The sequence below is a fragment of the Amphibalanus amphitrite genome, unplaced genomic scaffold (assembly GCF_019059575.1).
Source record: "Amphibalanus amphitrite isolate SeventyFive unplaced genomic scaffold, NRLGWU_Aamphi_draft 000190F_arrow, whole genome shotgun sequence".
Lineage (NCBI taxonomy): Eukaryota > Metazoa > Arthropoda > Thecostraca > Balanomorpha > Balanidae > Amphibalanus > Amphibalanus amphitrite.
Window position 1 is genome coordinate 162168 of NW_024881685.1, and position 53109 is coordinate 215276.

The 53109-nt window shown below is 47.4% G+C and overlaps 1 protein-coding gene across 1 annotated transcript; it reads right to left on the reverse strand.

Moving 5' to 3' along the window:
* Positions 1–319: 319 nt before the first annotated feature.
* On the reverse strand, positions 320–6525 carry LOC122384442. Its single transcript, XM_043371825.1, has 2 exons — positions 6418–6525; positions 320–3787 (listed from the first exon to the last, which is right to left on the reverse strand). The coding sequence occupies exons 1-2, from the start codon at positions 6496–6498 to the stop codon at positions 2825–2827; spliced, it is 1044 nt and encodes a 347-aa protein (XP_043227760.1). The 5' UTR covers positions 6499–6525; the 3' UTR covers positions 320–2824.
* Between the last annotated feature and the right edge of the window lie 46584 nt (positions 6526–53109).

Genomic DNA, 53109 nt, shown 5'->3' on the forward strand with positions numbered 1-53109 from the left:
CTTTGGGTCTTAGGTTGTTTATTTCTTGCGTGATTGCTGTATGGTTGTAGTGTTTTCCTAGAATCAATCATCACAAACATGAAAAACATATATTTCGCGATTAATGTGTCATATGGAATCAACAAGGTACTAGTCTCGATGCCGAGCCTTTGCAGAGACATTTTCTTTCGTTCATTTTACAAAATTTTAGAGATAGAATTTGCCCAAACTCTATTCATCGATTTATACTACAAATGCCCACCGTGATCCTCTTAAATGGCTTCATCGCATATCGATGGAGATGTAAAACGGCAAAACCTACCGCAATGGGAGGTGAAAAACCGCAATATCTCGAAAACCGATAGAGATATTAGCCTCAAATTTGGCATGTACCTGCTCCATGGGTATACAAAGCCTACTTTGGACAAGTTGTCTGATTCCGTGCAATATTCACGTTGATATTGCACGATAAAGGTGGAAAAACTGAAAAGTTTGAGCCGAAATTCATTAAATGTCATTCAAACTAGGCGCAAAAAATGAATGGCACCCACATCTCCTCAAAGTGGACAACAATTCTATGTACTCCGATTTTCCATTTTCTTTTTGCAATGTTGCAAAAAATGAAAGTAAAACTTTGCTCATCTTTCAGTTTTTGTGTGAGGCATAAAATAAAAAACCGGCTACATAGAAATGTGCACAGAACATTTCTTCACACGAAAATGAAGTTTACTTTTCAGAAGTATCTGAACTGTGACTGGAATTAAGCCCGATTCATATCCACTTTTTGACGGTTTTGTTGGTTCAAGGGAGTGCCGCTAGATGTCGTATGGGTCTCCGCCTCGGTCCCTGCCGTTCCCCCATGTAATAAAACCCGCGAGTCGCGCCGACCGGCGGGAGGGACTGTCAACACACGGTGATTTACGGTCTGGGGTTCCCGCGTGTGCCGGTGGCCGTGAAACTCTGCCGGAACAGAAGCGAACTCGGGGTTGTCGGAGGAAAATACGGATGGTGGGTGGATTGAATGAGATTAGTTATATAAGTAGTATATTGATACACAGGTTACCAACTACCAACCTTGGCGCCTATACCTACTTTACCTTCTACCCTAAATAAACATGGGTATTGCATGTGAGCTGTGATGGCATGCTTGAATTTGATTGTGGCCAGTCTGTCTATACGTCAGTAATATTACAATCGCATAGTACCTACTCTGAAGCTGCATTTGTATAACGATCACAATCACAACACGTCGGCAAATAATGTGGTATCGGTATATAGCAACCACATGGTGAAGCTCAAGACCAAGAAGGAAGAACCAGTACTACTATGTATTGTAATACTCACGGAAAGTGATAAAACAGTGCATCAGTACTCAGTAGTTATATATCAGCGATGCATCACACATAAATCCCCAGTATGGCGTCTGCTCTGCTGACACAGTGCAGAGGCGAAGCCAATGAAAACATACCAGTATAACCGGTACATAATATTGCATCCATGGCATGCATTGACATATTGCATTCGTACATGACACGAAACTGACACAGAACAAGGAGCACAAAATGAGATCGGCATGATGCTGAGCGAATGCTTCAGTTTTGACACGATTGCTGAAATTACCTTAGCTGATGCGTGGTCGACATCTGAGCCAATGATATGTTACATCGAATTCTCATTCACTGTTGTGATTCGCTCCCTTTTTTACCCTTTTTGCCATGATGGGATGAGTGACAAAAAAGTTTCAGCTTGTTAGATGTGTGACAGGGCTAGTTGCCTCATCCTGTATGTTTTTTTTTACTTCACGTTTTTGCCCTTGGGCTCCCTATACCTTGACCGCTCACGGAACGGCATGTGTCGTGCTTTGCGGGGATCAATCATTTCAGGCACGATGCACTCATCATAAAATGCCTTCACTTTTTCCAGTCTGTTTGCGATGAACGTTTCGTCAGCAGCTATGCGCTGACATGACGTTTCGTTTGGTGTCCAGACAAAAAAGTCACAGAACTTTGCACCAGTGCAAGCCAACTGGCACTGAACTTGGGTGTAATATTGGTGACTCTTTTTTAGCTCAAGTTTGTCGTCAAGAAAAAAACTAGTTAGTCCACTAGAAGACGCAGCCAGTCTTTCCAGTGAAGTGTTCTCTGCACTTTTGGGACATTTCACTTCTACTATGATGTCATCAGAAACGATTCCATCAGGAGTGGCGGCCAAAAATGGATGCTTCGGGTGCACTACCAGCCCAACTGGTCTTTTCACTTCAGTGTTTGTTTGCTTTTCATATGCTTGTATAGCTAGCTCCTCGTTGACGCGGCCATACTGCAGAGCAGGTGTATCTAAATCTTTTGTTGTATCGTAAAGAAGTCTGTTCATGATGTTTTTGTTTGACGTTGAGTCTCGCATATTCGCTATTTGGTGAAAGGTTGTCGCAGTGACGCGTTTGCGTCGCTCGCGGTGCCACTCTTCCTTGTCATCAGCAGTGTTCTCAGCGATTTGGGCACGCTCCACAGCAGTGCTTCCTAGGTTGTCTAAGAACTCCTTTGTTTTGAGCTGATATTGCTGAATATCGCGGTCCTCTAAGTCGGGTGCTGCACAGCTGGGTCCGTAGTCCCCATCTGTCCCCGCGAGAGAACGCCGGACGTATCTGCTAACCCTTTTGGCCGGATCGTTGGGACGTTGGAGACGTTTCTTTTGAGCGACATTGACATATTTTTTCATGATCTTTGTTGGACTTTTTTGATATTTTTGTTTGAAAACATCGATGTGCATCTGGCTGCCGGACTGGAAGGCTAAAGCTGCTGCGGCACAGCGGTCATGGTACCCACGTTTCTGGTAGTGGTTGACCCGTTTACCGCCGAGGGTTTTTGCCACCTGCGACATCAAGTTTTCTGTTGCTGGTAGACAACAGAAAACTTGATGCCACCTGCGACATCAAGTTTTCTAGGTTGCTGGTAGCGTCGTAAACGACAAGACTTCTACTTTTGTTGCACACAACATCTGCCGCTTTGAGGAGCGAGATTTTCAGTTCTGTAGAAATCTCTGTCTCAGGAGGAGGACATGCCACACTGCCGCTGACTACATTGCAGTAATATGGTAAACATTTGTTGTGGTGTCCTAAAACATGAAAGGAGGCGTTCTTTACATCTGATGACAAGGTACGGGCGCTTTGATCTTTATCACCATTGGATTCCATCCGTTCCTGTGCTCTGTGCTTTATCATTTTTCTGACACATATTTTCATGCGGCTGATCCTGACTTTTGACAAGACTTTTTTGGCTTCCTTGTTTTGTTTGGCTATGTCGTACAGTGCGGAGGTAAAGCATTTCGTGACATGGTTTGCACATTCTACTTTTCGAACGTTTCGTCCATAGGATACGTAGGACAGAATGTTCTTGTATACGGATGAGTCGCCGTCTCCTATGAACTCGATGAATCGCACCCCGTGCATCTCTTCGCTACGGTTGAAGCCCTCAATGATGATGTCTGACTCCATCGCGGTGGACGTCCCCACCCAATTCCGGAAGCACTTATGGGCTGGAGCCCCCGCGCTGCTGCCCGCCCGAGCACACACACTACAGAACTTATTACGCACACCGTAAAACAGGAGCTTTTTGGTGCGCAGACCGATCACAGCTGCCATACCGCCATGTGACGTGTACTTGTGGCCGTGGCTTCGAGTGCCCCAGCTACCGTCCACGACAACAGTAATCCACGGCGTGCCATCAGGGAGGATGTCACCGGCCTCCACCGCCAGGCGCTTCTCCTCCTGTCCGGCGCTCAGCATTTCTTCCAACAGCTTCTGCTCGATCACCTGTCGCATCGAAACAAATAATATTTTGAATGTGGTATTGCAATTAGCAGTATATAAATGATACCTATACGATATATTGGTGATGTCAATTAAAGATAATCGGAATATCGATACCTAAACAAATACCAATCAACACTGTAAGGAAATACCGAAACTGAACCAACTTGAAAACATAAGGGAAGTGCCAACTTTTTACCGATTTCTCAACCTCATACTTGAGTGAGGGTTCATAATACGAACAAAATACCAAATACATTCACATTGAAATACCAAACACCAAGTTGGTCTCGGTTTGGCATCGGGATACCAAAAAGTTTTTTGGGTCAGGTCAAAGGTCAGGTCGCCAGAGGTCATCAAAGGTCAAATGTAGTCCATTTCAACAATTTTGGAAACTGCCAACGGCTAACTCGGGAACCAATGGAGTTACAGCGCCGCGGAAAAGCGCATTCGATAGCCTTTTTACAGACCTTTCTGAATAATACTCTCAGATTTGACCTCAGGTCAACGGTTTAGCCTCCAGAGGGCAAAAACTGTAAAAATAGCAGTTTTCACGAAAATGGTTTTTCGCCAATAACTTTTGACTCGAGAGAGTCACGTCATTACTTTTGGCAGCATCGTGTTCCTCTCGTCGAGACGCGTCGAATGAACTATTTGTTGACCTTAAAAGGTCATTTTGAAAATTTGACCTCAGATCAAGGTCATGACCTGACCAGAAAGGGTCATGTTGCATATCAGTCGACCCGTATCGTCGATCTGAATACAGGTGACGTGTTTTCATCGCTCTAGCACGTCTTTATCAAAAGTTATTGCAAAAAAACTGCTGGTGACCGTTCATGACCTGAGATGACCTCAGGGGCACACAGAGGGGTCACAGGTGCATTTTTCCGATTCAGTGTGTCATGTTTACCAAGGAACCGATGTTTGTGAGGTTTTTGAACATCATTCGTCCAAAAGAGGTGCATTTCAATTTTCTCCCATTGACTTATAATGGAGAGGTCGCAAAATTGACCTGACCTTAGGTCACCGATATCAAACTTCCGAGATATACATTTTGTACATACTGTTAGGTAGGTACTTTTATCAATCGCTGAAAGTTTCAAGGCGATCGTTCAGTCGGTGTAGCTATGACGAGGATTGAAACTTTTTCTGAGGTGAGGTCACTTGACCTGACCTGGTGACCTGACCTTGAGAGCCCTGGGTCTGAAATTTTCACAACATGTGTGGGAAAGATGCATGAACAGGTGTACCAAAAACGGCGGCGCGTTTTCGCAGGGGGGTGTTCAAACACCCCCCCCCCCGGCCCGGCGCGGGTTAATACTATAGTCAGTAAGGTGGATAAGATACGGATACATGATTTTCCGTACCTGACATCACTATAGTTGTTGTTTTTTTCTCTAAGTTTGCCCCTCATTGTAAACAGCTTTTTGAACACAGCACGATAATTGCTAGCTGAATTACTGAGAAAAATGTTCAGCGCACATTGTTTGGAAGTATGAATAGTATTTCACAATAAGTTTTGAACACCGATAATGTATCGCTATGTTAAACGCTGTGCGATTTATTAATTACTTCAGTTATAATTCCTGGTGAATCTTCTTTCCCTGTGGGGTCATAAATAAGGCCAAATACGAGCTCGAGTCCGAGAAATAGGAGCCAGGTAGAAATAATGTTGACGAAGTTGATCGTCTGTGAAATCAATGTGCGCCAACCAGTTTTCTTAGTAGCTAAGCTAGCAATTATCGTGCTGTGTTCAAAGAGACGTTTACAGTGAGGGTCAAGCTAAGAAAAAAAAACGAATTATAGTAGGCACGTATAAAACCTTTATCTCTGAATTTGATTGTGGTGACCTTAAGTCCGGTCAGTTTTGCGCCCTCTCCATTATTATTCGATGGGAGAAAATTGAAAGGGGCATCTTTTGAACGAATGTCATTCTAAGCACTCCTAAACAACTTACAAGTAAAAATGACACACTGAACCAGAAAATGGCAACCGTGACCCCTCCTTACGTCCCTGATATCATGTCAGGTCATGAAAGATATCCAACAGTCTTTCGCTAATAACGTTTGAAAGCGGCATGCCAGAGCAATGAAAACACCTTAGGTGCGTTCAGATCGATGATACAAATTGAACAATATGCAACATGACCTTTACCTTTGGTCAAACTATCAAAATGACCTTTTGGCGTCAAATTAGAGTTAATTCGACGCCTCTCGACGAGTAGAGCACAATGCTGGTAAAAATAAGCTGGTGCACTTCTGCGTTCAAAAGTTATTGCAGAAAACCGTTGCTGCAAAGCCGTCTATTTTGACAGTTTTTGTCCTTTGCAGGCTAACTCGTTGACATAAGGTCAAATATTTGAGGCAATTATTCGGAAAGAGGGTTAACAGGGCTATCAAATGTGCTTTCTGCAACTCTATAGCTCTATTCATTTATGAGTTATGCGCTGATTTGTCAATAATTGTCGAAATAAGCAAAATTTTAGCTTCAATAACCACTGGTGACCTGACCTTAGACATGACCCTAAAATCTTAATTAGTACCTTAGGTATGCAGCTTAGGTAGATAAGGTACTCGCCTGACTTCAGACATTTAAAGTGACACTAACATTTGGTACGGATAATGGCCACTTACCACGCCAACATCTTCCTGGTGCTCGGAGAACTGCTTGAAGGACATGAATGGGATGTCCATGATAGCCATCTGGGCTTCCATGGCCGAATATCCAGATCCTGTAGTAACAGCTGCATACACTGCCTGGCTGTTCAGTGAGATGTTTTCTTGCCTGCCTACGTGTATATCCTCCCCACATTTGTGACATTTGTAACAAAGGAATACAGGGTGTCCCATAATTACCCGGACATTGTTAATTAGCGTATAAAACAAGGTAAACATGATTGCGCTTTTTTCTTTTTACCGTCCTATATAGTCAACTAGGGTGGCTGTGAAATAGCACATGCAATAGATACGCTTGTTACAAGATCAGCCGACAATGATGGAAAATGCCAGCCATTGCTGGTCTCAGTTGTTTTACGGGTCTCCCGAAACTGGGTGTAGGCCTGTTTTCTTTGACCTCTTGCCGGAGGATAATACGATCATACAAGATAAACTTGACATCAAAGTGTTCCCAGGCCATATAGGTGTTATCCCCCAAAACAAAAATTTCTGCCTACGCCACTTTTGCTGCGTTTTTTCCATCTGGAGTGGAGAAGCTCCATGTCTGAACATTGCGCAACCTTTGGCTTCCAACAGATTTGGTTTCCAAAACAAACCCGTTCATGGCCATTTGATTCACGGCATCCAGTTTTCGCACTGGTAGAATATTACCACAGTAGTACCCTGTGCTAACGGTTGTCTTTGGGCCATCATATCAAGCCCAATGAGTGCACGGTGGCTCAAAATGTCTCGCAATTTGATTTTCGACGGGTGCCTGGCCGTCTCTGCTGTTGGGGCGTTGTAGCCATCTGACGTTCACACAAGCCTTTTTCGGGCGGTTCAAATGACATAATACCTTCGTTAGACCACAAAGTGTGCCTCAATATACTGTTGTTGTATATGCTATGTTTTTTGGATCAATTGTAGTGATTTGCGCTGCTTTTCCCGTAGTTTTCGCATATTTTTCTGGCGAAGGACCCCAAATTCCAAAATTTTGTCGAAGATAGTGGTGCAAAGTGGACTGATGTTTTGTAGATAATCCTGATCTATTGTTTAGCTAGTTTTTAGCTAGATCGGTGACGTTTGTTGTCTATGACATGCAACCCCTTGTTTGACAACTGGTGCATGGCCCTTTTTGGCCGAGCCCAAGCTTGTCAATCAGGTTTATATCTTGCTCTCTCTGGCTTCGTTAGCTGATATAATTGCGCTTTGCTCAATCCTAACTGCTTGCAGATGAGTTGCTGAAGCTCTCCAGCAAAAACCATGCCGAAAGTCCGTTTACAAAGTTGAGAACGGGAGTTGATTCACCATGGTTGCCTATTAGTGGCTTAAGCTGAAAACGGAAAAGGACTACTCTTACTTGACACTGGATAATAATTGATTCGAGTCGTTACCGGCCACCAAAAGCACACAGTCCTCAATCTCGATAGCTAAGGGATATCTTATAAAAGTATGATGCTTGTATATCATTAGGAGCGAGCGCAGTCGTACTTTTGGCCAGAAAATAAATGTCCGGGTAATTCTGGGACACCCTGTACTTCCAGGCCTTTTCTCTTTTCGCCCACAAAACTTGGCTGCCAGCAATCCTTGGCATGCGCCATGAGGATATCGATTCCGTTTGTCAGGGCGCCGATATCGACGATCCGCCGTCCCACTGGGGCACTGGGCGCCGCAGCTTCTGACCGTCCGCCCTCAGTGCCGCTCGTCGTCGCCGACCCGGAAGCGCTGCACGGTCCCGACATGTCAGATTCCATGGGCTGACCGCCGGTCTCTCCTCTGCCACCTTGAGCTTCGGTTGATGTCGGTGGTTGAAGCGTGGCTTTGTGGAAATTAGTTCGCCGAGATCGACGGAACTTGCTGTAACGAGCCATCACTAATCACTATGTTCTCACCTTTCTCACCGAACTGGCCTTCCCGAACACTTCCACTGAGCAGTGAGCACAACAGGCGTGGATGCCGCGCGACGGGCGAATGTGGTGAACGCGGAAGTAGTGAGCGCCGAACAGTTGACTTCCCTAGGCCCCATTCGTTTACCATGGCAGCCCCTCCTCAGACGGGGCTCGCACCTGTTTGCTGGAATCCACCACCCGCAGCGTCACCCTCTGTGTCAACACGCGACTCCGAGCGCGACGCGGTGATTTGGACAGCTCGTTTCCGAACAAGAGCGGATCTGTGTGACCCACCCAAGTGGTGGACCGAACGGGGCAGCTAATGGATCACCACCGGCTGACACCACGGGCTGGGGCCGCCCGGAGTCCAGGAACCCTCCGGTCCAGGGGGTTGCTCGGCGGGCTCCTGGCGGGGTCGGTGCTGGCTGACCCCAGTTGCGCGATTGTTGTCAGTTTCGTTTTGATTTCGGAGAGGCGCTTAAATCTAAGTTTATCTTTTGCGATGGATGCATACTAACTTCCACACGGCACCTCAGACCAGGGAATGTTGAAAAATACATTGAATTCGTGCCTGAAGCCTAAGTAAACTAACACTCCATTAGCAGAGCAAAGGCCACCATGGTGGCAGTTCCTGCTCCTGGAACCACCCGCCGCAGTGGGGTCACGACGAAAAAAAGAGCAAGAACAAAAAACAAACGCTGAAACCGTGACCGACGGTCCGTCCTAGGCCGGCGCGTCGCCGACTGCCCCCCCCCCTCCCGCGTCGCTCCCCGCGCTCCCTTCGTGCCTCCCCCGCGCTCCCCGCCCTCTCCGTTATCTATCTCCCACCCTTCCTCTCTTCCTCTATCCCACTCTCCGGCGTCCGTCAGCTCCAGCCCAACGACTCTAAATCGGGTGCCGCTCTAAGTTGTCAGAATGTAAAGGCGAGTGTTTATCAAGCAACCTGAAGTTAGTCGGATACTTGCTACTGCTCAACAACTCCCAAGTCATCTTTCACTCATTCGTTCGAAGCAAGAGTCGCCCCGACGGTAACTCGTCACATCCCGAGACCGCAGATCGAAGGAGAAAAGTTGCTCGGCTCCTGGGCAAGCAAATCATAGTACCAGTAAAACGCCTTTTGGGCGAAGAACGAGCGAGCGAGATAGTGAGCCCTGCAAGTGCGGAAGGGCGTGAGGGTACTTCCAACGGGCTAGTGCAAAGCACCCTTCTAACCGGTCGCTAGCGGTGTGCCAAATTTGAACGCAATCGGCCCAGCCGTTCTTGAGATCTGGAAGCGGCATTCTGCACGTGCGCACGTGCAAACGGGGTCCAAACTCCAAACTGACTTTTGCACGGCACCCTTCTAACCGGTCCCCAACCGTGTACCAAATTTGAGCGCAATCGGCCCAGCCGTTCTCGAGATCTGGGAGCGCCCCCTGGGCCCTGCACGTGCGCACGTGCAGTAGCACCCTAACCGCAACACATGGGAATGCATTGCCTGGTGGGTGCCTACCTGTATGTCAAGTTTCAGCGAAATCGCCCCAGTAATTACAGAGTTATTGAAATGGGAACAAATTTGGCACCTCTTCTTTTTGCATTTTGCACGTGCAGTGGAGGTCACTCACATAGGTTAAGAGTATTCGACCTTTGGTAGAAAGGATGCAGCTACCCTACAAAAATTACCGCAAGACAATCGCCCAAGTGGCTGCTGAGATATGAGCCTCTCAAAATTACTACTTTTGCAAAACAGCTTGAACACCCTTGACTTTTCACGTGGCACGTGCCACGACGGTCACTGAGATGTATCAAAAGTGGTCAATTACGGGGTAGAAGGGATGGGGCTACCCAGCAAAAAAGACCCCATGCCAATCGGTCCAGCGGTTGCTGAGATATAAGCCTCTCAAAAGCGTTACAGGCCGGGCCGGGCCGGGCCGCTCATACTGATATTTTTCCGTTATATTGAAAAGACTTCGCTTCGCTCGCTGCGCTCGCTCGCTCGTAATCACTAGGGCTGGGTACCGAATTGTCATGCAAACCACGACCCCGGACGATTCCAACTCCGAAACCCTGGTATTTAGGACACTGTATGCTGTTGTGCACTCTGTGACTGAGGTCACGGGCGGCGTAAGCCGACTCCAAATATTGACGATAGGATCCATTTTCTGCTTGACCAGTTGGAGGGAGTCAGTTATGGAATGGACGGAGTGGATGGCGTCCGGGAGGGGAGGGGGAGGAGGTAGAGCACTGGCAGTGGCACTGGAGAAGCAAGTTAAATAATCAATCATCCCTTCCATAAGACGTATAGCAGCCGTTTGAAAAAAGGTGGATGGTTGGTAAGCATAGATATTTCTGTGAAGTCCCCAAGGAACATATTACATGGTTGCTAGCAGTCAATAAAATGCAGCTTGCTATAAAAGCAAGCAAGCATACCAATGCCTCGTTTACCTATACGTAAAATTGATATTTTGTAATATTTGTAGTTTGTACCTACTTCCAGTCCAGAGTCTACTTGATATAATGAAGTTATGCGCATGGGGCTTAGCTTCAAACGACTTGCTTTCAAATGAGAAATAGATGAGAAATGGAATACGAATCTTCCAGCTCATAGTCTGCTCCATTAAAATAAGATTGTGCGCATGGGGCTTAGCTTTAAATGAGAAAATAGATGCCCAACTTCCCGTTGTTGTTACGCAGCGAGCGAAGCAAGCGAAGTCGTTTCAATATAACGGATAAATCTCAGTAAGAGCGGCCCGGCCCGACCCGGCCCGGGCTGTAACGCTTTTGAAAGGCTAAAAAAAAAAACTCAGCAACCGCTGGGCCGATTTACTTGCGGTAATTTTTGTAGGGTAGCTTGATTCCTTCTACCAAGTATTTGACTTGTTTCGATGGATGTGGGTGACCCCCTATGCACGTGCCACGTGCAAAACGAAGAGGAGTCATTTTTGTAACAATTGCAATATCTCGGTAGTTACTGGGCCGATTGCGCTGAAACTTTGCATGTAGGTAGGCAGTAGGCACCCACTAGGCAATGCATTTTCATGTCCCACAGTTCATGTGGGGTGCTGCTGCACGTGCGCACGTGCAGGGGTCGATTCCAGATCTCGAGAACGGCTGGACCGATTGCGCTCAGATTTGGTTAGCGGTTAGGGATCCGTTAGTAGGGTGCCGTGCAAAAGTCAGTTGGGACCCATTTTGCACGTGCGCACCTGCAGGGTGCCGCTTCTAGATCTCGAGAACGGCTGGGTCGATTGCGCTCAAATATGGCACATTGCTAGAGAGCGGATAGTAGGGTACCGTGCACAAGTCAGTTGGAGGTACCCCCTCACAATTTCCCACGTGCAAGGCCCACCCTCTCGCTCGCTCCGTTTGTCGTCCTATAAGGCGTTTTACTGGTAGTATGTGTAGCATTGTGAATCTAGCACTGCATTTCACTAAAACAATGCCGTCAGGTCAATCATGTGAGGATATCAGACGCATTCTTGTAACTAGAGCTGCGGCAGACTCAATATTCGATAACATGTATCCATATCAAATAATCAGTTTTGTTCTAACTGGGTAGGGCGTACCTACACCAGGCTAAGGACGGCGCCGGGAAGGCCTGTCGAGAGACGTGTTCCGTCCGCGCGGTGTTTACACACCATGATCTCCCTCAGTCGGCGCCGCCCGCCGCGCCGGCGCAGTAACCAAACGTCGTTATCGTAAGGGCCGTGAAATGAGGAGGGGGAGAAGGTCATTAACGTGGGAAAAAACGCTCTACCCTGGTGACATCTACTGGCTGAGAATCGGAGTAGTAGTGCTCGGACACCAACGCTGAGCGGAGCCACCTCCGAAGTTAGCGCACCCTTAACCCGCGCCCCGCTAGGGGGGGGGGGGCGGCAGAATCTGCTCCCCTCCCGTTTTTCGCCAATAACTTCTAAACGCGTTATGCCAGCGACATCAAACTTTTAGTACCTTATCATACATCAATTTGACACGTTCCCTGAAAATTTGAGCGAAATCTATCAGAATTTTTTTTTGAGAAATTGACGTTTTAGTGACGTCATGAGTTGCTTGCCTCCCTGCATTGAATAAACACATGAACTAATAAAGTGTTTGACAAATGCTGCTCAGCTCATGTTGCTAGGTGGTTGCTAGGGAGCTAGAGACACCAAGAAAGATCATAATCTAAGCAACATTGCAGCATTTACGGTGTTGTGCAGCGTATATACCGCATTGCTAGTGAGGGCCGATAAGAGAAAAAGAACGACTTTTGATAAGATTGGTATCGGTTACAAATTCGATTATCTTTGTGCCATATTCGCACTGACTCTTTGGGTCTTAGGTTGTTTATTTCTTGCGTGATTGCTGTATGGTTGTAGTGTTTTCTTGGAATCAATCATCACAAACATGAAAAACATATATTTCGCGATTAATGTGCCATATGGAATCAACAAGGTACAGGTCTCGCAGGTGTTAGCAGTACTGTTTGTCTCTTTGAAATTTAGTAAATTTCCGGCCATATCTTCTTCGTCAGTAAATTTCCGGCCATATCTTCTTTGTCTTAATCTTTTAAAAGGGTTAACGATTCATCGATTTATACTACAAATGCCCACCGTGATCCTCTTAAAGGGACAGTATCACCATTTTGATGAAATTTGACATTGCATAGGCCCCACCTTTCTGGTCCGGGAACTGAAGACCGATCCTCGAAACTCCACACCGTTATCCCGCTATCGCCGCTCAAAGTACGAAAGGTGTACCACACTTTGAATCGTGCTTCACTATCTTCACTGTTTAAATGTTTGCGCCGTTTTGAATTGACCGCCAGTAATAAAACTTTTACCCTGGTCATTTCGTCAAATTTTATAAAGCCAAAACGTTTTTCGCACTTATTCATCACCGTTAAATTCAGTAAATAGTCGTAGGCAATTTCCGCTGTTTCCTTCGGATTCTAGCGGCTCAACAAAGGAATTCCTCCAGCTTGAATCACAATCTCCCTCCAATGTATGACGTTTATCACGTGATTGTCACGTGATATTTTCTCCCATTGTCAATTGTCACATCCAATTGTCACTCCCTCCAATTGTCACGTTATATTTTTATAGGCAATACCTAAGGCTACCTCTCCCTAAGGACAACTCAATCAGAAGAACGACCGCGTAAGCGTAGCGTCAATAATGTATTATCTGCGCCAGTTCTGTAGTAATTTTGCATGCTTCCAAACTGGCGGCCATGCTTGTATAGTGGTGGTTCGCTCATGAAAATGAATCATGAAAATGAAATGTGGTTGCAATATTTTTCACCGAGTTCGGTCCTCAAACTATGTTTTTCTGATTCAGAAAAATAAGAAATGCTAGTAAAAAAAAATCAGCTCCATACATGGATTTTTTTTCGATGATACTGTCCCTTTAACCCTATTCCTGGCGGGGGGGGGGGGCCTCAGGAGCCCCCCCCCCCCTGAGGTTTTTTGGTTATTTCTCCCAAACGCTTTGAGCTAAGAAGCTCAAATTTTCTGACTTTTACTAAAAGGCTTTTACGCAACATTTCTGAAAATTTTGAGTTGATCTGACCTCAGGTCAGGTCACCAGAGGCGGTTTGGTGACCCTACCTCAGAAAAGTTTGCAATCACGCCAGAGCTAGAGTTTTTGACCGATCAATTTCTTTTCTTCAGGCTTTAGTTAGGGTACCAGTATGTGCAATTTGTATATCTCAGAATTTTCATATCTGTGACCTGAGGTCAGGCCAGACTCGTGACCTTTACATTGCAAGCCTATGGGAAAATATTGAAACGCCTCCTGCTTCGTGTAAACGAGTCAAAACCACCCAATTCTTTCAGTATTTTGAAAGATTATCTCATCGGTGATGATCCTGGTGCCGCTAATTGACAGGGGCACCGGCAAAGGTCATCTGAGGTCATGTGACGTCATAAATCGTTTTTCTATAAATAAATCACGACATGATGGTGCTAAAGACTTGTAAGTGGTACCAAACTGCTCGCCTGGTCAAGGCGCGTCGTTTGGTATGCAGCATGACCATACCCCACAACCTCATTGATGAATGACCTGACCTTGACCTCAGGTCAAATTTCAAATTGACCTGTGAAGGTCATCACATACTTATTTCGCATCGCCTCGGCGAGAGCAACAAAAAATGTATTGGTTTTATGCCTCTATGTTTCTTAGTTTAAAAGTTATATAGGTAACTAATTCCAAAACATTTTATCGTTGATGACCTCTGGTGACCTCAATATTGACCTGACCTGAAAATGTTTTTTTTTGTAAAAGTTGTAGATCTTTAAACGACCTATCAAACGCCATTCGCCGTTTGTCGCTGCGATGTGTAGTTTTTGAGATCTGAAGGGGGGCCGAATCGGCCCCCCCGCCAGTTTCTTGTCCCGGCGGAGCCCGCCAGGAATAGGGTTAAATGGCTTCACCGCATATCGATGGAGATGTAAAACGGCAAAACCTACCGCTTAACCCGCGCCCCGCTAGGGGGGGGGCAGAATCTGCTCCCCTCCCGTTTTTCGCCAATAACTTCTAAACGCGTTACGCCAGCGACATCAAACTTTTAGTACCTTATCATACATCAATTTGACACGTTCCCCGAAAATTTGAGCGAAATCTGTCAGAATTTTTTTTTTGAGAAATTGACTTTTTAGTGACGTCATATTCGCCATTTTCGCCTCAAAAATGGCAAAATTTCAAACGCCGCTAACATCTTCATTTTTAAAGGAATCAAGACGTCGATTCTGTAGAAACTTGCATTTGGTACCCTTGACCTGACCTTGACCTGACCTTTGACCTACTTAAGAAAAAAATTTGGGCTCTTAAGATCCGCCTTGTTGAGAGCTTTCGATTGCCGTTTTCCCCGTCTTTCTACGACCATCGGTTCGGAAGTTAGATAGGGGCTATTATGGCTGAATAGCTGCGGGGCGCGGGTTAAACCCACGAAAGCCGTGTTCATGAACTGTCCGCGAACACGGTGAATTAAAAGGGGGTGGATATGACCCCCTCCCTAGCCGTGTCGCTACTAATGAGCTAAAGACTAAAGGAAAAATCGAGCGTGTGCTTTGTTACGAGATGCATCGGCTGATATCTGGTATAAGGTCTTAGGCTAGCCCTCGCCGGGAAAGGGGGATTGATGCGTTGATGCAATTCCTTCGATGAATTTCGAAAACGTAGTCATTAATAAGCATTTCACATGCTTTATAGCTATGTCCTTTTCATTGATTTTTCTTTGTTCGCTTTTTGCAGATAAACTGCGTTGCGATCTGCTTACATCTATTGAAACCTCCCAGGGATAGGATATTTTCATCATGAAAAGGTCAAGTTACGCCAAAATAGCAGAGGGGGTAAAACCATCATTCGCCGAAGTGATGACGGGGATGGCCTGTGAGGCCAAATCTGGGAGGATTTTTTATCGTGATTGGGATGCCACTCCCCTCAACAACAGGAAGGATCCCTGTTTTGTGGACTATGATGCTAACATCATTGGCATTCATGGCGACGGAAACTGTTTGTTTCGGGCGCTTGCTTATGCTGTCGGTGACCCCTTGCTAAATCACGTAGCCCTGCGGCAGAAAATATGTGAGGAGGAGCGGAACGATGACATTCTTAGGCAAATATTCCCTGACCTGGACGGCCACATTGATTCCATGAGCAAGGGAGGTGTGTGGGGTGGTGAGCCAGAGATCGTGACAGCTGCACGTGTTCTTGACCGTCACATCTATGTGTGGGATAACGGTCGTCTGGTGGCTGATTATGGAGTGCCAACTCACCCTGCTATCCACCTGTGCTACGAGAGGCAGAATCAGCATTACAGCCTGCATCTGGTCGCACCATCTCCAGTGCCACAAACGCCTCAGGAGCAATCAACTGTCAAGGCTTCATCGTTCACGGTTGAGCAGGGAGTCGACGATGATGGCGATTGGATTGTTGTAAAGGGACGTGGTGGTCGCCAGAAACAACATGCACATGACGTGGCAATGCCTGAAAGTGAGAAAGACTGTGCAGCAGAGGCAGCTCTCAAGTGTCCCGGTTCTTCAGCCACAGGCAATAAGGCGAAACCGGCTCGGGGACGTCCAAAGGAACGCAAGCATGGGTTATCAGTTCACTTCATTCGTTTCGTCGACGTCAAAGATGCAGGCTCAGCAGCGCAGCAAACTTGTGAGGTCGCCGATGTGCCAGTGACTGGTTCTGAATCCATTCCGGCTGCTACACTTGGCGCAGATTACGGGGGAAAGGACGACTCAGCAAAAGACAGCAGGGAGTGTGACACCGCAGTCAGCACAACTGCCAAAAAAGCACGCGCTGGGCGTCCCAAAAAACGGTGCCCACCACCGCCGTCATCAAAACGTACAGCCCCAATGGAAATTGATGTAGTGGAAACCAAAGAAGTAACTCTCCAGAACATCGTTCAGTCGGCTGCAGCGCCTGAAGCTGGCTCTTCAAAGACTGGACAGTCTGCGTCTAATGCTGCGGAACGTAACGCTTGTGAGGGCGCCGATGTGCCAGTGACTGGTTCTGACACCATTGCGGCTGCTACACTTGGCGCAGATTACGGGGGAAAGGACGACTCAGCAAAAGACAGCAGGGAGTGTGACACCGCAGTCAGCGCAACTGCCAAAAAAGCACGCGCTGGGCGTCCCAAAAAACGGTGCCCACCACCACCGTCATCAAAGCGTACAGCCCCAATGGAAATTGATGTAGTAGAAACAAAAGAAGTAACTCCCCAGGACATCGTTCAGTCGGCTGCAGCGCCTGAAGCTGACTCTTCAAAGACTGGACAGTCTGCGTCTAATGCTGCGGAACGTAACGTTCAGCGTCGTATTGGTCGCCCGAGGAAACGTAAGGCTGTGATTCCACTTCGGAGAACGAATACCACCACGGACACTACTGTGCCTCAAGCTATTGATACAATTGGCAAGGAATCCGATCAACTATTCATTGAACCAGTAGAAACGTCATGCAATGAACCAGGGCTTCAGTCTTCGTCGGCTGTTGATGCAACTGGCTGTAATGTCCAAGGATCCATACCATCTCTGGATGGCTTCATTCAGTCAGCTTTAGACATCGACGGGGTTTCCGCGCTGACTCGTGCCATGCTGGATGACTTCGTGGATAAGTCTTCGCATAGTGTTGTCATAGAACGTGTGTCAACCGATCTCAGCTCACCAGAAGACAGCAATTTAACCGGTCCCTGGCCGTACCGAGACAGCACCAAAGTCTTTGTGACGTACCTGATTGGTGAATTTGGGGAAAAACGTCAGATAAGCCTACGCCACCTAAAAAGACGTGGGTTTTGCGCTCCATCAAGTGGCGGTCAATTCAGGTACAACTCTTACTCGTGGCTACGATTCAAGGACTTGATAAAAAAGTCTGGTCTAACAGTGGCCGCTGTCTTAGAGGACGAGGACCTGTTCCACAAAACGCTCCGCCTTGTAGATCGCTTCTACTCCAAATATCCACGTCGAGCGGAGGAGGAAGGTCTTCAGCCTCATCGGGGTCCGCAGACTTGGGAGGACCGACATAATCTTCTTCAGCTGCACTATTACGGCAAGGGCTGGTACAAATTTTACCGCTCCTCCACCCTCCGTGAGATATTCATTATTCATATCCAGACATGGGGCTGAGCGGTGGGCCGAGTTTCAGGCCGATCCTTGGTCGAACACACTTTCAGACGAGCATTTTGAGCTCCTGCTTCGAGATGTTCACCATAAACTGAGACAAAACCATGCAAAATACACCCATCTGCTGGAAACCTTCGCCGGACCACAGTGTCACGAAGATCGCGGCAACGCCACTCGCGTCCAGTACAGCGTAATGTTTGTCACTCGCTCCGCCACGTCTGGTAGGCGTGAACAGCGCAGCAGGCCGGTGGCGCAGGCGCCACCTCAGCGCACTGCAGCCCCTGCCGCCGATGACACCAGTGCTCTCACGTCGTTCTTCCTCCGATCATGCACTGAGTGCGGCACGCTGCGCGTTCTTGATGCTAGAGCTGCGTCCAAATATCCGCTTGGTCATTACACCTATGCCGGCGATCAGCACAGAGTTCGTTTCGCTTGCGACCGGCTGGTCGGCATCACGTGTGACACTCCGCCAGACTTTGTCACCTGCACGGCGGAAGAGAAGCCGTCCACCTGGGTGGCCATGGGCGCTCGGACGGCGGGAGACGCGTTACCGCCACCGGCAATGCAGCTTCGCTCATTACGTGTGCTGGACGCGTCTGATCACACAGAGGAGACTGAGGTTCTGGCTAGCTATCATTACCGTGGTGATGACAGAGCTGCTGAATGGACTGGTCGTCGTGCCGTACTGACCCGAACGTCACACAGTGGCGTCGTCACACTGGGCACGCAGGCGAAGCGCAGACGCTTCCGTCCTATTTCCAGCAGTCAGTTCACAGCCGGCCGTTTCACCGTTGACAGTCCGCGCGAGGCAAAATGCTGCCAGGCGTGGCACGATCCGCTCGACATCGATTCTGAAGATCCGTCGGCCGAGCTTGAGTTCTCCAACTTACAGGTACTACGTGACATCCATGCCTTGTACAATTCGCTTTGCCGTGTGCGTTGCGTCAAGTGCAACCAGCAGACGCCCGGATTGCCGTATCCAGGCTATCAGATCCAGGTGCCTGAGCATGGCCGTTTGGTTAATTTGCCGCCGGACAGCGTTGTTTCTGACGCCATATCGCGCTCGTCGCTGCTGCGGGCGGGCGGGCGTTGTACGGTGACGCTAGACCCCGAATTCAGGGGTGCCAACGGCACAGTTTTCACTGACCGGGTCGTGACCGGCGTTTGTACAGAATGTTCGCCAGCATATGAGGTTGACGCCAACAACAACATTGTACCTCGGCCGCTGGTGTCGGACATGAATCAATTACGTCCCGATCCGAATGACGTCGGCGACTTTGTCGGCGGCGCCGAGCGGCCCGTCGCCTCCCAGCCAGCGCTGAGTGCATCGGCTGCAAACAACGGTGCTCCAGAGGACGACAGTGACGAGCCAGAGCCGACGGACATCAGCCTGCTCTCGGCAGAAAATCTGGTAGCCACTGATGTATACTCAGACGAGGCGTATCATCAGTTTGTTAAGTCATGGACACCCGCTGAGACAATGGTGCTGCGGCCAGTGCATCTGGTTGTCAGCGTGCTGCGTTTGCGTGCCAACCAGGTTCCGTTCTGCAAGCACGGCACCATTTCCTATCCGCTGAAGGATGCCTGCCGGGCGCGGAATTTACCATGGTATGATTTTGAAAGGCTGCCATTCGTTGTGCTGGTGCAGAGCAGACGAGACGGCACGTCTGCCGAGGCCATGGTAAACATGCAGACCATACTGAGGGCCAAGTACTTTATGGAGCGCACAATGGAGTGCAAATACAACCCACGCCAGACGCGTCCATTTTATCGCTTTGTCGGTGAACAGTGGATGCCGTTTTCAAACGAAAATCTCGCGGCGCTGCAGCGGCGGCTGTCCGAGCCGGACCGGCCGAGCACGCCTGCCGGTCTTCGTGTCGTTCTGGCCAGCGACATTCACGCCCGTGCAGACAAGGTGTTGCGGTTCAACGAGTTCTGCAATTGGCTAGAGTCTGGCTTCACCATGGCCGACGAGCTGTGGAAAAGCTTCCGGCTGTCGCGCAGCGGTGAGGGTGCCGACACCACAGAGGCTGGCCAGGATGACTTATGGGAGGTCATTGAGAACTTTGTGGTGGGTCAAGCTGTCGACGCGGCTGTCGACCGCCACAACGGAGAGCAGCACGAGCGACGCACAGATGACGACGACGAATCGGACGCCGATGAAATCGACGTCACCATGCGTCACGTTCTCAACTGTGCCGTCACTAACGGCTGGCTGCTGCCCGCCCCCGTCGACGGAGACAATGTCGACTCGACCGGCGAGCCGAGTAGCGTGCTGTTACGCTGTTGTGAAGAGCTGGAGATGCTTGGCCGCGAGTTCGGCAACGATGAGGGCGTCCGCGCTGGCGGCATTTCTGCCGGTGCCGTCTGCGGGCCACAGAATGAACGTCCCGAAGACATTCGCCGGCAGGGTATCGCGCGTTCTGCGCTCCTTCACATACCGATGCCGGGAGTCGACCGGGAAAATCCGCTGCCCGAGTCGACACCCGGCTACATGCAGATGGCTTTCCCAGAGGTGTTCCGCTCGGGTGACGCCGATCCGTACCAGGACCGTAAGGTCAGCATTCGTCAGCCAGTCACCACGTGGCGACAGAACTGGCTTCACTGGATGTCGCGTCAGCCCGAGGCGGAAGGCAACGTTGACTTTCAGTTCGTTGTCAGCAACCAGCTGAGTCGTGATAAGACCGGCCAGGAGGCCAATGTTGCTATCAGAATGACCGATTTTCCGGACGGGCTGCCAACCAAAGAGCAACTGGAAAACGACCCGGCGCTGTGCAAAAGGCTTGCTCAGTCGCTGCTTTGTCTACGCTCAAAATTAGAGGATTCTGACGCTTACTGGCGAGTGCAAAAGCAGGACGCCATCGGCATCGCTCGCTACCTTGAGAGCCCGCCGCCGTGGCGGTCTAATGCAATCCCCATGGAGGTTTACCTGTGGCAGACACGAGCCGTTCCCTACAATCATCATCCGGCTATTCATCGGCTGTGTGACAACGCTGCCGTGAATGAGGCGCTCAGTGACGAGCGCTATCTCCATGCACGGCTAGCTAACACGCTACGACATCCAGGCATCGTGGCGTGGGTTTCGGCGCTGATTGGTGAGCTGGACACCTTGGCACTATCTGTGGCACGACACTCTGCAACTTACTTTCTGGTGCGCTCTGAGTGGGGTGCTAACGCTAACCCACACATTCACCGTCACGTGATCAGTGAATCGTTCTCACGATTCCTACACCAGCTTCAGACCTCTCTGAAGCTCAAGGTGGCAGAGATCGAAAGAGATTTGCGGGTGGAAGACCCCACTTTCGAGAGCGATGATTCTCGCGTCACTCTTGAGACGCGCGTCAGTGCTGCCTGGCGTGACTGTCAACAAAAGTATGTCAGGCACATCGGTCGCTGCTACACCAACTGGAATGCCGGCCTCACAAAAGACGGCGAGCGCACCTTTGACTTTGCCTACGATCGCAAAACAACCGTTTGCCGTGCTAGCATGGCCGTCCAGCTGGACGACGCGCTGTCAACTGGCGACTTTGCCGCCATTGACGAGCTCTATGTGCGCGTCATCAACGGCACGCTGCGACACACGGGCCACAGCGGACGCGGAGACGCGCCGTCTGCCAAAGACGGGTGTGCCGTGCGGCGACCGGTCGTGGACAAGGCGGCAACCGAGGCGGCCCGTTCGGCAGATGGACGTGCCAAGCAGGTCAAGAAGGAGGTAATTGTGTGCAAGAGACGCATGCCACGGCGTCTCCGCACCGAGCCGGCTGTGGTGAAAGATGCACACGATCCTCGCATATATCAGTTCGAGACGGCCTCAAACGACAAATGGCTAGGTAGTCATGATCCGTTCACCATCCTGCACGTCCTCAACAACGTCGACGACAAGGCAGTGGTGCCCGCGTGGCTCACCCGTACGCCGCGTGTCGAATGGAAAAGCTCGCCCACGGACAGCGGTGGCTACACATTTAACGTGCTCCTCGCTCAGTCCCGCGGCGACGGTAGCGTCGAGTACGCGCTCAAGTATGCCATGAAGCCGGTGGCTCCGATCAGGACCACCGGCGACATGCTGTTGTCGGCAATGGAACGCCGTGAGGCGAGCGACAACGTGGATATCGGTGTCGTACAGAAAATGTACAACCAGGCGGCGGCATCCATGTGTCAGTCCATCTTTCAGGCAGTGCACAAAAACTGGCAGCTGCCGCTGCTGCAGAAGAATTTGGACGTGAGGAGATTCAGTATGAGCGGCTGCCGCGTGGTGAAACCGGCCAATGCCGCTGACAATCCGGTGTACGTGTATGCCGACTCGGTGGAGCGCTTCAACGCGCGGCTGGGCGTGAACATTCGTCATGGCAATATTCCTCTGGCCGATATTCAGCGCAAAATGTCAGTCTACGAGTTTTGCGACACGTTCACGTGCACTGAGAAAACTATAGATGGTCAGCGCGTGTTCCAGATAAGTCGTCGCCAGTCTTCATGGTGTGGTGTGCTGAAAACAGTCATGTTGGCACCACATCATGGCATATCAAAGGCAAATCCGGCCAGAGTCAATTTCTGGAAGTATGCTCGCGACATCGTGCTGTGGTGTCAGCCGTGCCTGACATCGGAGGAGCTGATGCCGCCACTAGATTGTCTCACTGACTGCGCCATAGCCGCTCACTGGAGAGCCATGTACGAGCAGCTGATGGCATCTGACGTACACAAGCCTGTGTGGGTCACTCGGTATTACGAAGACCACAAACGCCGAGCGACGGCAGCCACAGGCGAGGACGTGTCTGACGAATCGGACAGCGACGATGACGACGACGGCGACAACGCTGACGATGCTGCTGATGTTGTCGAGCCGCCTGAGGTAGAGGAAGAGCGTGAGCTGATGGCTCAGCGTGTGCGCGATCGATTCTACCAGACGGCTCTGGACGCCATGCTGGCGTGTCCTGCAGAGGACATTGACGACGCAGTGCAGCGAGCTGACAGAGCGGCGGCGAGCGTCGCAAACCCGGCCGGCTACGACTTCCAGGCGCAGTGGCTCGGCGATCGCATAGTCAATCCAGAACATGTGCGTCGCAACTATGCCCGACTGGCCAGTCTGAGCGCCGGAGACGCTGCGCATTCCGCTCCGGTGACGCCGAGTGGACGTCAGCTGGTGCTGCCGCGCCTGGTCACAGGCTATCTGAAGGAACAGCGCGAGTGGCGCCGCTCCTGTCGTGAATGGGATGCATACGATCAGGCGGTGGCTAAATGGCGCCGCAGTATGTCATCGCGCATTGCCGAGCCAGTGGCGCCGACGGTGGCCGACATTAGAGACAAGCGGCCCAAGGCGCTACGTGCATTCCTGCTGGGTGATCCTGGCGCTGGCAAGTCGACCACGCTGCGCTCCACGGTGCACGGGTTGAGCGAGCTGCTGGTCGCCGACCAGGCAGACTGGACTGACGTAGTCAAACTGTCGGCGCCGACGGGCTGCGCATCGTTCCACATGGCACACGGTGCGACCACCATCCACCGTCTCTTTGCCATTCGTGTTGGTCAAGTCGGTGACGACCCGTTGCCGGCTGACAGCCGACAGTTTGTTGCTTTGTGTGAACGGCTCGGTCCTGAGCTGGGTCTCCTCATATTCGACGAGTTTTCAATGATCCAGCGCAGGATGATGCGCTGGGTAGTGAAGCGACTCGAGGAGGCCGGCATCAATTTGGACGACATCGGCGCGGTGCTTGTCGGTGACCCGGCACAGATACTACCGATCGGCGACAGTCCCGTGTGGAGTCTCCGCCAGCGAATGGACGACGGCAAAGACTGCTGTGAGGCATCACGACTGGGCATGCTTGCCTTCCGTGAGGTGTTTCGTATGCCGGCGCTGGAGACAGTGGACGGCTTCGCGGCGTGGAGCCACGCCGCTACGCGGGAGCCTCACACACTCAATGATGATGAGCGCCGTGCGGTGGCTCGTTTCCGCGCGGCAGCACTGGACGGCGATTACGAGACCGTCTACTTAAATGAAGTGCGGCGCACTGTCGAGAACGACGAGCTAGCCGACCATTTCACAAAGGTGATCATTCCATCGTTCCGCTACGGCAGGGCGACACATGCGAGTCTACAGTGGCTTCGCGACAACACGGCCACCGCCGAGCACATGGCTGCTGATCCACTTTGGGCCGGCGCTGTAACACTGCACGGTAACCACTGGTTCAGTGAGCTGGCCGTGAACCGTGCTACAGTGGAGTCCGACAATGCCCGGGCGCTCGTTCGCTTCGCTAACGAGCGCGACACGCCGGTGATGGCTGTGAACGCACAGCATTTACCGACAAAGAAAGCAGCTCGACTGCAAAAGGTGTCACCCAGAGAGTTTCGCAGCACACCGGCAGTGTTCTTTGCGTGCAGCGGTCTGCCGCTAATGCTGTTGGAAAACGTGGCACCCAGTGTCGGCCTCTTCAATGGCGCTCACGTTGAGTTTGTCGGACCGCTCTATTTGGAGGATGACTGGCAGGTGACACTGTCCAGATGTGAATACAGAGAAAGAGTGCGGACCAGTGGCGTCACGCTGACCACTCCCCTCGACACGCCCGCCTCGGACCGTGAGCGTATGTATCAGGTTCCCGTGGGCAGTGTCATTTTAAAGGTCAATGGTCATACCGTCGACGGTGATGAGCATCGTCTCGCCGAGCTGGTCGCGGCGTCTACCACCGTCCAGTTGGTATTTCACACGCCGAAACATCCGCCTCATCTACCCGAGTTCATTGTGGTGCGTGTGCCTTCGTATAGCGACAACGGCGGTCCAAATATCCTAGGAATCGAGGACGCCGACGACCTGGTGCCAATACGGATGGTAAAGCGCGGCCGTGACAAAGGCAAGAAAAATCGGGCGGCAGCCGGTGGGGAGGAGAGTCGAACGGAATTTCGCATTGGACCACCGCTGGAGGGCGGCAGCGCCTTCACGGGCTTTAAGGGTCAGGGCGCCACGCTGGATCGAGTGGTGGCCAAAGTGAAAGCGTGGGTAGAGACGCCCGGCTTCTGGACGGTGGTGGTGTCTCGTGTCAGACACCCACATCACCTACACATCCCCAGTGACCAGTGGCCAACTGTCGAGGAGATTCAGGTTCAGCGTCTGAATCCAGACGTGCTGGAGGCCGAGATTTTCGAGCGGCAAATGAGAATCAATGCGGCCAAAACATGGCGTCACTTTGTGGCGACCGAGGACAACGGCGAGTGGAGCAGCGCCGATAACGTCATCGGGGACGCTGTTCACCTGGCTTGGAGGCGGCTGCTCACACGGGACGTGGCAGCTGTCGTATGTGAAGAGCTGCACCAAAAGGGTGTGGCTGTCTCAATGGCTGACGTGCAGCGTGTTATCCATAACATGTCTGACACGGATGAGGTCATGATTCTGACTGAACCAATATTTCTTTCTAGCCTGCAGCATTGCTGTCTTCTTCGGAACAGCACACGGCGTGGACGGCGACGCCCCACTGCCACCAGGCCGCCAAAGCGACCGGCCTCTTCCTCTGCTGGCCGTGGACGACGAGGCAGGAGTCGCATCGAGTAGCTCAGCCGTGCTGATGCTCATCGGTGGGCACCCGGCGTAGGAGGATGGACAAGGCTCTCTAACCTGGGCACACTGTAAAAGTTGCCAAGGCATCTGCAGTGCCCTTACGGTGCAGCGGGTGAAGGTTAAGGCTACCTTATACGTATTGAGCCTGGAATGTTTGATTTACAAAACAGACTTCCAAGCAAACTACGCATAGGTAGTGTTAACTTTTGAGGGCGGGTGCACAACGGTTGGCCTGTAATGATAATTCATATATCATGTCAGTAAAAGTCGTCCCATTGAAGGCCACCGTTAGCCATGTGACCGGGCTTAGGAACGTAATGCCATTTCCCCTTGCCTGCCCGGCATGGCCTGCGAGTTTCAAGTATTGGCTTGCAGTAGTGCACCTTTGGCGAGGCCCCATGTCCCCGCGGGTGCGCGAGTAGGACCTTCGCTTCTCAGGGTTTTCTACCCGGTGGCGTCGAATGGGGCGGGTACCAGAGTTTCCTGATGGGTTCCACTGGAATTCTCGGTAGGCCAACCTACGAGAAAATCTCCACTGCTGTGCAGTCGAGATCTACACTGCCGTGCAGTACTCTTCTGCCCACCCAACTGGACTGCCTTCTACTCCGAGACTGGTACCTGGGCGGGGCATGCCGGTGTTGCGGAGCTCGGGTACGACGCTACCGCCACCGGGTCAACCGTGTCCCGCTGCGAGCCACTTGTCAGGTCTGGTGGTTAGCCGGCCACCGGACCGCCCTGCAGGAGGCCCAAGCAATTTGCCGGCTGCTTGTTAAAGTATGCATTTTGCACGGCTCATTGCCGCAAATAAGTAAATGTAAACTATTTAATATCTTTAACTTGTCGCCGGCTTTTTGCCAAAATTTTAAATTTGGCTTGGGAAGCCATTGCCTAACATTATTTATAACGTAATATCATTGTTCAATGACTGAAATTGGTCATTTTAACATTGCTTGTCATCTTGCTAATAAAGTAAGGGCTAGGGCGGGTTGCTACGGTAGGTATAGTAATGCAAAGCAGCTGGACATTATTTAATAGGGAGATGTGCATTAAGAATAGGCAACTATACTGTAAACGCAACATAATTTCAATCCGCACCGGGCCGGTGCTCTTGCTCGGAGAAGGGGAACCTGAACAATGCCGTCAAACACGGTTCCTGCGTAAGCTGCTTGATTTAAGTCAACTCGGTGGTAAGAAACGTTCGAAGGGGTGTCAAGAATCGTAGTACTATTTGAATTGTTCATCCAAATCATTCTTTATGTCAGATCAAAGGTCAGGTCTCCGGAGGCCAGCAATGAACGTATTTTAACTTTTTTTTTTGACGATTTCCGACAAGTCGGAGTTAATAGCTCTGGAACAGATTTTGCTACAGCTCCGCGAAAAAAAAAAACGCATTCGATAGCTCTTTTTCCTGTTTCCCTTGCCACTTCCCCTTGCCACTTCCAACCGGCCCGGCCCGCGTTAAAACTTAAAAGCAATTCCTTATTCCGAGAAATCACGTCTCCTTTAAAATGTCCAACTGTGATGCATTGCAAGTGCTGTCACGCCGCTGGTTATAAGCATATTAATTTATATATTTGGCAGATAATGCCAACAGATCTAAGACAGCTTCAAACGCGATCGAATGCGACTCCTCGTCAATCCTTAGCAGGTATAGCATATATCTTTTTTGTATTGATAACAGCCAGCGGCATGGCAGCACAACCTACCTTCCATCTGGTTCCACGTACCGCAACCTGGGAGTAGCAGTGGTATGGAAATTGCCATCCACTTAGCTACTGCTAAAAGATGGAAATACCTACACACGAAACCAAAAACACCAAATACAAACATTAAAACATGATTCAATTTACTGTACCTACGAGTTGTGAAATGAAACTCTGTCTGTGCAACCGCAGGTTGTTTGTTTGAAAATCTTTCTAATCGTTTGAAATCTTTCTAATTGTTTGAAAATCTTTGAAAATAAATTTCTTCACAACAAATAAGCCGATTACGGTACAAACTGTCCAATGGACGAGCGCTGCAGGGGAGATAAGATCCAGATTAACCATGTGATGTACAACGTGAGGGGGGCGAAGAGGGAAAGTGGGTCCTTCTTGGGCACAAAACTCACAATATCGACTTAGTGCACGTGCCACGTGCAAAACGAAGAGGTGTCAGTTAGGTAACAAGTCTAATAACTCTGTAGTTAGTTTGCTGATTGCACTGATACTTGGCACGGATGTAGGCACCCGCCGTGCAATGCATTTCCATGTGTCACGGTTGGGGTGCCGCTGCACGTGCACACGGGCAGGGTGACGCTTCCAGATCTCGAGAACGGCTGGGCCGATTGTGATCAAAGTTGGCACACCGTTAGGGATCGGCGAGTAGGGTGCCGTGCACAACTCAGATGGGACCCATTTGGCACCTGCGCACGTGCAGGCTGACGCTTCCGGATCTCGAGAACGGCCGGTACGATGGAAGCCAAACACCGATACTGTTACGGTAACCGCAGGTTGTTTGAAAAGACAAACACTATTCGTTAGAATTGTGTTTTTCTATTGAAAAACAACCGGAGCAGTCGTTCATCGGGCTATGTTTTGCATGTCTGGCCGCGGATTGGGGCACCTTGCTACCTGCCCAAACTACTGCAACGATTTTCGTAAAAATTTCAGAGCATGGGCTCGCGGAGGTGATCTAGCTGCTGGTACCGGTCGCTACTCGCTCAGAATTCTTTTGCGCGTGGCACGTGCGTTTCCATTTTCCCCATGTTAAGTCAATGGGGGTTTGGGGCTTTTTTTGCGCCATCGCTAATGGCGGAAAAACGAGCCAAGAAAGAGGTGGTTTTCTTCCAGGCATTTAATGGCCATCACGTTCCGGTACACGCCAGTGTGCGCCGTTTACCCGTCAGAATCTCGGAACGTTTCTTTGCACGAGGTCAAAGTTGGAATTTTGTTGTGTCCCATGTTAAGTGAATGGACAATTTTGCAGAGCTATTTTCATTCGTGCATTGTAAAAAATTATGTGTCACGATTTCGTCCAAACATTCGAGAGTTGTTGAGGAAGGAACATATTATATGCTGTTGTGCTTCGCTAAGCTGTGCAAAATCGTTTTTTCTTTTAAAGCTTGGTTAAAAATGACAATTTTTAACATGGAAAGTCAATGAGAGCGTCTTTGTTTCTTAATAACTTTTTACGTTGCAGATGTATACAAATGAAAAGTTTATATAATATACAACTTTCGATGCTCTTTCCAACAATGTATAAAACGTCACTGCACGATGTGCCGTTTTTAGGAAAAGCTGTAAAAAAGCAGGGCTCGACTGTGACTTGAACCGAACCACATTAGAGTATACGAACAGGTGACGGGGATACCTCCCGTGTGCGGATGCGACACTGATTATTGCTAAATATTAGCAGTAGGCCGCCTGTGGGGTGCCTTTACAAACCTTATATCTCTGCAACTACTGGACCGATTCACTCGCGGTCTTTTGTGTGGGATAGCTTCTTCCTTTCGTACACGTAGTGTGCTGTTCTCGATGCGTATGGGGGACTCCTAATGCACGTGTCACGTGCAAAACGAAGAGGTGTCAGTTCGGTAACAAGTCTAATAACTCTGTAGTTATTTTGCCGATTGCGCTGATATTTGGCATGGATGTAGGCACCCGCCCCGCAATGCATTTCCATGTGTCAGGGTTGGAGTGCCGCTGCACGTGCGCACGGGCAGGGTGACGCTTCCAGATCTCGAGAACGGCTGGGCCGATTGTGATCAAAGTTGGCACACCGTTAGGGCTCGGCGAGTAGGGTGCCGTGCACAAGTCAGATGGGACCCAGTTTGCACGTGCGCACGTGCAGGCTGACGCTTCCATATCTCGAGAACGGCTGGGCCGACTGTGCTCAAATTTGCCATACCACTAGAGACTGGTTAGTAGGGTACCGTGCACAAGTCAGTAAGTATGTATTTTCATGTGCCGCGGTTGGGGTGCAGCTGCACGTGCGCACGTGTAGGGGTCGTTTCCCGATCTTGGAAACGGCTGGGCCGATTCAGATTAAATTTGGTACATTGCTAGAAACCGGCGAATAGAGTGCCGTGCACAAGTCAATTGGGGCCCAGGCTGCACGTGCGCACGTGCAGGGTGTCGCTTCCAGATCTCGAAAACGGCCGGGTCGATTGCACTCAAATTTGGCACACCGCTATAGACCGGCGAATAGGGTGCCGTGCACGTCAGTCCGTAGCACACCGACTCCGGTCTGCACGTGCAAGGCTCATCCTCTCGTTTGGCGGCGGGCGTTTTTGCTGCGTTTACAAAGGTGCTTGCTCAAACAACCTGCGGTCCCGCGATGCGGAGCCCAGCATCGCAGATGCTGGTAACCGCAGGTTGTTTGAAAAGACAAACACTATTCGTTAGAATTGTGTTTTTCTATTGAAAAACAACCGGAGCGGTCGTTCTCCGGGCTATGTTTTGCAAGTCTGGCCGCGAATCAGTACAACTTGACCGGGGCCTAAACGAATCGCTCAACCTTGGTAAAAATTTCAGGGTATGGGCTCCCGCAGGCGATCTACCTGATGGCACCGGTCGCTACTCGCTAAGAAGTCTTTTGCGCGTGGCACGTGCGATTCCATTTTCCCCATGTTAAGTCAATGGGGTTTTGGACACTTTTTGCGCGATCGCCAATAGCGGGAAAACGAGCCAAGAAGGAGGTGGTTTTCTTCCCAGTAACCGCAGGTTGTTTGAAAAGACAAACACTATTCGTTAGAATTGTGTTTTTCTATTGAAAAACAACCGGAGCGGTCGTTCTCCGGGCTATGTTTTGCAAGTCTGGCAGCGAATTGGGGCAACTTGACCGGGGCCTAAACGAATCGCTCAATCTTCGTAAAAAGTTCAGTGTATGGGCTCCCGGAGGCGATCTACCTGATGGCACCGGTCGCTACTCGCTAAGAAGTCTTTTGCGCGTGGCACGTGCGATTCCATTTTCCCCATGTTAAGTCAATGGGGTTTTGGACACTTTTTGCGCGATCCCCAATAGCGGGAAAACGAGCCAAGAAGGAGGTGGTTTTCTTCCCAGCATTTTATGGCAAACACGTTTGGGTACACGCTAGTGTGCGCTGTATACCCGCCAGAATCTCGTGGCACGTGGCACGTGCGATTCCATTTTCCCCATGTTAAGTGATCGGGGTTTTGGACACTTTTTGCGCGATCGCCAATGGCGGGAAAACGAGCCAAGGAAGAGGTGGTTTTCTTCCCAGCATTTTATGGCAAACACGTTTGGGTACACGCCAGTGTGCGCTGTATACCCCTCAGAATCTCGGAACGTGTCTTTGCACGAGATCAAAGTTGGAATTTTGCTGTGTCCCATGTTAAGTCAATGGACGGCGATGCCGAGACTTTGCAGAGACATTTTCATTCGTTCATTGTACAAAATTTTAGAGATAGAATTTGCCCAAACTCTTATAGCTTGTACAGGAAAGAGCGTAGTACATGCTGGTATGCTTCGTTAAGCTGGCAGAAATCGTTTTTTCTAATAAAGTTCGTTGGAAAATGAAAATTTTTAACGTGGAAAGTCAATGGGAGCGTCTTTATTCCTCTATAACTTTTATCTTTAGTAAGACATATAGGTGAAAAGTTAATATAATATACAACTTCTGATGCTCTTTCCACTGGTGCATAGAACGTCACTGCACGATGTGCCGTTTTTAAGAAAAGCTGTAAAAAATCAGGGCTCGACTGTGACTTGAACCCAACCACATTAGAGTATACGAACAGGTGAAGGGGACACCTCCCATGTGCGGACGCGACGCTGATTATTGCTAATTATTGGCAGTCGGCCGCCCTGGGGGCGCCTTTGCAAAGCTTATATCTCCACAACCGCTTGACCGATTCACTTGCGGTCTTTTGTGTGGGATAGCTTCTTCCTTTCTCACACGTAGTGTGCTACCCTCGATACGTATGGGTGACCCCTAATGCACGTGCCACGTGCAAAACGAAGAGGTGTCAGTTCGGTAACAAGTCTAATAACTCTGTAGTTAGTTTGCCGATTGCACTGATACTTGGCATGGATGTAGGCACCCGCCGTGCAATGCATTTCCATGTGTCACGGTTGGGGTGCCGCTGCACGTGCGCACGGGCAGGGTGACGCTTCCAGATCTCGAGAACGGCTGGGCCGATTGTGATCAAACTTGGCACACCGTTAGGCATCGGCGAGTAGGGTGCCGTGCACAAGTCAGATGGGGCCCAGTTTGCACGTGCGCACGTGCAGGCTGACGCTTCCATATCTCAAGAACGGCTGGACCGACTGTGCTCAAATTTGGCATACCACTAGAGACTGGTTAGTAGGGTGCCGTGCACAAGTCAGTAAGTATGTATTTTCATGTGCCACGGTTGGGGTACAACTGCACGTGCGCACGTGTAGGGGTCGTTTCCAGATCTTGGAAACGGCTGGGCCGAATGCGATTAAATTTGGTACACCGCTAGAGACCGGCGAATAGAGTGCCGTGCACAAGTCAGTTGGGACCCAGCTTGCACGTGCGCACGTGCAGGGTGCCGCTTCAAGATCTCGAAAACGGCCGGGCCGATTGCACCCAAATTTTGCACATCGCTCTAGACGGGCGAATAGGGTGCCGTGCACGTCAGTTTTTAGCACACCCACTCCGGTCTGCACGTGCAAGGCTCATCCTCTCGTTTGGCGGGTTAACCGAAGGTTTGTTGTCAATAGTTAAAACACTATTCTTTAGAATTGTGTTTTTCTATTGAAAAACAAATCTGAGTTCCCTGACAATTTGGCAAAAGCTGCCTGAGATCAGTACAACTTGATGCTCTTGAAAACGGCTGGTCCAAATATTCTGATTTTTTCAGGATTTCTAGTGGGCCAGGTGATCTACGTTCTGGTATGGGTCTCCCCTCCGCGGACCATCTGGTGCACGTGCCACGTGACTTTAAAAATTCCCGTGTTAAGCCAATGGGGAAAATGAAAAAAATGCGTTCCACGGCAGATTGCTCGAAAACGATCCAAACGACCCCCCATTTTCTTACATGCAGATCAACCACCATTCGGTGCACTACCCATGGGTATGTCGCAAAGTGGCCGGAAAAGTCCAGAACCACGTGCCACGTGCCGTTGAAAATGACCCTGCACACCGGAAATTGGGACTTTTGGTCATTTCGGCGCACCCATGATGCATACTATGGCGTGGGTGACCAAACAATGGGTGTCATCCGGTCGGCAACTGTTTAAGGTGTCGTCCAGTGGGCCAAAGTGGTAGTTTCAAACTTTTGGGATCCACCACTCTGGGGATTCTTTTTGACAATATACTTACGTTTCTTGGCGCAATGTTCATTCCACCCAGCCGGTCGTCAATGCGTTAGATGACCCAAATGACGATTGACCTGAAGGAAGTTGGGGGCGAGGAACACGCACGTGCCATCCGTTTTTTACTCGGGCGCTTTCATCTAGGAGATTTTTGCAGATACGTCAATGCGTTAGATGACCCAAATGACGATTGACCTGAAGGAAGTTGGGGGCGAGGAACACGCACGTGCCATCCGTTTTTTAATCGGGCGCTTTCATCTAGGAGATTTTTGCAGATATCTTTTTGATTTGTGAAAATGACCAGCCTAGCGGTATGCCAGCCGCTGATAAATTATTATCTTGCTGCGGCCGGGCGCTTATTTGCGGTGTTTGCGTTTGGCGGCTGGCGGGCGACTTTTAGTCGTTTTCGGTTAGCAGTTAGCGTCGGTGCGGTGCGGGCGGTTTTATTTTTTTCGGCGTTTCGGCGTTTTTTTCTGTGTGGTTTGCGGCGGTCGGGTGATTTTTTGCCGTTTGCGTTGGCTTTTCGGGCGTGCGTTTTACACGTTTTGCGGTGTTTACGTTTTGCGGCGGGCGGGCGTTTTGTGTTTTTTGCGGTGTTTGTCTTTGGCGGCGGGCGGGCGGGCGGGCGGGCGATGCGGGCGGTTTTCTTCTTTTTTTTTGCGTCGTTTGCGGTGTTAAATTTGTTTGCGGTTGGCGGGCGGTTTTATTGTTTTGCGGCGTTTTTGCGTTTTTTATTTGCGGTTTGCGGCGGGCGGGCGTTTGTTTATTTTTTTGCGACGTTTGCGTTGGCGTTTCGGGCGTGCGTTTTGCGCGTTTTGCGGTGTTTGCGTTTTCCGGCGGGCGGGCGTTTTTCACAATTCAAAGTCCAAACCTTCGGGCCACAGCGCTCCTCGAAAAGCGCTGCCCTCGAGTAAAGCATGGCTACTTTCAGTCTCTTGGGAACACGATTTCCGTACCTCAGATTGAAAAACACTTCAAAAGTCGCAGATAGTAGACGATTTAATCTACAAGATAGCATCTCGCTTTTTTCTGTATCTGGTCATGTATCTTCATAAAACCCTCTCAAATATAGTCAATTTAGCATTAAAGGGAGATAATGAGCTTTCTTTTTTCTTAAATAAAAATTACTCGACATCTATACTATTTCTACTGTAGTTTCTATAAAATATGAAAATTTCCTAGCACATATTCGTATGTGAAAAAGGTTTTTATTTTTGCAAAAAAGAAGCAGTACTTGCAGTACTTGTAACACCCACCGAAATGCGTTGTCCTTCTCTATAAAAAAGTCGCAGTATATGGCGCTTTTGTTTCAAACAGCGACGCTTGGGTTTTTGTTTATGTTATCGCCTTGTCGTTGCTTGGTTGTAAGGATTCTAATTTGAATTAGAGTTAATTCGGTTTAGAATTAATTAGATTCTAATTCGGGGGTACATAGTGCCTACTCTTCTTTGTTTCCAAGTATTATTTTGCGCCACAAATGAACGGCAAGCGCCAGAAACGCAGCCAAATCTTGCGATTGCGACTACGAAATTCATTATTTTGGCCTCAGAGCCTGAAGCGAAAAATACAAGCATATTTATTTCAAAAAGACTTCAGGTTTGTCGAACGGTGTTATGAGAATTTTGATAACAGTACTGCATAAGTTTTTCAGTGATGCCGCAAAAGTGTTGTATCTATCTTCTTTTATTGTGCAGTCGGCGGGACCGATTCAAAATTGAGTCGTTGCTACTAAAATAGCAGCATATGGCGACAGATGATGAACAGGAAAAATAGTTGCGTAAATTTAGACATAAACCACCCCCAAACCATGAATATCTTTTGAAGGCACTATAGACGACCATTAACTAACTAGATGTGATGAAGATCAAATGTAATGAATACGCTCATTTTACAAAATTACATGCAAGTACCAAAAAGTGATGTAAGTACTTATTCAACGGTCATTTTCAGCGCTCCCCGCTAACGTGACTTCAAGTTGAGATATTTGCGGCAAGGTACCGAATTGAGCAAAATGGTTTTAATTTACATTATAACTTGTTGTGTTTTGTCAGAAAATGGTCCTAACTCAGATTTTGTGGAAAAAGGTCATTATCTCCCTTTAAAGTCTATGGATTTAGAAGAATTTTCATATCCGACTAGATTTGGGCTACCATGTCTGTTGACCGGGGGCCGTAACAAGACAACTAGCACAGTGACAATCGTTTGAAATAAAATCGGATTCAGTTAGAAAATAATAAGCATTGCTGAGCAGGGCACCTGGGGCATTCCACGTCAAATCAAACACCGAAATCCGTCATCCCCTTCGATTTTTCTGAAAATTTGTAGGCAGACTGGGCATGGTTCAAAACTGAGTTACGTATAATATTTTCGAAATTTGATAACGTATCGCTGAGATATAGGTCATCGAATATAGCGAAAAATGCCACACATCAATTTTTTAAATGGCTATAACTCTGGTTGCTTTTCTGGTATCAAAATGATATTAACAGGGTCTTATAGGCAATTGATAAGGCTTTGATTTTTAATTATAAAATTAAATTGACGTGACCTTGAAATGCATTTTACCTTGAATTAAAACAAAAAAATTTAAATAGCAAAAAACATGTCACCTTCGATTTGGGTAATTTTTACATATTATGTCCGTCACAATGTTTCTAACCATCTGTGAAAAAATTGGAGTGGGCCATTCATAACTTTCGCGGCAAACGCCGTTTTCATGCATCAACATCACGCAACCGCGCGTGACCTTGAAAGACCGAGTCAAGACATGCTTGCTTGTGTACACTTTCTGAAATGAATGATTGCTGATTAGTGATATCCCAAACTCTGCGAGAATGGAAATGCATAGTCATCGTAGTCAAGCATTCACGTTCCATAGTAAGTGTCTTAGGCAAACGGCATTTTGCGGTGAATTTTGAGCCGTGTGGAAATGCATCATGAAGTAAATTCAACGAAAACATTATCACGCAACGATATCTTCACGTCTTTTGATCTTCACTATACGAAAGAACATACATTTTTTAGTATGTATGGGGAATTTCTAGTTAATCCAATAATAAATATGGCAGTTAGAGGCCTGCTAAGAGTAACATGTCGCCGGCTGAGGCGGGCTCGGCCGATGCGGGAAACGCAGCAATCACAATTTTGTGTTTACACGTTCATATTTCAATTGTTTACCAACCGATTTTCAAAATTCTTTCACCATAAGATTGCCTGTACATTTCTTAGTCTTCTCACAAAATTTGACGCGAATCGAACGTAATCAGCGGTAGGGAGCGCGATGTAAAGACGGAACCGTTCCGTTCCGTCCCGGCACAGTCCACAATTCAGGCGGCGCGTAGCGGTCGGCGCCGGCTGCCGAGTCGCCGCGTTGCTGCGGCGACAGGATGTTCACTTTACACCGCTATTACTAGAACAGTTGTGAACCGATTTTCTTATTGCTTGCACGATGAGATGTCCAATTCAATTCTTGACAGGTAGCCATGATTAATTTCGCATTAATCTTATGAGATATTGGCGAAAAACAGGAGGGGTGGGCGAAATTCGCTCTTCCCCCTCCACTGCGCGTGCTAACATACGTTTGCATATGTGCAATTTTCTTCAAAACTTATGAATGGCCCACTCTAATTTTTTCACAGGTTGTTAAGAATATGGTAGGCAATAAAATATATGAAAATGAGCCAAATCGAAGGTGACGTGTTTTTTGCTATTTCAATATTTGTGCTTAAGAACAGAGTTAAGCAAATTTCAAGGTCATATATTTAAGTAGGTGCAATTCTAAACAAATGCTTAAGAAATTACCTAAACAGTATGGTTTATTTCATTCAAATCAAACAAGTACAACCAAAGTTATGGTCACCTAAACAGTAAGGTTTATTTCATTCAAATCAAACAAGTACAACCAAAGTTATGGTCGTTCAAAAATATAAAGATGCAACATTTTGTAAAAATTTAATGCCCTATATTTAGAAGACCTGTGGTCAGAATGTACAAAAAACATCAATGTAATGTCCGGGGCCACACAGGAACTCGCTCACAAATTTATAATGAAATCGCTGATGGTAAGGTGCAAAACAGCCGATTTTTGTTCGATTTGACCTGGAATGCCCCACCTACTACCTAAAAACACTCACAATCTACCATCATATTTCGGCGGTTATGCTCGTACACCAACATCAACGCTCGATACATCAGTACCTAAATGCCTAAAAGTTATACATATTTGACGGTGTATATAAATCTATTTCATTTCGCTCTCTCCCTCTCTCTCTCTCTCTCTCGATTTCTCTCTCTCTCTCTCTCTCTCTCTCTCTCTCTCTCTCTCTCTCTCTCTCTCTCTCTCTCTCTCTCTCTCTCTCTCTCTCTCTCTCTCTCTCTCTCTCTCTCTCTCTCTCTCTCTCTCGCTCTCTCTCTCTCTCTCTCTCTCTCTCTCTCTCTCTCTCTCTCTCTCTCTCTCTCTCTCTCTCTCTCTCTCTCTCTCTCTCTCTCTCTCTCTCTCTCTCTGTCTCTCACACATTTTCAGCTTTTTGTAAAATCTTTGATGTTAAAAGTTGCTGCCGATTTTGCCCATTTTATGAACCCACCCTTCGTGTTAATCGTTTCGCTAGTGCTTATAAATGCCGCTTCGGCTGCTTTTCTAATACATTTTGAACTGCAGGAAGCTATTGCTTTTGCTCTCTCCCAGTTTGGCAGATGTCCCGTTTCGTCTGCATGGGCCACAAAGGCGCTATACTCTCGGTAGTTGTAAAGATCTCTTTTGTGCTCTTTCAATCTACACCTTTTTACACTCAACTTAAAATAAGTCACTCTTAAATTAAAAAAGGTCAAATTCAAATTAAAAAAGGTCACAATCAAATTGAAAAAGATCACACTCAAATTAAAAAAGATCACATACAAATTAAAAAAGACCACATTCAAATTAAAAAAGCTCACATTCGATTTAAAAAGGTCACATTCAAATTAAAAAAGGTCACATTCAAATTAAAACTGTATTTCGTTTACCCTTTTCCAGCCATATATTTTGGCAACCGCTTGGCCGATTCATCAGCGGTCTGGAGCATCAGATAGCCCAATCATTTTGAAACTGAATAACTGTTTTGATGTATCCGGGTAACCGTTCCGGCGCGTGGCTCTCTCTCAAATGCCAAATCAGGAGCGTTTAAATGGCTTCCCTCACAAGTCACATATCTTTGCAAGGATTGGAACGATTATTATGAAACTCATTGCTTGGATAACTATTCTATTTTACTTACCTATATGGATTCCATGTGGCAATAAATTATCATGTGTCACGGTCGGGGTGCTGTTGCACGTGCGCATGTGTGGGACCCGCTTATGTATCTCGAGAACAACAAGGCCGATTGCACTCAGAGATGTTACACAGATGGGGACCGGCTGTCTGGGTGACTAGCATCTCAGTTGCTGTCTCATTTTGCACATGCGCACGTGTTGAGACGAGTTTTGCATATCAAGGACGGTTAGGCCGATGGGACTCAAAGCTCGTATGCCGCTAGGGACAGCTATTTGGGTATCCCCTATCCCGTTGATGTCAGTTAGGGTCTCATTTTGCATATGCGCACGTGCACGCGCAGAGCACTACATATACCTACCAGCCTCCAAACACCCACAGGGCTACATGGACACACATCGAGTAGGGGAAGGAGGGTGAATTGCGCCACCTTAACCCGGCAGGCGGTGGGCCTACCAGCCACCTTCCGCGCGGTGGGGGGGGGGGGGGGGCACTTTTTTGCCCCCCCCCCCGTATCTCCGAAACTACTGGACGGATCCGGAAAATTCAAACGGCGTTCGATAGCCCTGTCAAGTTCGTCGAAGGAAACCAAATTTCATTGACTTTGGGGTCACCGATGACGTCACAGGTCAGGTCAAAGATAAAATTGTTCACCGTTCACGGGGCTTCTAGGGAAAGCGCTATAACACCGAGTAAAACGCATTTTGTCGAAAATCAGCGATAAGGCGTCAGTTGTATAGTACATATGTTGCTATTAGAGGTCACTGGTCATACCAGGTCAGGTCACAGGTCAGGTCACCAAAGGTCACCAAGGGTCACCAAATGAGCCCAGCTTTACTAAGGTTATGCGATGCATGTTTTATGGCCAGTTTTTCATTTCCAACTCAATGGTGTTGGTTATAAGACTATCAGGTACGGTTTAGGTCACTTTCTGGTGGAGGTCAGGTCAAGGTCAGGTCAAAAAAGGTCAAATTTCAAAGTTGATATTTTTGCATAAAATGGGTATCGATTCGATGCAGCTCGTCACGGGGAGTCTAATGGTGGTCTTTGTTTTGCGCTACGAGGTCTACACCTTTTTTTCCTTCAGTTTGAAAAAGTTGAAGCGCGATTTGAAAAAGATGCAGTTCAATTTGAAAAAGTTGTGCTTCAATTTGAAATAAGGTAACTTCAATTTGAAAAAGATGAAATTCTTTTTGAAATAGTTAAAATACAAATAGAAAAAGATATAATTCATTTTGAAACGTATCGGGCTCGGATGAGAACACACTACATATAGTGTGCTCGTACCCATGAATATTATTGATGAAAATTCTTGGATTGAAGCAAATATTAAAAATACATACTTTGCGCTTCAAAAGCGCTTATTTCTCCGATTTTCTGCCATGAAAATGGATTGAAACAAGCCTTTGTTTGCCAGACATGAAGAGTAACGCTAAAACGCTGCCATTATCCTATATTTGCGCCACCTGTCGAGTGGCCCATTTGCAATATGCACTGTGTAATGGGTAAAGCCACCAGTTCTGTATAGACAATTAGACATGCTCAGCAAATGGTTTCCGTGATTTGTGACGTGTGATTTTGGTCGCCGATTAGTTGCGTCCAGATGTATGGACAATTGGACACTACACCTTTAGGCGGACCCATTCTGGACACCTTATAGAAGTGTCCAGAGAACTGGTGATGCTGTCATCAAAAGTAAATTACAAAAAAAAATCGCCTTGCTTAATTTATGGATGCGGAAATCGTCTGTAATAACTTTTCACATTTTGAGGTGACTTAGTTATTCAAAATCTGCTTTTGAGAGAGATCTTTAGATGGTGGCGCAAATGGGGCAAGGTTTGGCGATTTTAGGGCAGGGGTGCCCTAATTGAGCCTTTTGCAAGGGTTCCTACTAGAAATTCAATATAAAATTCGCGGCTGATTTAAGAAGTGTGGTAAGGGCATTTTTATAGCAAATTTATCAAATTACGAATTAGAAGACGTTAACCAGCTCTCCACCCATCCCTTTACGAGAAATAGTTCATTAAGCTAGGCATGGCGCAATTCGGGCACCGTCCCCTACTCGTAAGTTATTCAACATGGTTTCTTTTCAAATTGAACTTTATCTATTTCAAATTGAATTTCATCTTTTTCAACTTGAATTTATTTCATTTCAAAATGAATTTTATCTTTTTCAAATTGAAGTTCACCTTTTTCAAATTGAATTACATCTTTTTCAAATTGAGCTACAACTTTTTCAAACTGAAGGAAAAAAGGTGTAGAATTGCTAAAAATTGAGTTTGAAAATTTGACGTCATCAATTTTGAACAGTTTTTTCACTATAACTTGGCCAAAAAAAGAGGTATCGATCTCAAATTTGGTATGTAGATAGAAGGCGGTAGGGGCTATTACATATATTCCGGTTTTTTCGAAATTCAAAAAACTTTTTGGATTTTTTGGCTATTATATTCAGAAAATCTATTTTTTGATTTTTTGGGGTCAAAATCCAAAAAATTCGAAAAACCGAAATAGCAGTTTTGTAGCCCTCTTAATTCCACACCTTTTATGTCTGAAACAGTTTTCTATATCTCTAAAGCTGTAGGCCTGACAGCTCTTCCCGCGAAACCTTTTTTTGGGTCGAAAATGGCAAAAATGACGTCACTCTGACGTCATTAGCGGCCAACCTATCATAGCCTTTGGAAAAAATTTTGGTCACCATGTGCGCTAGCTGCTCCCGGGAGGGTACTGAAAGTTTGGTGACGATCGGCGCAGCGGTTCTCGAGATATATCGAAAAAACTAAAGGGGGGGGGAGGGCAAAAAAATGCCCCCCCCCACCGCCTGGAAGGTTAAGGAAAAACGTTAATTGCAAGAAAAGTGCTGGAGATATAAGCATGCACTGGTAACCATTTCAAAGGGGAGCTCATTGGCTACGATTTAAGAGCCTCCCGATCAATTAAGAATGTTTCGTTTGCTTTTGACAGCTGCTTTTTCAGAAGCATGAAAAAGGGCGCATTTGCCAACAACTGCTATAAATTGCGCCAGGGGGATGGCGCAATTAGAACCCAATTGCGCCCTATACTTTAACATGGCTAAGTGAATGAGACGGAATGCATACACCCCGGCAGTCTAATGTCATTGCGGCTTACTTAAACATTTATAATGTTATTCAGGCTGGATGAATAATAAATGTAGATATAAATCGCGATGTTTTTTTGCCCAGGTATAGATAACTTTACATGTGTCCGTACGCTTGTAAAAGTGCAACGAAAACGTTTACTGTAACCGACTAGATATATGTGAACTTATGCGTCTATACAGTTAAATTTTCAATCGGTTCTCTCAAAATTAATAATTTTTATCGTTTTGACAACTTAATGACATCAGTTTTTACTTTTTTATCATAGCTGTCACTTCTCACGCCTGAGTCCATGTTGAAAATGTCGTATTTTGTCAAGTACACCACAAGTCACATTCACATTCACATTCACATTCACATTCACATTTCACATTCCATTCGGGAGAGTGAGCACTGTTAAGAACAGCTTGACCGCGCGCATCCCTCTTGTGTGCAACGAATTCCTGACGCATAGTCCCTCCGTAGACTTTTACCACCCGTCTGCATCATTTCGGAGTGAGGCTTTGACGTACGCCCGTACTCTGGGCAGCTACATTGGCTGATTGAATACCTAAACTACAGCCTCTGTTTTCAGTTTTATGCATGTGTTCGTGCATTTTGTCGATTGCCTTTTTAGTTATGTGACTGCATCCGTAAGTGGGCTCTTTGTGCCTGTGGGTGTCTTGGTGATAATAAACAAATAAACAAAGTCGTAGCCTAAATGGCAGTTGCATTAAAAGTTTGACGATAGAGATAATTTGCGGACTGATGACAGCGGGCTGCTCCCTTGCCTGACATTAAACTCCTTCTTTATTGCAATCAGTTAATGATGCATTCATACTGTCGTGATACAATGGCTTCACCATTATTCTATTTGCGCCCCCCTGGCGCAATTGCCATGGGCGCAATTAAAATTGGGGTACTTTTTAATAAAAGCATAGAAGTTATCATTAAGATGTTGCAGGAAGTTTACGGTTTCAGTGAAATACAATGAAAAAAGGGTTTTTCTTTCTAAATATCACTCTGAAAATTACACAAATAACGTAAATTTTTATAGCCAACGGTTCAAAGTACTGCAAAAAAGTTAAGAAACGCCATAACATCTTTGATGGCGTAATGAGCTTTGCTGATTGGCTTCATCGGAGTGTTTGGGCCATAAAATGAACAATCCAGTGGTGAAAATAATGTTTTCGAACACAAAATTATAAACATGCCATTGAATCCGTGGGAATGTTGGTGGGCGCAATTGGTTAGGAGGGCGCAATGCACCCACTTTCCGGGGAAGGAGAGTGAATTGCGCCACCTTAAGGAAAAACGCTAATTGTAAGAAAAAAAGCTGGATATGTAAGCATGCACTGTTCACCATTTCAAAGAGGAACTTGAGTTTTATTCACGATCGATGGCAACACAAGTCAAATTCCTGTTGCCATCGTTGCCATCGATCGTGAATAAAACTCAATCATGTCTGATCATTTACAAAGAGGAACTTATTGGCTACGATTTAAGAGCCTCCCGATCAATTAAGAATGTTTCGTTTGCTTCTGACAGCTGCTTTTTCAGAAACATGCAAAAGGGCGCATTTACCAACAACTGCTGTAAATTGCGCCAGGGGGATGGCGCAATTAGAATCCAATTGCGCCCTATCCTTTAACCCTCGCCCGTATACAGTGGGGGGGGGGTCGAACGGACCCCCCATGGTTTTTCGCGAATAACTCGCGTAAAAAGCGGCCGATCGCGACGAAACGTTCAGTACCCTCGCGTTCATCAATTTCACACCTACCCTGAAAATTTCATGACCCTGACCCAAATGATCTTTGACCTGTGACCTACTTTTCGAGACCATGTTTGGCTGGAATCGCGATTCGGCGTATGTCGGCTCGCATTAGCCGCGCGTTTGCAGTCTTTTCGTGGTTTCAAGCGTTCAAACATGTGATATGATGTTGCCCCCATGCATTAGGGTGGGTGTCAAGGTCACCTGAAGGTCAGGTCAGGTCATTGACCTTTTTTTATAAATTTAGTCCGAACCTTTTGATGGGAAGGATTCACAAGGACAGAGCCACCGCTAAGCAAAGCTTGTTGCGATGACCCTGACCTCTACCCTCCGATCGCGCAATTCCGATTCTATGGCAGAATTTAGAGTCCAAAGTTTAACGTGCGCACAAAGCCGCGCACGGCCGGTCCCCTCGCTGACTTCGACTGGCTACGGCCTGCCACCAACCGCAACCATACCTGTCAGGAGGCCCATAAATGTCGAGCGCCCGTCGCGCTTCGAACCCGGACTGTCATAACCGGGAACGCGTGCTCTCACCACGCGGAGTCCTACGCTCTAACCAACTGAGCTACGGGAGCTTTGATGACATCGGTTCACTTTTTCGAGTTTTACATGTTTCTAGGCCAGTTTTTGGAGCTGAATTCGAATTTAGCAACCTGGGCCTCGTTTCATAAAAGGAATTACTTACGGCGTTCCGTCAATTATGCCAGATTTGGCGTATTTGATGCCAATTCGGTTTCATAAAGCCGGAGACCGGAGTAATTCACGCCATCGAAATTACGGAGCTTCATTTACGGCAAATACTCGATTCCGGACCAAATGATGCCATTTGGGTTTCATAAAACGACGTAATTAACGCCAAATATTTTATCAAGCTCTTGATATCAGTGGTGTAAACTACGCACAAAAATGTTGCGTGAATTTGAATTAATGTGAAGATTCAAAGCTAATTTTTAATATATTTTATAATGTTGAGCCCGGTGAGGAAGAAAGAACAGCCAAAATGAGAAAAAGAAACTGCAAATCTTCTGTACCAGTCGCTTTTTGTGGCAGCTATCGGAATTTTGTTTATTCGCCGCGCCGCGCCACTTTCGTAGTAAGGCACTTCTGCTTAGCTGGCTTTCTGCTGTTTTCAATTTATTGATTTAATAAAGGATGGTCAGCAAAATCGATTTTGTTTTTTCATAAATAATTTTTACGATTTAAATTAAACATAATTGTTTTATAATTTCCTTCTAAAAAATTAAGTGTTGACATGAAATTGTAATTTGTAGGACGCTTGATAAATTACGGTAACTACGCAAATGTGCTTAGTTACGGAGGTGTAAACAATTCCAGTTGTGGCTTTGTGAAACCGCTTCATCTGCGCTCCGTAGTTTGAAAGGGTGTGAATTACAAAAAGGTGTAAGTTACGGCAGAGTTTTATGAAACGAGGCCCATATGAACATTTACGAAGTAGTTTTGGTGCCTTCGTAACATGTTACGAAGCTGTCAGAGGCGGTTGCCCCTACTACGAATACCCTTACTGGTTGACCTGACCTGACCTGACCCGACCTGGCCTAAATACATAATGACATCATCTGTGATCAAAACTAACATGATATTCGTGATCAGCACCCCGAAAAACCCTATAGCAGCCACACTTTACGACGTTCTAACAGGTCCCGATTTTCCCGCCTTTGAGGTCATTGACCTGACCTGCAAGGTCAACCAATGACCTAGGACCTTAAAATTGGGTATCATCGGCTTCCTCTCGTCACGGGCAGCACGCTCATTTTTTCCGCGAAGCTCTAGCTCGATCAGGGGCGAAACGGCAAGGGGGGTCCAACGGACCCCCCCCCCCCCTTATACGTTCGCGGCTGGAAAAACACCAATACGGGCGAGGGTTAACATGGCTAAGCAAAGGAGACGGAATGCACACACTCCGGCAGTCTATGTCATTGTCATTGTGGCTTACTTGAACATGTATTATATGAATCAAGCTCGATACATACAGGGTGTTCGCAAAAATATGTCATGATTTCGTTACGCCATTATCGCCAGCTCAAATAAGCAAGGATCAAATGTCTTGCTGAAATGTGTTGCCCGGATCTTCAAGTTTTGTTATACACATGTATCAGTGCCTCATGTCAAACCGGGCGCACCCCACACGCTGTTTTCAATATGAACCCCTTTTCGGCGGATGCACGTATCACCTAGAGATTACACATAAGGGTTCATTCGCACGCACGTGTTATAAGTGAACACGGACGGTCTTTGCAATCACTATCCTCAGCCGAGAAAGATTCTTGGCTGTCTTCCTGTAGTCCTTGGACTTCAGATATCCCACAGGTAACGGCCGATGGGGCTGACACCAAGTGAATGGGTCGACCAGGGGGTAAGGGTCCTCCTGCTCAAGAAACGGGCCCTAGCATTTCGTTTAGGCACCGGAGTGCAATTTTCGAAGTGTGGACTTGAACCCATCCTACCCGTGCGCATGTCTGCAGCGTTTTGACCATTGTCTTGCCCCGAGTTGCCCCACATTTCTCGCTTAAACTTCTAGAGCACTCCCACGCAGCAGTTTTCAGCGGCAATGTTGGTGTTTCAATTTGAAGTCTTAAGAAGAAGGCCTCGCGGCACCATGAGCGTCTATCGCAAATCAAGCAATGACCTTCGGACTGTGGAGCTGGTGTTCTTACCTAGCCTTTGAGGGTGGCATATCTACCCAAACCGTTTGTTCTGGCCGTCGGCGCCTCCATGAAGGTGGATGTGTGCTTCACTGGTTGACCGGGCGTGGCCGGTGAGCGGTGCTCAGAATTGATTTGGGTTTTTATCCTCGAAGCATAGTAAATTCTTAGCCCTTTTCTACCCTAAATAGCAACTATTGATTCCTGACCTTGTAGGGTATAATCCCCATGTCATTATCAATAATATAATGAGACATGTTGGACCGCACCCCGCATCTTGCGCGAGCTCGCAGATGGTCAGGGAAGGCATCTCGTTGACCAAATGGGTGATCTCTTTGTAGTTTAAATGACTATAAATAATTCTTTTTCTCGGACTTTCAAGGGTTCATTCGATTTCTAACGATCACTTTGGTAGTAAGTTGCATGTGCAGTAAAAAAATCGCCTTACAAGGGGTGCAGCGGAGGCATCAAAGCATGCACCGAACTGTTGTAGCACGGAAACTACGGGCATCGAATCCAAGTGCTTTTTGGCGATATTTGTTTTTCGCTCTGTGCAAGGCAAGATTTTTAATATTATAAATTAAAATGCATATGAAAGAAAACTTGAAAATGTCCTCTGTCAAATGGGCATAAATACGTGCACGTGCGTTCAAGCAATTTTTCCTACAAAGCGATTAGAATCATGACATATTTTCGCGAACACCCTGTAATGTTTGGACAAACGACTTTATTGGACATCAAAAACACTGCAAGAAATTCGTCACGAGCTAGACAAATTTTGTGTGAGCATGACAGAGAAAAAAAATACTGAGAAGATTTGAATATTTTTTGAAGGACATAGTTTTGGTTGTTTTAGGGTTTTAGTTTACGTTTTGTTGTGTTGTTTTAAGTGCGAGTGTTCTCCTAAACTAATTTAAAACGGACCTGTACGAGTAAATTGATTCAAGTTAGTAAAGTCGTCGTGACAATAAATAGTAAAATCTCGCAGGTTCTGTGTTAAATCAGGGAAGGCATCTCGTTGACCAAATGGGTGATCTCTTTGTAGTTTAAATGACTATAAATAATTCTTTTTCTCGGACTTTCAAGGGTTCATTCGATTTCTAACGATCACTTTGGTAGTAAGTTGCATGTGCAGTAAAAAAATCGCCTTACAAGGGGTGCAGCGGAGGCATCAAAGCATGCACCGAACTGTTGTAGCACGGAAACTACGGGCATCGAATCCAAGTGCTTTTTGGCGATATTTGTTTTTCGCTCTGTGCAAGGCAAGATTTTTAATATTATAAATTAAAATGCATATGAAAGAAAACTTGAAAATGTCCTCTGTCAAATGGGCATAAATACGTGCACGTGCGTTCAAGCAATTTTTCCTACAAAGCGATTAGAATCATGACATATTTTCGCGAACACCCTGTAATGTTTGGACAAACGACTTTATTGGACATCAAAAACACTGCAAGAAATTCGTCACGAGCTAGACAAATTTTGTGTGAGCATGACAGAGAAAAAAAATACTGAGAAGATTTGAATATTTTTTGAAGGACATAGTTTTGGTTGTTTTAGGGTTTTAGTTTACGTTTTGTTGTGTTGTTTTAAGTGCGAGTGTTCTCCTAAACTAATTTAAAACGGACCTGTACGAGTAAATTGATTCAAGTTAGTAAAGTCGTCGTGACAATAAATAGTAAAATCTCGCAGGTTCTGTGTTAAATCGGAACTTCATTTGGCTACAAACATCAAGATACAATCTCGCACTTACAGACTACAGTTTTTAATTAGTTGATTGGTACAGACAAAATAACGTAAATATAAACATAACGTATATACAAGCGTTCTGATCAAAGTAAAGTGATGCCAGCAAGCTACGTTATTCTAAAGGCTGCAAGTTGAAGCCCTTCTCGTCTGTGCTGCTACGACATATACCCTATCTACCTGCACCGCGGACGCCATAGATTTGGACGGCATGACACGAGGCGCATTGAGGCGAGAGTTAGACAAGCGGGGACTAGATACAGCTGGACCACGTGACCACGTCCTATATTAATCGCCCGGTTATCAGAAGCATTAATACCAGAAGAAATATATTGCAAAGGAATTCTCCCGAAGGTAGAGTTGGATACCCTGTCGGATATTTGTATTTCAGTATCTTCAGTCAGTTCGAAGTCATCTTCCTTGGCTTCTTGCAGAGTGCTTGAAGCCGCTAAATTAGCAGGGTTGAAAGTAAGAGCATCCGCCATGAAGAAGAAACACGAATTAGATAAACAAGCAGTTGAGTTACAAGCGAGGAGAGAAAATTTTAATGAAATGGAAATACAAGAAGCAATGGCAAGAGAGGCGTCTTTAACACCAACCGAGCTTCCTTCCTATAGACCTGTAACAGTTAAGCCTCCGACTAGAGTAGACGATTCGACCTCCGACACGAATTACAATCGAAATCTAACGACCGAACCGCCCTACGAACGAAATCGAACGACCGAAAATCGAACAACCGAGCCGCCCTACGATCATATAACTAGACTCCATCTGCCGACACTCGAATTCTCCACTTTTAAAGGGAACAACGAATATTATCCGAGTTTCATGCGAGCATTCGAAACGAACATTGCTTCAAAATTAAGAAACGAAGAGGAAAAATTGCATTACCTTTTACAATACACAGCGGACAAAGCAAGAGAAATTGTAGCGACCTGTTTATATCTACCGTCAGAACATGGCTATTAGGAGGCGAAGCGACTACTTGACCGTCGTTATGGAAATCGTTCGCAAATGGCACTCGGTTTAGTAGAAAAATTGCTTGAAACTCTCAACATTAAATCCGAAGATGTAGATAGCCTTGATTCCTTTGCCATTCTTTTACGTGGAAGTATGAATGCTCTGCAAAGTCTGCCGCACGATGCGGGGTCAGTTGATGTTAAAACGATTCGGGCCCTATTACAAAAATTAGCGTACAATATGAAGGAGAAATGGAGCAGAATAGTGGACAAAATTGAGCAAACAGATGTTAGACAGGCGACTTTTGAAGATTTTGTTGATTTTATCGAGGTCGAAGCGAGAATAGCGACAAATCCATCGTACGGAAGATTGATGATGAGAGCAGGACCAATGAGGGAAAATGTTCAAGGGGCAGGACCGTCACGTGGAAAATTATTCACGGGAAACGTACAAGACTCAACTAGGGTACCAGCACGATGCTTGTACTGTGCTGAAGGCCTGAAGACCACGGCACACATGAGTGTACTGTACTTCTTGAAAAAACTTTAGAAGAAAAACATCGTTTTATTTTGGAAAATCGTTTATGTTTTGCATGTTTATCTACCAATCATATATCTCGCCTTTGTAAAAACAAGAAAAAAATGCAATATCTGTGAAGGCTGGCACGCGACAGTGCTTCATCGTGACCAACTGAAGGTGAAATCACCGACCGTGACATCGGGTCACGTAGCTCCGATTTGTCGTGGCGGTGCCAAGTTGCAGGCCGTCGCCGTGCGGGTCACTGTGGGCGATAAGTCGCTCCTTACTTACGCCTTTCTCGACTCGGGAAGCACGCACAGCTTCATCTGCGCTGGGCTGGTAGACAAATTGACTGTAGATCCAATCGAGAAAACGAGCATCACCCTCTCCACGATTAACAAAGACGAACGAATCAATAGTTATATTGTACCTCACCTTTGGATGGAGAGCCTGGATGGTTCCTGTAGCATGGAATTGCCTCCTTTGTTTGTACAGGGTGTCCCAGAAGTCTTGAAGCTTTTTTATTTTTGTCGTGTGACCTTGCTATGCCACTGATTAAGGCAAATGACGCCTCAATCGAAAGAGAATGAACTGAAGTTTTGTATTTTCATGCGTAGAGCACCACTTTAGTCAGGTGGCCCCCATTGTGAGTCGCACAAGATTGAGCACGAGAGATGACGTTCTTCGCTGCCGCCAAGATCTCCCGGTTTGCGAAACACCGGTGTCGCCATGCCCGTTTCTGGTCAGCTTCAGAGCCTTATTTCATGAAGCGAGCCAGGAAACAGAGTATTGGATCTCCGAGAAAACATTAGCAACATAATGATTTACTGATCAGAAAGTCTCCTGACATGTTTGCACGCATCCATTACGAAAATAAGGCTCAGCTGCTTGAGCGCGCTAAGCAACAGCCCGTTGCAATCCTTTGATTCGTCGCATTATTATGGTGCTAAAACAAATATCAACCCGTCGCAAATATATGTCGCTAATATGATGTCGCTCGCTTCAGGGAATAAGACTCTGAAGCTGACAAGAAACGGGCATGGCGACACCGGTGTTTCGCAAACCGGGAGATCTTGGCGGCAGCGAAGTACGTGATCTCTCGCGCTCGTTCTTGTGCGACTCACAACGGGGGCCACCTGACTAAAGTGGTGCTCTACGCATGAAAATACAAAATTTCAGTTCCTTCTCTTTCGTTTGAGGGATGATTCGCCTTAATCGGTCGCATAGCAAGGTCACACGACAAAAATAAAAAAGCTTCAAGACTTCTGGGACACCCTGTACTAGAGAAAATTCCAGTGTCACGTGAATATATTCCTAACAAGACAGACTCACAAAATTGGATTTATTTAGAAGAGAACGGTGTGACATTAGAAGATCAAGTCGAAAGTGAGGTAGGACTTCTAATCGGAAGTAACGCTGCAGCCGTAATGGAGCCAGTTCAAGTCGTCCCAGGTCGGGGTGGTGGCCCTTACGCAATTCTAACTAGATTTGGATGGATTCTGGGCGGCATACCAAAGAGTGGCATCGGCTTGAAACTGAACTATGCCGAGATAATGTCGGAAGAAGATTTCTTTGGTAACCGGGCAGACACCCGGAAGGGATACTCTGTAGAAGACCACGAATGGTGCGCAAAGGTTAAATCATCGTGCACGCTCAAAAACGGGCAATACGAAATAGCCCTGCCGTTCCGGACCGATAATCCCGCCTTACCGCATAATAGAGTTGTGGCAGAGCGCCGACTTGGTTTTCTTAAGAGCAAAATGGAAAGGCAACCAGACATGGCAGCAGAATACCGGAAACAAGTGCAAGAGTTGATCGAAAAAGGTTATGCAGAAAAGGCTCCAAAACTTACAAACCATGTTGGACATGCATGGTATCTGCCCCACCATGGAGTACGCCATCCGGCAAAACCAGAGAAGTTAAGAATCGTTTTTGACTGCGCCTCTAAGTTCAAGGGCATAAGCCTGAATGACGAATTGCTGCAAGGTCCCGATCTGACCAACGCATTGGTGGATGTACTAATTCGTTTCAGACAGGACGTCATAGCGTTTAAGGCGGACATTGAAAGCATGTTCTTGAGGGTACAAGTACCAGAGCATCAGCGCGATTTCTTGCGTTTTTTATGGTGGGAGAACGGCGATCCTGAAGCCCCAATCGAGGAGTATCGGGTAAAATCACATCTTTTTGGGGCCGTGTCATCCCCCAGTTGTGCTAATTACGCTCTCAAGCAAACAGCCCGCGACTTCAGAAGTGACCAGAACCCGAAAGTATCTTTAACGATTGACCGCAACTTCTACGTAGACGATGCGCTGATTTCAAGCGCAAACGAAGAAGACGCAATCAGACTAGCACTGGATTTGAAGGAACTTTGCGCTAAAGGTGGTTTCAGACTGACCAAATTCAGTAGCAACAGCATTGCTGTGTTACAGGCAATACCGAAAGAGGACCAAGCCGCATCAGTGAGAAACCTCGAATTAGGTTCAGACAGCCTGCCTGCAGATAGAGCATTGAGAGTGCATTGGGATGTTGAAACTGACACATTGGGATGTCATGTGGATGTGGAAAGTTTCCGAAAACGTCCCGTCACACGAAGAGGGATGCTGTCAGCAACAGCAGCTTTCTACGACCCGTTCGGTATTGCGTCGCCTTGCGTTATTCGCGCAAGAATGTTACAACAAGATCTCACTCGTCTCAGGTTGGGTTGGGATGAGAAAGTGCCCTTCAAATACTCTAAACTCATAAAGCATGGAACAAGTGGCTTCAAGATCTCCGTTTATTGGCCCAGTACAGAATACCGAGAATGGTTTGTGCTGATGGTCTATCAGCAGCAGTGTGTCTGGAGCTTCATCACTTTTCAGATGCAAGCGAAAGAGGTTATGGGGTAGTGACATACCTCAGAGCGATCAATAGCGAAGGTCAAATCTCGTGTGGGCTTTTACTCAGTAAAGCACATCTGGCACCGGTTAAGATGATCAGCATACCAAGGCTCGAACTAACAGCAGCCACTCTAGCAGTCAAAGTCAACTTAGATACACAGAGAGCCCTTGATTTCTCGATTCAGCGTACATACTTCTGGACGGATAGCACCACAGTCCTGAAATACATCAGGAACAGGACAACCCGATTCCACGTATTCGTCGCCAACCGGCTTGCAGCTATTCATGACGCTTCGTCGAGCGATTAGTGGTTTTGGGTGCCGTCTCAAGAGAATCCCGCCGACCTTGTCTCACGTGGCATGGACGCCGCCACCTTCGTCGAAAGTACGCTTTGGAAATGTGGGCCCAGCTTCTTACGGAACCAGTCTGAAAACTGGCCTCAGCTGCCGGAACTGTCAGATTGTAAGGAAACAGACCCAGAAGTGAAAGTCGTCTTCACCGCAACAACTGCATCAACAACAGCATCATCGAGTGAAGAGTCCGATCCCACCAGCCGGCTGATTCGACATTACTCTTCTTGGTCTCGGCTCCTCCGAGCGGTAGCCTGGATACAGCGAGTCTTAGCTAGACTCAAGAATAAGCGACAGAGTTTCGGACCGCCTCACTTACAAGTATCTGACCTAGAGAGAGCAGAGAAACATATTGTACGGCACGTTCAGGGCACTCATTTCGCAGCGGAACTCAGTGCATTGAAAGCTGGAAAAACGGTTCGACTTACCAGTTCAATAAGCTCACTGAATCCCAAGTTAGAGGATGGCACGCTGCGGGTAGGGGGACGTCTTACCAATGCCGACATGGACTATGCCCACAAATGCCCAGTGATACTTCCAAGTAAAGATTCAGTAGTCGACATGATCATCGATAACGCACACGAAAAGGCGGGTCACTAAGGGCGGCAGTACGTTATGAAAGAAGTGCGTGTAAAGTATTGGATATTGAAGGCAAATTCAGCTGTACGGCGCCGTCTGAAACAGTGTTCGAGCTGTAGAAAGCTAATTCGCCCAGTAGAGAAACAGAAAATGGCCGATCTGCCTCCAGAAAGAGTTCAATCCGGAGAAAAGCCGTTCACGAACACAGGTGTAGACTTCTTTGGGCCCTTCTTCACGAAGAGGGGCAGAGCACAAGCAAAGACGTATGGAGTCATCTTTACGTGTTTAGCGATCAGGGCGGTGCATATCCAAGTGGCTTCCAGCTTGTCGACAGACTCGTTTATGTGTGCTCTTAGGCGCTTTATCTCCAGAAGAGGTGAAGTGCGCATGATCAGATCGGATAACGGATCAAACTTCATTGGAGCCAGTCGCGAGTTGAAGCGAGAAGTGGACCATCTTCTTGATAACAACAGCTACATCACAAGCCAAGCGCTCACACGAGGAATCGAGTGGCGTTTCAATCTCCCGGGCGCCTCCCATTTCGGAGGCGCATGGGAACGAATGA

What these genes read in the sequence shown, in the direction of transcription:
- LOC122384442 (XM_043371825.1), bottom strand. Translation starts at nt 6,498, where the DNA reads ATGGAAGCCCAGATGGCTATCATGGACATCCCATTCATGTCCTTCAAG. An exon ending in ACCAGGAAGATGTTGGCGTG is followed by an intron (nt 3,788 to 6,417) that starts GTAAGTGGCCAT and finishes TCGATGCGACAG; the next exon opens with GTGATCGAGCAGAAGCTGTT.